General features: G+C 42.6%; 1 protein-coding gene across 5 annotated transcripts; it reads left to right on the forward strand.

Annotated features, from left to right (window-relative positions):
* The first annotated feature begins 17,274 nt into the window (after positions 1-17,274).
* LOC135246985 (galactose-binding lectin l-1-like) lies at positions 17,275-58,187 on the forward strand. 5 transcript variants are annotated; one of them, XM_064320257.1, is made up of 4 exons: positions 17,727-17,853; positions 26,930-27,009; positions 27,128-27,299; positions 28,235-29,719. In XM_064320257.1, the coding sequence occupies exons 1-4, from the start codon at positions 17,848-17,850 to the stop codon at positions 28,376-28,378; spliced, it is 402 nt and encodes a 133-aa protein (XP_064176327.1). In that variant the 5' UTR covers positions 17,727-17,847; the 3' UTR covers positions 28,379-29,719. The 5 variants fall into 5 exon arrangements, with proteins under 5 accessions (XP_064176330.1, XP_064176327.1, XP_064176326.1 ...); XM_064320256.1 differs by lacking the exon at positions 17,727-17,853 and adding an exon at positions 25,320-25,500; XM_064320260.1 differs by lacking the exons at positions 27,128-27,299; positions 28,235-29,719 and adding an exon at positions 57,674-58,187 and having other exon boundaries at positions 17,275-17,853.
* Positions 58,188-69,863: the final 11,676 nt, after the last annotated feature.

The raw sequence follows: 69,863 nt of genomic DNA on the forward strand, positions 1-69,863 counted from the left end.
ATTGAAGAAAAAGGAGCTAGGTGCATCCATGTCCTTGATACCAATAAAACGTGCCCTAACCATAGCCCCTTTCACCCTCTCGTGTAAAACATGCTGAGTTCCTGTCTTTCCTCTGTAATGTGTCACCATCAGGGTTATTGTGTGTTATAAGGCCGCACTCAATATCCCTAATCTCTTGCTCCAGAGTCTGCATGGCTGACTTGACCCTGCTGGTAGAATGAGCAGTGTACTGCTGACAGAAGAGACGGATGTGCGTCTTTCCCACCTCCCACCATTGGCTCAAGGAGACAAACTCCCCTTTCCTGTTCCTCCAGACCTCCCAAAACAAACCAAACTTCACAAAAAATTTATCCTGTAGTAATTTTACATTGAAATGCCAATATGAGCTGACCTTTTTGTTAGGTGAGAGGTGAAAATCCACTGTGACAAGGTGATGATCAGTGAAACCAACGGGGTGAATGAAACTATTTAGTAACCTAGCGCTAAACACCTGTGATGTGTAAACCCTATCTAATCTGGCTGCACTTACCCTGCTGTTTAATATCTTTATCCATGTATACTGTCTGACTTGTGGATGTTTGACCCTCCATGCATCTACTAAATCTGATTGAGTAATGAGCTGAGATAAACAAGTGGATGATGATAAATGAGGTTCCTCACTTGTCCTATCCAAAGTGAAATTTACTGTGAAATTCCAATCCCTCCCATCCATACATTCCCCTTGACCACACTGCTGTATTGATTCCCTCAATTTCTTAAAAACTTTCAGCCGCTCTGAACCTTGGTTCGGAGCATAGCGTTAATAAAACAAAAATAATTTCGCAGATCTCAGCCCTGACCATCTGCACCCTGCCCTTCACTATCTCTGTGGTGGATATAACTTTTAAACTCACCCCAGGTGAAAAAAGGATGGCTATCCCTGCGCTAAAATTTGTCCCATGGCTAAGGAAGTGCTGACCCTCCACCATAAACCCCATTCTACTTCATTTGTTATGTCACTGTTGTTTCTTGTAGGAAAATTACATCTAATCCTTTCTGTTGACACAAATCAGAAACTAAAGCCCTCTTTGTCTATCCCTACCTCCATTGATGTTTAGAGACCCAACCCTTAAACTATGCATGGAAAAAATAAAGATTGGAAACAGAGAAGCAGATAGAAAAAACAGATGGAAGAGAAACAACACCCTGTGAAACATCATCATAATTCATTCATTTATTTAGTTATTTTCCGCTTTTTCACAGTTTTTCCTTTCTTTGGCTCAAATCCCTTCCTCAAAACAGTGACATGTTTCCTTAATCTATAGCGCTTTTTTCATCTAAAACATCTAACCAACCAGTTTTTGCAAAGCTGAGACGGTCTTAATAAATTTCTCTATCAGGAAAGTAGTCTTCGACTCTGACCGATTTTCCAAAGGTATCATCAAGGAATATATTGATTTCCTCAAGCGTATATGCATCGCCACTTTGCTGTGAGTCTGTTACTGACACGCCATCTGAATCGGAGTCATACTCCATTTCATCGTTTTCCTGGTTCTCAGTGACAGGCGGCTCAGCCACCGCTCCCTCGCCGCTAGCCTGCTTACCTAAGCCGGACCCAGTCACCGCCCTTGTGCCTGCTCTGCCTGGCGGCTCAGCTACCTCCACTCCCGGCAAATCGTAACTATAGCCCGCTTCCACACCACTCGGGGCTGGGCAGTCTACAATCGTTACAGTCGCATCTAAATTAGCCTGATCCTTCTGAACCCGCTCCTCTGATTTTCAAATGCATTTGCATCATAGGGCGATGTTTTTTGGGTAGCTGCGTTTCCTTTTCTCCTGTCCACTCGTACCTTCTCCTGCATCAGCCTCCCGGCTGAGCACCACCGGCCTCCGCATTTCTGGCGCTCGATGTCTGTGAGGACAGGCGGAGCGTTTGTGACCTACATCCCCACACTCAAAACACTTCCATACTACCAGAGCTCGCATAAACCATGTAAACCCGTTTCGTGCTTTACTCTAAAAGACACGTCTAGGGACTGTGTAGGGAAATCAGAAACATAAACACCTGTCTCTTAAAGACTGGACATGTTTAAGTTTCTGTTCTTCACCTAAGCCAATACTTTTAAAACCACTGCCATTTTTCCAAAACGCTGAAGCTCTCGCTCCAGGCCTCATTGGGGATAACGGGGACACCCGATATCGTTATCCTGGTTGCGGCATAGCCAGCGGAAACAGGCACAAACAAATCATTAATAAAAATACCGTTTTCGATTAATTGTGAAACAAACCGTACCTCTTTTAAAAATACAACCACCGCTTTATTCATTCTGGAGGCGTATGACAAGTTGTCATGCCCAACTAGATCACCCACCTCGAGAAGAACCTCCTCCACCGTGACACCTGGATCGGCCAAAATTCGTACTCCATGTCGGAGGGAGACGGACGGCGTCTCTTGGGACGCCATCCGCACCAAAACCCGACACCTACCAACACAAAACTAACAGCACTAACTACAGAAATACTAGCTATATCATACAGTGAAAAACACGCAAATTGGAATAAAGAGAAAAGCCGTAAAAAGCTTTTAAACAAGCAACACTCACTCCCGCCAAACACACGCTCTCACTCACGAAAACTCCCAGCATGCACCAGAGAGAGAGAGAGAGCGAGAGAGAGAGAGAGAGAGACTTTTTTGACTTTTAAAACCCCGTTTATTGTTAATCACACAGTCTTAATCATTTTGCAGCCCCAAAAACAAAACCCTAACCAAACAGAAAAAAAGAAACCAACTCCCAGTCCCACACACAGAAAACACTTAAAACTAACACCACTATCCCCATGTCTCCTATTCAAACCTTCAATTCTAGTGTATTGCCCACTACTGCACACAGGACCTGCTGAAAACACCACTTATCCTTGAAAACAGGCAAATCATTCATCAGCAGATAAAATTCAAACTCCAGCCGTATCCTTGCTCGGAGCAGAAACCGCAACCACATTAACACCTCTGTTGGGCCTGCTCCCCTTAGCTGGTGCTTCCGGGTCACCCATATGGCCAATTTGGCCTGGCCCAACACAAAATTGACTATCTGAATTTCCCCCCTCATATTCTTTGAGTAAGTCATACTATAGATAAATAGACATTCCCCAAATTCAACCCCCAGTGAGTGCAGTAAATTCTTTAAAAACTGAAAAAGTGTTACCAGTCTGGGACAGTCTAGAAATAAATGTTCTACAGTCTCCTCCTGACCACAGAATATACAATTCTGGCTGATACCCGGATCAACTCGGTTCAGGAAACGGCCTGTGGAAACTGTCCTGTGGAGTATCCGCCACTGCAGATCCCCTGACCTCTTCTGCAAAGGAGGCTTGTACAGAGTCCTCCATGCAGGACTCAATTCGCCCGCAACAGCGAACCTTTCCGCCCACTTCGAGGCAGGCAGAGACGCGAGAGAAGCTGCGTGTGTCACTTTCACACACCACTGATACAGCAGCTTCCTCGGCGCCTCCCGGACACAGACCACCCCCAGGCCCTCCCCCAGGAAAGGTCCTTGAGTGGGCTGGACTGAAGGTTGTATCCAAAGTTCAGGACACAAAACTTCTGAGCCAGTCAATCCACCTCTAGCCAGTGCCTCCTCCACCATCTCCCGCACGTGAGGATGAATACAACTGGCCAGGCCGCCCAGCAACCTGTCACATCTCCTAACAGAGTGGACACCCAGATCCCTTGCCAACTCCACAGCAGTTTTCCAGCGCCTGTTCTGAATGTCCAGAAGATGGATGAGTCTTATTACCCCACCTCTAGCAAAGGTGTGGAGGGACAGTCCAGACTGTAACGCCGCTTCAGGAAAGAGGGATTAAAAACAGACACTCCTGGAGCACAGAGTCCCTTGTGACTGCTTCCTCCCGCCCCTCTACCTTCAGCAGCCCCCAAGCCTTGAGCATGCTGCAGTAAAAACCAGGGAGCCCCTCTGTGCGGAGCCTGGAAATGTCCATTCTGAAAAGCTGCCAATCACAGCCCAAACCCCCAACCTTCCTCAGGAAAAAGAAGGCTCCTGGCCCCCGGCTCAGCTCAGCAGTATACAGCAGTCTCTTGGCCGCCTGTAGCCTAAAAGCCGCCACTCTGCTGCAGACGTCGACCAGACCCTGCCCCCCCTCCTCCACAGGCAAATACAGTATGCCCCAAAAAAAGGACAGCAACTCTGACTGAATCTCTTTCAGTAGTCCTGGGGGAGGATCCAGGCAGGAAAGTCTATGCCACAGCATGGAGGCCACCAGGTTGTTTATCACCAACACCCTCCCCCTGAATGACATCTGTGGTAGTAACCATCTCCACTTTGTCAGCCGTGCCTTGATCCTGTCTAGCATCCCCTCCCAGTTTTTCAGCATGCTCTGCTTACTCCCTAGGAAGACACCCAGCACCTTCAAGCCTTCCCTGCCCCACTGCAGGGGCTGGGGAAGCAGTGGGGGGGTGACCCCCTCCCACCGCCCTGCCAGGAATGCTTCACATTTCCCCCAGTTCACCTTAGCATTAGAGGCTTTTTGAAAGACCTCTAAACTTTCACCAATGGCATCCACATCCTGTTGGTCTTTTATAAACATTGTGATGTCATCAGCGTAAGCAGACACCTGTACCCTGTGTGCAGGCTGAACAGCAGTGAAAACCATGCCGGTAATTTTCCGTCTTATCATGCACAGCAAGGGCTCGATTGCTAGGGTATAAAGCATCCCTGACAGTGGACAGCCCTGGCGAATCCTCGCAAATTGTTATGGGATTGCTAAGAGCATTGTTCACCTTCACCAGGCTTGTTATTTTATTATACATGACCTTTATTAGATCCATAAAAGAAGGTCCAAAGCCAAAAGCAGCCAAGGTCTGGAACAGGTACCCACGATGCACTCGGTCAAATGCTTTCTCTTGATCGATGGAGAGTGCCCCCAGATTGATGTTGAGAGCCTCACATAGAGACAACACATCTCTGATAAAAAAAATGTTATCGCAGATCATCCTGCCCGGTACAGAGTAGGACTGATCCTTGTGTACTATGTAAGATAAACTCTCACTGAGCCTATTTGCAATGGCTCTGGATAAAATCTTATAATCGGTGCATAACAATGCTACCGGACGCCAGTTCTTTAGGTCTTTTAAGTCCCCTTTCTTTGGCAAGAGTGTAATTACTGCTCTCCTGCAACTCTGAGGCAGCTCGTGGTCCCTTACAGACTCTCTACCACCTCAAAAAAATCAGGCCCAATCACCGACCACAATCTTTTAAAAAATTCCGCAGGCAAGCCATCCAGTCCAGGAGTTTTTCCCGGAGACATCTGCCCTACAGCCCGAGTAAGCTCCTCCAATGTCAATGGAGCTTCCAGGAGAGAAGCCTGCTCTTCGGGCAACACCGGGAGATCCCTGTGAAGCCTGGCAGCCTCACTCTGCCCACTGAGTTCCGGAGTAAACAGGTGGCTATAGAAATTAAAAGCCGCCTCCAGCATCTCACGTTGGTCATGCACCTCCTTCCCGTCAGCCAGCCTCAAACAGAGCATTCTCCTGCTGCCCAATGACTTCCTCTCCAAATTGAAAAAAAACTTTGTAGGACCATCCATGTCCTTGTATTGAATGATCCGGGCACGAACCATGGCTCCCTTAGCCTGCTCATCCATAATTTTGCCCAAAATGTCTCTCTTCTCTCTCAAACCAACCACTGTCTGGGCATTATTCCCCAGGCTTAAAACACTCTCCATACTCAAAATCTCTCTCTCCAGCTCACCCACCCGTTTTTTCAAATCCCCAGTGCTATTTTGTGTATATGCCTGACAAAACAATTTAATGTGCACCTTTCCTAACTCCCACCGTTGCCTCAAACTCTTATAACGTGGTTTCTCTGACTGCCATGCTTCCCAAAAAAAATTAAAATTTTCCAAAAACTTACAATCATCTAGCAATTTTACATTAAAATGCCAGTATGATTTCCCAGGAACACCACTTGTGCCCCCCAAAAATAAAGAAATACAAAAATGGTCTGAAAACATAACTGGAGTTATCCAGCTTCTGAGTATTTGATTACTAAAAGATTTTGTACAGTACCACCTGTCGATCCTAGCCATTGAGACCTGATTTTGATTAATTTTTCTCCAGGTGTACTGGCGTGCCACCGGATGCTGTGTTCTCCATATATCAACCAATTCCTGAGCTTGTACAACTCTAGTCAAAGTGGTTGCTGAGCGTGAGTGGGGCTCCCCATGATTCCTATCAATTGCAAAATTCTCTGTACAATTAAAATCTCCCCCCACTATAACCATTCTAGTTGAGTCACAATCCGCCACCACTTCCTCCAATTTATTAAAGAATACAATCTTCTCTCGGTCTCCGTTGGGTGCATAAACGTTTATCAAAACCACCTCCTGTTCATCTATCTTAGCTACAACTTTTAACAATCGCCCTGGGACAAACTCGTCTGATGACACCATTGTGATATTGTTCCCCGATATTAACACTGCTACCCCAGCACTTGTGTTACTCCCATGGCTAAAAACACTAACCCCTTTCCACTCATTCCGCCACTCACACTCATTCATACCGTCTGCATGTGTCTCTTGAATAAAAGCAATATTTATTCTTTTTTGTTCGATTAACCCAAACAGTTGCGTTCTCTTAGAAGAGTTTCTGCAGCCGTTTACATTTAAAGAAGCTACATGAATCCCCGCACTCATTGATATAAAAAAAAAAAAAAAAACAAAGTGCCGCAAGCAGTAAACGAAACGAGAGAAAGTGGGCCATGTCTACTAGTCTATACGGATCTTCCTTTTCTTCAACAATTTCTTAGCCGCAACTATATGTTTCTTTAGTCTGTATCGCTTTCTATTATCAAGTTCTTCAAGCGTCGCCCTTTTCAACGCGGTTTGAGCAGACATGACAAACCGTGCAACATCGGTAAAATGTTTTTCCAAAACGACGCTCTTTCCTTTCGTTTCATCTAAAAACAACACCAGTCGCTCTACAGAAATGAGTTTCCCCTTACCTCTTACAGCAGACCCAACCTCGTCCGTCTGGGAGGATTCAGAAAAATGATCCTCCTCATCTAGGGACATCTCTTCGTCCGGGTCAGCCTCTGTCCCTTCCCTACTCCATTCGCCCTCCTCGGGCGCAGCGGCCACTTCCACCGGCGGATCGAGGCCGCACACAGGCCCACCACCAGCCTCCCCGCTTCCCACCCTAACCAAGCTCTGTTCATTAAACGGCGGGGCACCACACGCTTCGGAAACCGGGGTTTCCAGCGGAACCTCCGCTCCTGGCCCCGTTACGTCGCCTCGTTCCGGGTCGCCAGTCCCGATAGCTTCCCTTTCACCCTGCCCCACAGTCTCCCGTTGAGCCTCAGCTCCTTGCGGATCATTCTCGGTCCGCTCCCCTGTCCCAGCAGTGGACGGGCCCGGTTCAGGCTCAGGGCCGGCCTGCTCCTCTCCTCCCTGCCTCGCTTCCTGCTCCCTAATACCTGCTGCTTCCCTCTGCGGGCACGCTCGCCTCACATGCCCATAGGAACCGCACTGAAAACACTTCATTGACTCTGTGCTAGCGAACACAACGTGATTTATACCGTCAATTGAAAGATTCCACGCGATATAGCGGAACCAGGTTTATTTAAAATCAGAAACACCTGTCTCCTAAAAGACATTACGTGTTTGACTTTTTCATTTTTACACCCTAACGGGATGGGTTTAATCGCACTCATTACTTTACCATACCTTGACAAGGCATTTAAAAGCACTTGATCGTCAACATATGGCGGAACATTTGACAAGATAACTTTCGTTACCGGCGAAGACAACGGCAACGCCTCCACAAAACTACCGTTTATTGATAAACCCTCTGTAACCACTTGGTGTACGAGGGTCTCAGTTGCAAGAAAAACGACAACCGCTTTATTCATCCTGGACGCGGTTTTTATATTCCCATGGCCCACCTTTTCTCCTATCGCAAGCAGACAGTCTTCTACTGACGCAGAATTGTTTGGAAAACACTTAAAACCCTGACTCCTACTAAGCAACCCCATTTTCACCCGAAACGAGCTAGAAACAGCTCAAATCGGGGGGAAAAAGGGGGGCTTCCTAAACAGTCTTTTCAGTTCCTACAAAACACTAAAAGGACACACTAAAACAAGAAAAAACAAAAACCACTATTCCGAGAGAGAGAGAGAGAGAGAGAGAGAGAGAGAGAGAGAGAGAGAGAGAGAGAGAGAGAGAGAGAGAGAGAGAGAGAGAGAGGAGAGAGAGAGAGAGAGAGAGAGAGAGAGAGAGAGAGAGAGGATTCTTGACTTTCTAATGTCTACAGCCTAAGATACGTGAAAGAGTCAATTTGTCAGATAAAACAGAAAATATGAACTAAAAGATTTATTTAGCATGTTGGTTAAATATGAGAAAATACTTTGTTTAGGCACCCCATATTCCATTAGATGTAATCTGTAAGTATTTCGGTTTTGCAGGCTGCCTGAATGCATACAGATTTGGCCCGATAGTTACGGATAGCTCACTTGCACTAGTGTTTTAGCGTCTACTTGCTGATCTGGCATTATTAGGTTTTCAGGAAAATGACAATATAGCCTTACACGGGGCATCACTTATGTCGGGATTATATTTCTATATCATCACATTGGGCACCACTTATGTAGGCGTAGCAGTATGACCGCACATTTAAAAATCAGTCTCATAAAATTAGTTATCTAGACTAAATTTTGAACTTCATTTAATACTCAAAATGACAAATGAGTAGGCTATTGTTCCCGGCAATGCCGGAGAGCGAAGCGTAGCTTCAGCTCTCAAGCAATACATGCAACCGAGCTAGCTATTCTTCACTACCGATTATATTGTGAGTGTGGTGTAGTTTGGGTTGGAATGTTAGTCAGGGAGAAAGAGAGAGAGGACGACCACATGTGTGGTTGTACTCTATCGATTACATCGCCAGCGCAAATAATTTCAAAGGACAAAATGGGAACACACAATATCACATTAAACTCATTACAGACTAAGCAAGCTAAACTGCTATTGCCTGGGATGTATTGTCAGTCTTACCGATATTCTGCCGCGCGTGTTTTCTTCAGTGGTCGTGGTTGGGTCCTGGAGAGAACCGGCTTGGTGTGGTGAATTTGTGGTTTCCACGTGTGAGGCGCGAAATCCGAGTCCTTGTTCCGTAGCAGCGGCAATGTTGTTACAAGCGCACACACACACACACACATACAAGTTAAGCAACAACAACTATTATGATACTTTGAAAAGGGCACCACCTAAGCTACTGTAAGACTGCAGACTTCCTGAACTGCGGAGAGTGGGGGATAGAGACTTATTTTATACTTAGAGAAGTATTTGGAGAATTGATAAGTAAGATCATAGGATCACGTGCCATCATTCAAAGTATCCTATTACTGTCACTGGATTTTGCTTCTCCTGTGTCTACAGAGGAGGGGAGGAAGTGCAATTTCTCTCTTCCTGGAGGAGTAGGGGGGGATCTTGGTGGGGCACATGTTACCGGCCTATTCATGTCCAGACCTTATTTGGGCAAACCAAGGGAGCTGTGGGATCATTTTGATTGTCTAAGGAAACTGCGCCTGTGGAATTTCCTCTCAGGAAATCTCTCTGTAAAACCCCCATGGAAAGGGGGGCTATAACTCCCCACTGTCCTCTAGAAGAGAGGTTATTCAGCTAATTGTTTGATAGTTAATCAGTTGCATAACAGAGTCCCTGTGTCTAGCTAGCCCCAGCTCTGTCTAACATGTGGGAGATTCATCACACAGTTCTGCCTCCCTGCTGATTAAACTGTGATATTGTTGACTTTCTAATGTCTTATTGCCTAAGAGAAGTGAAAAAGTCAGTGTGTGGAATGCAGATACATTTACATGTTTAAATTTTCCTGTTTTAAACAGGATGAGGAGTTGAAAATTGTGCCCTTCAAGGCAGGAATGCAACTGCAGGTCAGAGGAGTCCCCAAACACGGGTGCGATCGGTGAGTCATTTACACTTCTGTCTTTATTAGGACTGTTTATGCTCTCGCTAAATCTCTTCCGTCTTCATCCATGATCATCCATCATCCATCCCTTCTGTGTGTCTCTCTTCCTCTCCCAGTTTCATGATCAATGTGGGCCAGTCCAGAGAAAAAGTTGCGCTGCACATTGACGTACGCTTCCACTGGGGCGGTGAACAACAAGTCATCGTCCTGAACTCCAGGAAGAATGGGCACTGGCAAGAAGAAGTGAGAGACTGGAACTTCCCTTTCCGGTGGGGGCAACCGTTTGAGGTGAGGCTTCGGACAGGTAGGCACCGAGTTTAAGGCGCTGATAGGAGACGTTGTCTAGTCTTCTGTACCTGTGTTCAATCGATCAGCCTGCAATTGGTATCAGCATCATTGGGGGGCACTGCCCCCCCCCCCCCCCAATATCTTAGATTGTTATAACAAATTACTCCACTCCCGCTTGGTGATCTAAACTATTTTAATATGTACAGAGTTATTCAATGTCTTGTTCATACATTATTTACATATTCATGTAAATAACATTTTCAAAGTCAAATGAATGAATGAATACCTTCAGTTGGTGATCTAAACAATATGCAGAGTTGTTTCATGTCTCATTCATGTGATGTAAATAACATTTGCAAAGGCAAAGGAGTAGGCCTCCAAATCTTAAATACCCACCCGTCTGAAATACCCTGGTGCCCACCCTGCTGCAACTGCTAAAGCAAAAGCACTTCTGTAACACGTTAAAAAGAGACACTTCACCCAGAAATCTTTAGCCTCCATTCTCAGGAAAACTGCCCTTCACAACCCTGCATGTTAGAGATATAGACCCTTTAAGGGGGGAGGGCAGAAATAATGTACCCTCACTGCAGAGCTTCATGAGAAATATTCCAACTAAATTATTCAGTGTTAAATCATTCAACTCTTGTACTACTTAATCTTTTACTACATGATGTTCTTTATTCAAAACCAATTATGTAAAATAAGTCCTTACAGCTATGGAAATAAACATACATACAATAAATTAAAATCAAGAGCTGCATCATATAGATTTAGATATTATACTTAGATCACTCATGGGCTTATTTAATTGTTTTTCACTGCAGCTGTAGTGAGTTCTGTGTGAACTGGACTGTTTCTTCTTTGGTAACTTAACTCTCCTCCTTTTCTCCCCAGCCTCATTTTAACTTTCCTATGATCTCTCATTCTGTCTTCCAGGTGACCATTACCTTGGCTAATAACAGATTTTGCATTAATCTACACAATGGCGATGTGTTGGAGTTCCCCAACCGTCTGGGTGGCAAACAATATGATTCCATATGGTTCTGTGGAGGTGTCTTACTCAATGGCCTATCTATGGAATAAAGACCAATCAGGAGGTGCAAGCCATCCTCTTTCCGGCTCCTGATTGGCTGATCTGCTTCTGTTTCCTGCTTCCTTCCTACAGCTGTGCTATGACTGCACTTTGTCACTCCCAGACATCAGTGCCTTTAATCTTGTGCTTCTCTACAACATTTAACTGCCGTCTGTCCAAACTCACTGAGTGTGAGAATCACTCCAGCTTCAATAATAAATCTCTCATGAGCAAATCTACTCATGGTATGTGGCTGTTCTTTGGGGGGAGGGGGGTCCAGTTCTTACTACAGATCTTGTGCATCAACACACTTTAAGGGTCACTGTAGCATTAGGACCAGTGGAACGAATTGGTCTCAGCCCCGCTGACTGGTGGAGAGAGCACATGCACCTGGGCTGCGTTAACCAATCAGCCCAGGTGCTTAAAGGTGTGTTCCTCTCTACAGTTTGGGGTCGCGACTGGGAGTACACACTGAGAGAGCATGTTTCTAAGTTTTTGTTTCTTCAAAAAAGCTATTGGATCTGGTCAGCTGAAAAGCTCAGTTTTGTTTTGTCTTTGTAATTGTTTTTATTGTTGTTTTAGTTTATTGATTTCGCTCAGAACCCGTGAGGGGGAAGGGTGAAGGTGTTTATGAAATTTTGTGTTGGTATGGGAGCGCTCTCTCTCTCTCTCCAAGAGGCAAACGACGGTGCAAACTCAGAACTGCTGCATCTTGCTCACAGGGGTGAAACATCAGCATGTGACTGTCTCAAATTCACCCTTCAGTCAGAACAGGATAAACATGTTTTACAGTATTTTTTAGGCTAGTTAATGGTGTTAATTCTGGATCTTTAATACCGATTACATTTCACACATTCTTCAATAACTCAGCTAGATGTTATCTGAGGACATTCAGGTAAGGTTTTTCCATAAAAGGAGTGATGTTGAGGGACCTGGAACCTGAACTTTCACCTCACTGAACGTGCAGCTGACTGAACGTGCAGCTGACTGAACGTGAACCTCACTGAACGTGCAGCTCACTGAACGTGCAGCTCACAGCTGCAATTCAGTAACCAGTGGCCACACGGACATGCACAGAAACAGAATGATTTGGTTTATATGATGTGATGAAGAGTCAAGTAGAAAACGACGACTGCTCTGGAGCTGAAATAAAGTGACCTGCCGAGTATCAACTGCATACACTGCTACTGACCCACAAAGAACGATGGACTGGACCCAGAGGGCCAGGATGGGAATGACAGCTGATCATCAAACTGGGGGGCTGGGGGCTGGGGGGCTGGGAACTGGGGGGTTGGGCCTGGGCTGGGGGGCTTGGGGGCTGGGGGGCTGGGGGTTGGGGGGTTGGGGGGCAGGTGGGCTGGGGGCTCAGTCCAACGAACTGTTGGAAATCATGACTGGCAGCTTTGCCACTGTGGCTCTATCACAGTCATTTGGCATATGCTGGATTTTTTCTTCACTCACATGTGATGAGTTCATTACTGAATAATTACACAATAATTACTGAGAAGTCTGAAATAATATTGCGAACTGAAATATGAATAGTCAGCAAGGAATCCATCAATATTCAGTCCCCACCAATGAGATCTGTGACAGAGGAACTTCATTCATTTTGCCTCTAATGAACTTTATCCTTCATCCAGGTGAGATCAAGCACAGAGAAGCCTGTCTTACAATGCACCCTTTTAGTAAAACAGAAAAGTATGCACCTTGTCGTAGACTTCATCTTGCACCACAGTCACTACTGAGATAGCATGAGGTTGCAGAAGTGGTTACAGGAAGACTGGTTCTCCTGTCAGGCTCACAGAGTGTCATCTTGCTCTTGGTGTGAGTGCTTTTATTATCTGAGCCACTCAAGAGAAGTCTTCCTGGATTTATCAAACATACTCTCTGGAAAATATATTCATTCATTCATAAATAAATATTTATTTGGCAGATTGGAATCTTTCCTTGTCTACGAAATATGTTTCTAATTTTATGAAACAAAATCACATGCACACTGACATTAAGGCCAATGAGAAGACAGAGAGGGACAGAGGGCCAATGGGAAGACAGAGAGGCTCTTTGTCAAGATTGGTCCATTACTTTGTGGATATTGACATCACCACCACTGCTCTTTGCTCTGCTGCATTTCACTAAAAGCACCACTAGATGTCAGCCTTGAGTGATGATGCGCCTCTGGGTTCACAACCTGGGTTCTGGGCAACGTTTCCGTTGGTAAAATCCTTGCCGCCACACCATAATAAAATTCTTTTTTTTAAATTAAATAAAAAATATATATATATACTGTATATAGACTATATATTAAATTCATAAATTTAAAATGTTAAACTTTCTAAATATTTCTGCCTAAATGCGCTTTCAAATCCATACCGTCGCGTCCACATATTTATTTTCAAAAAGAGCCTAGGATGCGCGCTCCATGCTTGCTCCTTTCCAAGGAGACTTGCAGCGCATGAATGTCCACGGTCTGTCAAAGCGTCACTTTTTTTTCTTTTTCACCGAAAGACAAGGAAAAGGTAGGTAGCGACGCTTCAAATATTACAAAAATACCATAGTGTTAACCAGTGTTTTAATTGGACCAAAATACGTGCCGGTACCTACTCCTCAAAATACATACTGTTTAAAATAAATTAATGTTGGTAATCAAAAGAAGAGTCGGTAATCATATACAAGTCCCGACAGCTCCTGCCCATCTGAAGCACTGGCGTTAACTATCATTCGGTGATGACGACTGGCGGATCCTCTCTGTTCGGGCAAGTGGAATGCCTCATGCAGTTGTCTGATCGGACAAGTAAAAAATAAATGTGATAAATATTTAATGTTATCTGAAAATAAACAGTGTTTGTTTGAGCCGAAGCGGAACCTGTTCCAGTTGAGCTACGTAGGCTACGTGCCTACCTTTCTTTTTTTTTTTAAATCTAGAGCTATACTGTTATAATGGTACAATACATCTGATTAAAATGGTGACCTGGAGAAGCCCGTCGGATGTTGCGGCCGCAAATTGTTGGCAAATCGCCAAAACAGCGCGAATTAAAAAAAAAAAAAACATATAGGCTATATTTTTTAGGGCATTTAAAATGTTTGAGTGATTCAACTACTTCAATTTCCATACTACAACATGGTGATTTTTTTCCCATGAAAACGAAAGGGAAAGTGTTTATTTTTAAGGTTTTGTGAATGTAGTGAGCTAGCAAAATTGAGTTAGGCTACAGTTGCTACAGCTGACAAAGAGGGCTGCATTCTAATGACGATTATGATTATAACGAGAGGAGCAGTCTCACAAGCTGCTGCAGTGTCCAGAAATGAATACAGATAAAACTAGCTAATAAAAAATACATTAATCAAGCATCTAAGTTAGCCATTCTTCTCACTTTTTCCTTTTTTTTTTGCATGGACAATGCATGTAAACTCTGCCATTGAGTGTGAAAGAGACAGAGAGAGAGGGCTTTGAATGTGGTCCCAGCTCAAATTATATTGTTAAATAAAAAGATAAAACATTACTATTTTGTCATGGTAATTGAGTTAACTTAGCAGAAGTGTCCCTTTTAAAGTGCAATATGTAACTTTTCTTGAGTATCAATTTTGGTTATATAGTCCTCTATTCTTGAAGATAGAATTTCTAGATGGACAATGTGCTCTTTTAATTGTTCTCACCCTACCATAACTCAAAATACAGGCCTATTTTGCTTCAATATTTACAAACAACACAAGGGTTAACAAACCTTTTATGGTTTTAAAGTACAACTAAAACTACGTTTTAGCTCTTGCAAACTGTTATTCCTTGTATCAAGAGCCCGTCAGAGCTATAAGATAGATTTAGATATTAAAAAAAACATTTAAGAAGTCTCAAGAGGTTATGTTTTCATAGTCTTAAACTTTTTTGCCTCTGCTACACCCCCCCCCCCCCCCTTCGGACATCCACCACCACACCAAGAGATCAATTCCACAGGAAACACTGGTTCTGGGCTTTTGTGGTAGGTTTGGTGTTACCCTGGGGTCCCAGCTCCAGGGAGTCCATGGGGCCCTTCGTTGGCTGCTGGCCTGGGTGAGCTTGTGGCCAGGGACTGCCCTTTCATTTTTCAGTCAGGCCTCCAGCATGTTTGCAGTTTGTGGCATTTCTGAATTAGAAAACAAAGACAAACGTGAGGTAATAATTCCTCAGAAAAATAAAAAGGAAATGGCTACAAAAAGATTTTAAGATAACATATGAACAGGTTGTTGTGTTGTGTTGTAAAACTGTTAAGATTCCAAGGAAAAGATATGAGGCAGGAACTGTAAACAGTGTCCTCAATTACATTACATTACATTACATTATAGGTTCTTAGCAGACGCTCTTATCCAGAGCGACTTACAACAAGTGCATTACAAAACTCAGAGACAAGCGCTTTACAACATTCCTGCAAGAGAGCTACAATAGGTATAACTTTGCAAAAAAGTGTGAATTGTACACCCTTTTTTTTTTTTTTTTTTTTTTTTTTTAGAAAAAAAATGTTAGAGGGTAGTGGGGGGTGATGAGGTGAGATGTAGCTTGAAGAGGTGAGTCTTCAGTCTACGTTTGAAGACGGCCAGGGTCTCTGCTGTTCTGACTTGCAATTCTGTAGAATATGAGACAGTTCACACAAAACAATGGAGGGGCATGTCCCTCTTACGACATTCAGATCTTAGCAAATCATCATTTGTTACATTCACTGTTCTACCAAATAAGGTCAATAATGTTGTATTTACTGTTTTAGAGAGAGAGGAAGTCTGGTGCCCCTCCCATCTAACCCACAATGTTAGTCATTATGAGCTATGGATAATACTGACTAGTCATGTTATATATGTAATGTGACATTTTAACTTCAATGTTGCAATTGTAAGATGGGAATACACTCTACAAAAGTCACCTTTGTGTGCATAAATACTTTCTGTGTGTTTAGTAAGCTTTCATTTGGTGTAATGTAAATACATAAATACCCTTAAATAAAAGCTGATAATGTGCACTTTACCTACATGTGAATTATTTGATGACATCTAAAATTATGGAGTACAAACATAGATTCAGATCAAAGTCACTATTCCAAGGGGGAATTGACATAAAACACAAAGTTTCCCACCAACACAGATGACAAAGAAGTTACAAGAATCAAATGGGAAATGAAACAAGTATAACAGAAATCAAAAACAGAGCAGAGGTGGACAGCAGGAGCATACTTCAATCATGAAGTCATGAATTACATGTTTAAAATCAAGAAATGAAATTAATTTGTCATCTATAAGATTTTTTTTCAGATTGTTCCAACTATAAGATGCAAAATATCTGAAGCCCAGCTTTCCAAATTCAGGAGAGGGACAAGAGACTTTAAAGAGCATCACATAATAATTGATAATTATGAAAGTTCTAATTCAGAGACAGCTGAGGTCAGAAGGAAGTAGCCCTGTTATTGTTTTCTCAATGAACACATAACAATGAATCAATCGGCACAGAGGTAGATTCAGCCTAGATCAATCATATAAGAGACAATTATGGAATAAGGATTTAGCACCTGACATGATGTGCAAAGTAATATGGTAAACCATATCCAATGCATGTAAAGTTGAAATATTAATCTGGAACTGAAGATTTAATATCGAAATATTTTATCAAACATTTCTGGTAAAATTAATATTAAGTTCAATGTTAAATATTGGTTTTAATAAAAAGCTAAATATTTAATTTGGAACCCAATATTTAAACATTTAACTTATAACCCCAGATTTGTGATTTTTTAAAATAGATATAATAATTAAATCTTCAATCTTGGTTTTGGAAAATTAATGATATAAACATTTTTGCAAAAATATTGATTTTTTGAAAACTAGGTTTACTATCTACAGTCAACAAAATGTTTATAATTTTTTAAATATAATACTATATATTTGTTTCTGAGTCTTTGGCTGACTGACAGTTTAAGATACAGACACACACACGCGCATGCACACACACACACACACACACACACACACACACGCACACACACACACACACACACATGCACACACACACACACACACTTTAACAAGAGTCAGTGTGGGTGCTCGCCTGACTGAAGCAGAGACTGCTATGATATTAGGGAGCCCCTATGGTAGAAAAAGCACGCTTAGTATTTGCCCCAAGTTTCTTGAGACCTTAGTGCAAAGAAAGGCTCCTAATCAGCTCAACTGCCCCTCTGGTGTGACATTAGGGCATAAATGAAGCATAAAACTGTCCCATTGGGGCACAGATTAATCCTGGTTAAATAAAGGTTTTAAAGAATAAGGACACTTTGACGCTGAGAACAAAAAGGGCAGGAAAAGTTGATAAGCTGATATGCCATGATATCATTGATTTTATCACCAGTTAAACACACTTCATTACTTTGTGTCAATTTCATTGGTTCGCCAGACCTTGTTACTTGTCTCAGAAGCACATAAATACGTGGATCACGCCTTACATTTTACACGCTGCATTGAATTCAGAGCCACACCCCAGTGAAGAATCAGCAGCTGATCCGTCAAGATGAGTGTAAGTGTGGAGGATTTGGGGTTTTTCTAAAAGCTGAAAAATAGACACTGCAAATGTTGCAACAGATGAGTAATTAGTTTGGTTTCAGTAAATCCAAGTCTATCTTATCATTGAAATAATATTAATGTGAAATAGAGTGAAAAAATATTTACACAACAGATACAGTTAGAAGAGAGCTTATGCAGTTAATTGTTTGATAGTTAATCAGTCGCATAACAGAGTCCCTGTGTCTCAGTGTGTTGCTAGCCCCAGCTCTGTCTAACATGCAGGAGATTCCTTACACAGTTTGATTAGCAGGGAGGCAGAACTATGGGATTGTTGACTTTCTTGCCTTGTCTTATTGCCTAAAAGAATGATAGAGTCAGTGTGTGGAATGCACATAAATTTGCACGTCTTCACAGCACATAATCACAAGAAAAATGTGTTATGTTTTGACCATGAATTTTACTAAATTTTTCCTCCTGTTTTAAACAGGATGCAGAGCTAAATGGTTTACAGTATTGTCTAGGCTCTGTATGCACAGTAGTTAGTCAGGACCTCTTATTCAATTTCCTTTAAAAAAATGTAGGGTGGAAGGTGAACCATGGTTACCCTTCTCATAATGTTTGACCACAACATCATCAAAATGAACATCCTCATGGCCATTTTCCTCTGTTCATTTGTTGACTTTGCACACATGCAGGTTTGCAAGGAAAAGTCATCATGGAATAACAAGCATGGACTTGCAGATAATTAATTTTTCTGGTTGTTTAAAATACTAGATGTTGTATGTTATGTTTTCATTTAGTGGTTGTGCAAGTCATAAGTGCTAAATTTCCTGTGAAGTGCATGACAGATTTCAATCGCACATCTCCTGTCCAACCCTCCAAAAAAATGTAAAATACAGTTCAAAGTGCCGGCAGGATGCCTAAAACAAGCAGTGCCAGCAAAAACATTTCTCAACAGCGTACACACAAACCACAGGATGAGCTGGCTATTTGGGGGTTCATGTGTGTGCTATTTGGGGGTTCAAAAATTGTATATTTGCTACGTACAATAAATACTGCATGTAAAATACATATTGTACATACATACATAGAGAACTTCTTTATCCCCATGGGGACATTTCCCTCGCAGCATGTTACATTCACATTTAGGAACACACACTTATACCAAGAAACACACTATCATTCACGCAACAGAAAGGCTGGGCAGCGAAATACATACATACCAATACAAATTGGACATATACTCGCCTATTCAATCAATCTTGACTGTGAGAGAGCCATCCACACATATGTTTGGCCTCTCCATGTAGTGCATGCTTACACACACAGGGCTAAGTGACTTGAAAGAATTGAGGAAATATTGGGTAGCATTGCTTTGAAATACATCTTATGTCATTTCGGTGAGGCAAGATAGCTTATATTGTTTGTAGTACCGTAACTTGGCGTCATTTTGATATCAATACTTTTGAGTAACTTGGCATTTTTGTACGTTGAAAACGTATGAATTTGTACAGTCTGATGAGCGTGTACTGTTTAGCAGTTTTCGGTTTGCTATATATGTAAAACAGTGGCTGTGACAAAGGGTGCGGTGGCGTATAAGTGTAAAACGTATCAGAAACGCATATGAAATATGGCCAGTGTATGTACTCACGGATTTGACGTCCATCCAACAAGCCTTGACTGACAAAAGAATCAGCAAGCCCGTAGAATTATAACTTCCTAGGTCGCAACTTGTGTAGCCTTCTGTCCTGCTCCTTTGTCTGTTATTTCGTGGAGATGCACTTTTAGTGTTTGTAAGGTTTATAAGGCATTTTGATAGGCTTATCTGCAGGTAGGAATCCTCTTCGCTGTTTTGCTAAACTAGAACTGGAAAACATGATAGTGGAGAATAGGAGCAGATGCATATGTCCCAGCAGGCTTTGCATATCAGAAAATAACAACAGTGTGAGAGAAATTAGGATGAAGTTATGAAACTGCGTAGTTGAAACAATATGTTTTTAGCAGAATGGGCATGTTGGTGAAGGTTGACATGATCACGGAGTATAGTGCGAAGTAAATGGAGTGACCATGAGCGAGCTTATATTCCTTATGGAACGGTATATATAACAGTCACTATAAAGCACCACCTGTTAAAGTGGAGGGTTAAGTAACGTGTGAAATCTATTGCACTGATATGTTTTTTCATGTTCAGTACTAGTAGTTATAATTATGAGTGAATCATGTTTTTAAATGTAATGTTTTAATGGGGAGTTGCAGAACGTACATACGTAGTAATTGTTTGTATGTGGCTAGATAGAGAACAGGGCGAGGTAACATGAATGTAGAAACGTGGCATTTGCTGATAAGAAGGTTTTGGACAGTAGCCAAGTGAAGAAATGTAGTTAGTAGAAATGACACAGCTGTGAACTGGTGTAACATTTTAATAAAAGGAATACATTTGCCGTCATGAAATGCATATGGGTGGCCATGAGTGAGTTTTGGTAAAGCAAATATAAGCGTAAGAGAACGTTAGTGTAAAAGAGGGAATTATCTGCCTGAGGACAAGGCGGGATTCAATCGTTCAACCAGTCTGTCACTTTGTTAGGGCAGCACCATGACATAGCTATGCAATGCATGAAATATCATTAGCAAACCTGTCCGTGGTTTTAAAGAAGAACACAGGCGAGTTAGCACAGAAGAGCTCCTGTTGAATCCATATGGCTTTGCAATATTGTAGCCGGTTAACAATTGAACGTGCAGACGGTACGTCATAATACAGTTCAGGGAACAGCTGGTAGATATGGTGCAAAAGCAATAATTGAGAAGTAGTAGACAATTATTAGTGAGGGTAAAAGCAGGTTAAAGAAACACGTTCCTAGCTGGGCTTGAACCTCAGACCCTGTGTTCCCAAGACTGTAACCTTACCCACTAGGCCATAGGCGGACTAGCTGTTTGCACTGAAAATGTTCCAGAGTAAAAAGGTATGGGTATTTTGCGTGCGTATGCAAGTTTTTCATTGGGTCGTGTAGGTGAAGATTTGGCGGGTGTCGATAAAATGTCCAATGGGGAGACATGTTATTAGTGGGATAGGCGGCAGGAAAAATAAGAATGAGAAGAAGAAGAAGAAGAAAACGCAAAATCCCCTTAGTTTGGGGCTTTATTGTGTGGACATGTGAAGGTGTTTATGAAATCTGTCTGTTGAAATGGGGTCAGAATGTACAGAATTTAATGTTTTTAAGGGCTGAGTGTCTGTGGCTGTTGTGGTTATTTCTGTGGGGAACCCTGAAAAGTGCCAAACTCTCGGTGCTGTATAGGTATGGGGCATGCCCCCGCCAAGGCGTAACTTGGCGGGATGGTATACCTGCCATCCCAATATGGCCAGCGAGTAGGGTGTAGGGTGGAACGTGAGCCATGGTTAACTCATAATGTTTGACCAGAACATCATCAAAATGAACATGCTCATGGCCAGCTTCTGTTCATTTGTTGAGACTGCACGAATGCAGGTTTACAAGCACGGACTTGCAGGCGATTAACTTTTCTTTTTTTATAATGTACCCTCATAGAAGAGCTTCATGAGAAATATTCCAGCCAAATTAGCCTATTCAGTGTTAAATCATTCAAATTATACATTTTGTGGGGGGGTGCTGGAGCCTCTCCCACTGTACATTGGGCGAGAGGCAGGAATACACCCAGAACAGACCGCCAATCTATCTCAGTATTTTAGACCAATTATGCAAAATTGCTTTTTACTGAAACTGATATAAATATAAATAATATAAATGAAGATCAAGAGCTGCATCATATAGATTTAGATATTTATACTTAGATCACTCATGGGCTTATTTTGTTGTTTTTCACTGCAGTTGTAGTGAGCTCTGTGTGAACTGGACTGTTTTTTCTTTGGTAACTTAACTCTCCTGCTTCTCTCCCCAGCCCCCTTTTAACTGTTCCTATGATCTCTCCTTCTCTCTTCCAGGTGACCATTTTCTTTGGCGATGATAAATTTTACATTAATCAACATAATGGCCATGTGTTGCAGTTCCCCAACCGTCTGGGTGACAAACAATACGATTTTATTTGGATTGAAGGAGATGTCACAGTCAATAGCATACATGTGAAATAAAGACCAATCAGGAGCTGCTACCCATCCCTTTTTTGGCTCCTGATTGGCTGCTGTGCTTCAGCTTCGAGCTACCTTCCTACAGCTGTGCTACGACTGCACTTTGTCTCTCCCTGCTTTTAATCTTGTGCTTCTCTGCAACATTTAACAGACCCCCTCTGGCGTCTGTCCAAACTCACTGGGTATGAGAATCATTCCAGCTTCAATAATAAATCTCTGTCATGAGCAAATCTACTCATGGTGTGCGGCTGTTCTTTGGGGGTGGGGGGGGGGGGGGGGGAGTTCTTACTACAGATCGTGTGCATCAACATACTTTAAGGGTCACTGTAGCATTAGATCCAGTGGAACGGATTGGTCTCAGCCCCACTGACTGGTGGAGAGAGCACATGCACCTGGGCTGCGTTAACCAATCAGCCCAGGTGCTTAAAGGTGTGTTCCTCTCTACAGTTTGGGGTCGCGACTGGGAGTACACACTGAGAGAGCATGTTTGTAAGTTTTCATTTCTTCAAAAAAGCTAGTGGATCTGGTCAGCTGAAAAGCTGTTTTTGTTTTGTCTTTTTAATTGTTTTTATTGTTGTTTTAGTTTATTGATTTCGCTCAGAACCCGTGAGGGGGAAGGGTGAAGGTGTTTATGAATTTTTTGTGTTGGTATGGGAGCGCTCTCTCTCTCTCTCTCCAAGAGGCAAACGATGGTGCAAACCCAGAACTGCCGTATCTCGCTCACAGGGGTGAAACATCGACATGTGACTGTCTCAAATTCACCCTTCAGTCAGAACAGGATAAACATGTTTTACAGTATTTTCTAGGCTAGTTAATGGTGTTAATTCTGGATCTTTAATACCGATTACATTTCACACAGCAGGATGTTATCTGAGGACATTCAGGTCAGGTTTTTCCATAAAAGGAGGTGATGTTGAGGGACCTGGAACCTGAACTTTCACCTCACTGAACGTGCAGCTCACTGAACTTTCACCTCACTGAACGTGCAGCTCACTGAACGTGAACTTCACTGAACGTGCAGCTCACTGAACGTGAACTTCACTGAACGTGCAGCTCACTGAACGTGCACCTCGCTGAACGTGCACCTCACTGAACGTGCAGCTCACTGAACATGAACCTCATGTTGGGGGCTGGGGGGCTGGGGGTTGGGGGGCTGGGGGGCAGGTGGGCTGGGGGGCTGGGAGCTGGGGGGCTGAGGGCCTGGGGGGCTGGGGGCTGGGGGTCTGGGGGCTGGGGGGTCTGCGGGTTGGGGGGTTGGGGGGCAGGTGGGCTGGGGGATCAGTCCAGGGAACTGTTGGAAATCATGACTGGCAACTTTGCCACTGTGGCTCTATCACAGTCATGTTGCATGTGCTGGATTTTGTCTTTGCTTACATGTGATGAGTTAATTACTGAATAATTACACAATAATTACTAAGAAATATGAAATAACACTGTCAACTGAAATGTTAATGGTTAGCAAGGAATCCATCAATATTCACTTTCCAAAAATGAGATCTGTGTCAGTGGAACTTCATTCTTTTTGCCTCTAATGAACTTTGTCCTTCATCCAGGTGAGATTAATTTCAGAGAAGCCTGTTTTACAATGCATTATTTTAGTAAAAAAGCAAAGTATTCACCTTGTCGAAGACTTCATCTTGCACCGCAGTCACTGCTTAAGATAGCAAGTGGTTTCAGAAGTGGTTAAAGGAAGCCTGGTTGTCCTGTCAGATGAAGAAAACAGTCCTAATGAAGAGCTGCCTCATTTTTTATTTCAATAATTTTATGGAATCATCACTATCATTATTCTGGCTGTGTTTTTAACCAGGCTCCCATTCTGTAGTTAAAAGCAGTGGCCAAAGAGGCCAAAAAGGTGTACACGTAAATACAGAGGTATTCATACAGAGTCTACAAAACAAAAAGAGTCTGTATCTGCTGTTCTTCAGGAGGGATATAGCACCATTCTTCCCTGAGAGACTGTTCAAGAATCTCCTATAAATGCTAAGTCCTCTCGCTCCTGCTGGATCTGTCTTTCACCCTGCTGGACCTGTCCTTCACCCTGCTGAACCTGTCCTTCACCCTGCTGAACCTGTCCATCACCCTGCTGAACCTGTCCTTCACCTTGCTGGACCTGTCCTTCACCCTGCTGAACCTGTCCTTCACCTTGCTGGACCTGTTCTTCACCCTGCTGAACCTGTCCTTCACCCTGCTGGACCTGTCCATCACCCTGCTGAACCTGTCCTTCACCTTGCTGGACCTGTTCTTCACCCTGCTGAACCTGTCCTTCACCCTGCTGAACCTGTCCATCACCCTGCTGGACCTGTCCATCACCCTGCTGAACCTGTCCTTCACCCTGCTGAACCTGTCCTTCACCCTGCTGGACCTGTCTTTCACCCTGCTGGACCTCTCCTTCACCCTGCTGAACCTGTCCTTCACCCTGCTGGACCTGTCCATCACCCTGCTGGACCTGTTCTTCACCCTGGATGGCTCCACAGTGTCACCCTCTTCATCTGTCAGGATTCTCAGAGTGGCACTGGACACCAGACTGTCCCTCTCTGAGAACATCAAGGCAGTTCAGATCTCTTCAGACTGCACCATAGCTCCCCTGACCTCCTTTAGATAACCTTTTTCTCTCTCGTTATTTATTTTCTTTTCTTTCTTTCTTTTGAGTAATGCTACAGTTTTAGCTGTATAATCATAGTATTTCTGTCGCACTTTGTTCAGTAACAATATACAGCTCTGGAAAAAATTAAGAGACCACTGCAAAATGATCAGTTTCTCTGGTTTTACTATTTATATGTATGTGTTTCAGTAAAATGAACATTTTTGTTTTATTCTATAAACTACTGACAACATGTCTCCCAAATTCCAAATAAAAATATTGTCATTTAGAGCATTTATTTGCAGAAAATGACAACTGGTCTATTTTGGACCTGGGGTACGCCGCAGCTGAAAGCGAAACTGTATAATTTTATTTTATTTTGTCTTTGTTGTTTTTGCCTAGATCCCGTGAGGGTGACGGGCGAAGGTTTTTTCGTTTGTTTTTATCGATTGCTCTCTCTCTCGTGACCGAAATAAAACGCCGGAGAAATCCGGAATTTCCGCATCTCCCCGTGTCCAGCTCTTCTGTCCCTTCCAGGGTAGTCACGGCGTGTGACACTGTTCTCTGGGGAAGGGGGGTCCAGTTCTTACTACAGATCTTATGTATGAGCATACTTTAAGGATCACAAATTCACCCTCCAGTCAACCTGATGAACATACTTTACAATATATTCTATGCTAGTAAGTGGTGTTTGGGGTACTGAACCCGTGTTCAGCAGTTGTCTACGATCATGAAAATGCACTTTTGTACGTCGCTTTGGATAAAAGCGTCTGCCAAATGAATGTAATGTAATGTGTTTATAGTGGCTCTTTAATGCCGATTACATTTCACACATTTTTCATCAACTCAGCTGGATGTTATCTGAGGACAGAGAGAGGGAGAGCCCAAGCACGCCGCAACTGAAAGCGAAACTGTATAAAAGTTACTTTCACTTTGTCACACGCCAGTGAAGAATCAGCAACTAAACCGCCAAGATGAGCGTAAGTGTGGAGCATTTTGGATTGTTCTAAAAGCTGAAAAATAGACACTAAATGCTGCAACAGATGAGTAATTAGTTTGGTTTCAGTAAATCCAAGTCTATCTTATCAGTGAAATAATCTTAATGTGACATAAAGAAAGATGATACTTGCACAGTAGATGCAGTTAAGAGAGAGGTAATTCTGTTGTTTAGTAGTTATTTAATCAAGAAACCCAGTGCCTCAGTGTGTTGCTAGCCCAAGCTCTGTCTGACATGCAGGAGATTCATTACACAGTTCTGCCTCCCTGCTGATTAAACTGTGATATTGTTGACTTTCTAATGTCTACTGCCTAAGATACGTGAAAGAGTCAATTTGTCAGAAAATACTTCGTTTAGGCACCCCATATTCCATTAGATGTAATCTGTAAGTATTTCTGTTTTGCAGGCTGCCTGAATGCATACAGATTTGGCCCGATAGTTACGGCTCACTTGCACTAGTGTTTTAGCGTCGACTTGCTGATCTGGCATTATTAGGTTTTCAGGAAAATGACAATATAGCCTTACACGGGGCATCACTTACGTCGGGATTGTATTTCTATATTCTCACATTGGGCACCACTTATGTAGGCGTAGCAGTATGACCGCACAATTATAAATCAGTCTCATAAAATTATAGTTATCTAGACTAAATTTTGAACTTCATTTAATACTCAAAATGACAAATGTTAAGGATCAAATACTTAAATCAAAGATTTAAAAGATAACCGGAAGGATGTAGTTCTGAATAGGCTATTTTGACTCAGATTCTCACGTTTTTATAGTGTAACAGGTGTAACTGAATAACTTTGCTTAGCCACGGATGAGTAGGCTATTGTTCCCGGCAATGCCGTATCAAGCGATACATGCAACCGAGCTAGCTATTCTTCACTACCGTTATATTGTGAGCGTGGTGTAGTTTGGGTTGGAATGTTAGTCAGGGAGAAAGAGAGTGAGAGAGGAAGACCACATGTGTGGTTGTACTCTATCGATTACATCGCCAGCGCAAATAATTTCAAAGGACAAAATGGGAACACACAATATCACATTAAACTCATTACAGACTAAGCAAGCTAAACTGCTCTTGCAGTTAAGATCATAGGATCACGTGCCATCGTTCAAAGTATCCTATTACTGTCACTGGATTTTGGGGGGGCTAAAACTCCCCACTGTCCTCTAGAAGAGAGGTTATTCAGCTAATTGTTTGATAGTTAATCAGTTGCATAACAGAGTCCCTGTGTCTAGCTAGCCCCAGCTCTGTCTAACGTGGGAGATTCATCACACAGTTCTGCCTCCCTGCTGATTAAACAGTGAGATTGTTGACTTTCTAATGTCATATTGCCTAAGAGAAGTGAAAATGTCAGTGTGTGGAATGCAGATACATTTACATGTTTAAATTTTCCTGTTTTAAACAGGATATGGAGTTGAAAATTGTGCCCTTCAAGCCAGGAATGGAACTGAAGGTCAAAGGAGTCCCCAAATGTGGGTGCGATCGGTGAGTCATTTACACTTCTGTCTTTATTAGGACTGTTTATGCTCTCGCTAAATCTCTTGCCATCTTCATCCATGATCATCCATCATCCATCCCTTGTGTCTCTCTCTTTCTCACCCAGTTTCTCGATCAATGTGGGCCACTCCAGAGGAAACGTTGCGCTGCACTTTGACGTACGCTTCAGCTATGGCAATGACCAACGAGTCATCGTCCTGAACACCAGGAAGAATGGGCACTGGCAAGAAGAAGTGAGAGATAGATGCTTCCCTTTCCAGCCTGGGCAGCAGTTTGAGGTGAGGCTTCGGACAGGTAGACACTGAGTTTAAGGCGCTGATAGGAGACGTTGTCTAGTCCTCTGTACCTGTGTTCAATCGATAAGCCTGCAATTTGGTATCAGCATCATAGGGGGGCACTGACCCCCCCCCCATATCTCAGATTGTTATAACTAATTACTCCACCCCCGGTTGGTGATCTAAACTATTTTAATATGTGCAGAGTTCTTCAATGTCTTGTTCATACATTATTTACATATTCATGTAAATGACATTTGCAAAGTCAAATGAATGAATTCCCCCACCTTCAGTTGGCGATCTAAACAATATGCAGAGTTGTTTCATATGTCATTCATGTGATGTAAATAATATTTGCAAAGGCAAGGGAGTAGGCCTCCAAATCTTAAATACCCACCCGTCTGAAATACCCTGATGCCCACCCTGCTGCAACTGCTAAAGTAAAAGCGCTTCTGTAATACGATGTGATGAGACACTTCACCCAGAAATCGTTAGCCTCCATTCTCAGGAAAACTGCCCTTCACAACCCTGCATGTTAGAGATATGGACCCTTGAAGGGGGGAGGGCAGAAATAATGTACCCTCACTGCAGAGCTTCATGAGAAATATTCCAGCCAAATTATTCAGTGTTAAATCATTCAACTCTTATACCACTTAATCTTTTACTACATTATGTTCTTTATTCAAAACTAATTATGTAAAATAAGTCCTTACAGCTATGGAAATAAACATACATACAATAAATTAAAATCAAGAGCTGCGGCATGTAGATTTAGATATTTATACTTAGATCACTCATGGGCTTATTTAATTGTTTTTCACTGCAGCTGTAGTGAGTTCTGTGTGAACTGGACTGTTTCTTCTTTGGTAACTTAACTCTCCTGCTACTCTCCCCAGCCTCATTTTAACTTTCCTATGATCTCTCCTTCTCTCTTCCAGGTGACCATTGCCTTCGCTGATGGCAGTTTTTACATTAATCTACACAATGGCCATGTGGTGCAGTTCCCCAACCGTCTGGGTGACAAACAATATGATTCCTTATGGTTCTATGGAGATGTCTTACTCAATGGCCTATCTGTTTAATAAAGACCAATCAGGAGATTAGCCAGCCCCTTTCTGGCTCCCGATTTGCAGATCTGCTTCTGCATCCTGCTTCCTTCCTACAGCTGTGCTATGACTGCACTTTGTCCCTCCCAGACATCAGTGCCTTTAATCTTGTGCTTCTCTGCAACATTTAACAGACCCCCTCTGGCGTCTGTCCAAACTCACTGAGTATGAGAATCAGTACAGCTTCAATAATAAATCTCTTGTTGTAGTCTATATTCCCGGTCACTTGTCTCTGTGTCTGTGTTCCTTGAGCTGCTTCACTCCCCTGTACTTGTGTGATTTCACTATTCGGGTGGTTCCGGGTTTTCGTGGTTTCCCCCCTTCTTTCCAGTCTCACTTTACTTACTTTCTGCTTATTTCTAGTTTTACTCATTTCTACTAATCCCTACTAACTTATAGATTGTAAAGTACTAACCTCACTAATATACTAACATGTGAATATTACTAATGGACTAACACACACTAGTTTTGGGTTTTTGATAGTTTAGATCACTATACTAATACATTAACCAGTCTCCCCTTTTCCATGCTGCGCTGTAGCTCCGCCCCTTTTATTTCTAGCCTGCTCTAACGCTGAGTTCTGCAATTGCCTGCACCTGTCTCTTGCTCTGACTGCACCTCTCTCTCTCTGCACGTGTTTTACCTGCTTCACCCAGGCCGTCTATTATCATTGTTGTCTATGTGATTCCAGTCCGCGTTTTTTCAGTCCCCTGTCATTGAATTAGTTTTCCTAATGTTCTTCACCTGGATGTTGTTTGTTACTCCTCTCTCACTCACTTAACCCCTCCTTGATTGTTATCTTCCCCAGTGTATAAATGTCAGTCTTTTCCACCTGTTCAGTGTCAGAACGTTGATCGAATTCATTGTGCCGATTGTTAGTAAGCCTTTGTCTATCGAGATTCCTGCGACACCCCTTTGTAGGACTTCGAGTTTGCCTGCCCCTTTTGGTTTTGTTTGCTTCTGGTTTGACCTTCGCTTTGCCTTGACCTCTTTTGCCTGTCCCTTTGTACCTTCGCCACTCTGATCTCCTGGTTTTTGACACTTCGCCTGTTTTTTCACTATTCTTTTGGAAATTCGATTCGGCACCGTACTCTCTGATTACCTGGCTTCGAACCTCGGACTGAATAAAGACAACGTTTTTTGGATTTCCCTGGTCTGCGTGTGGGTCCTTGCACAGAACATCACATCTCTGTCATGAGCAAATCTACTCATGGTGTGTGGCTGTTCATTGGGGGAAGGGGGTCCAGTTCTTACTACAGATATTGTGTATGAACAGGTTTTTATGAAGTCAGAACTTGATAAACATGTTTTACAGTATTTTCTAGACTAGTGAGTGATGTTTATTCTGGATCTTTAATACCGATTACATTTCACACATTTTATCAACTCAGCTGGATGTTATCTGAGGACATTCAGGTCAGGTTTCTCCATAAAAGGAGAGATGTTGAAGCACCAGGGACCTGAACTTTCACCTCACTGAACGTGCACCTCACAACTGCAATTCCCTAACTAGTGGCCACACGGACATGCACAGAAAAAGAATGATTTGGTTTATATGATGTGATAATTATTTCTTCTTTTTAATAAAAAGTAAATGTCCATCTTCATCTTTTGGCTTAACAGTTTAAGAAAGTGGCTCCAAAAGTGGTTAAAGGAAGCCTGGTTGTCCTGTCAGACTCACAGTGGGTCGTCTTGCTCTTGGAGTGAGTGCTTTCAGTATCTGAGCCACTCAAGAAAAGTCATTCTGTGTTTATCAAACATACTCTCTGGAAAATATATTCATTCATAAATAAATGAAGGCGATATAGCTCAGGAGGTAAGACCGATTGTCTGGCAGTCGGAGGGTTGCCGGTTCAAACCCCGCCCTGGGCGTGTCGAAGTGTTCTTGAGCAAGACACCTAACCCCTAACCCCTAACTGCTCTGGCCAATGAGAGGCATCAATTGTAAAGCGCTTTGGATAAAAGCGCTATATAAATGCAGTCCATTTACCATTTAAATATTTATTTGGCAGATTGGACTCTTTCCTTGTCTGCGAATTATGTTTCTAACTTCCACATTTATATGTTTAAAAAAACGAGATCACACGCACGCAAATATTAGGGCCAATGAGAAGACAGAGAGCGACAGAGAACCAATGGGAAGACAGAGAGGCTCTTTGCCGAGACTGAACCACTGCTTTGTGGTTGTAGACATAACCACCGCTGCCCTTTGCTCTGCTGCATTTCACTAAAAGCACCACTAGATGTCAGGCTTGACTCACAATCATTCAGTGGTGAGCACCTCTGGGTTCACAACCTGGGTTCTGGGCTTTTGTTGTCACCCTTTTTGTTTGCTGAAGAAAACAGTCCTAACGAAGCTGCATCATTTTTTATTTCAATCATTTCATGGAATCATCACTATCATTATTCTGGCTTTGTTTTTACCCAGGCTCCCATTATAGTTAAAAGCAGTGGCCAAAAAGGTGGAAGCACAAATATACATACAGTCCCCTCCAAAAGTATTGGAACAGCAAGGTCAGTTCCTTTGTTTTTGCTATACACTGAAGACAATTGAGTCTGAGGTCAAAAGATGTACATGAGATGACAGATCCGAATTTCAGCTTTTATTTCCTGGTATTTTTGTGTTATAAAAGATAAACTAACATGAAGACCAGAGAGCTGTCTTTGGGAGAAAAGCAAGCTTAGAAAAGAGGGGAAATCGATCAGAGCCATTGCACAAGCATTGGGGATAGCTTGTACGACAACTTGGAATGTCCTGAAAAAGAAAGAAACCGCTGGCGTATTGAGCAACAGATATCGAACAGGTCGACCAAGGAAAACAACAGCAGTTGATGACAGAAACATTGTGAAAGCTGTGAAGAAAAACCTCAAAACATCAGTCAGTGACATCACAAACAATCTCCACAGGACAGGGGTGAAGGTATCTCAATCAACCGTTCGAAGAAGACTTAGAGAGCAGCAATATAGAGGCTATATCACAAGATGCAAACCACTCATCAGTAGTAAGAATCGGAAGACGAGATTACAATTTGCAAAGAAGTACAGAGATGAGCCACAAAAGTTCTGGAACAAAGTTTTATGGACTGTTGAAACCAAGATTAATCTCTACCAAAGTGATGGAAAGGCCAAAGTGTGGAGAAAGAAGGGATCTGCTCATGATCCAAAACATATAAGCTCATCTGTGAAGCACGGTAAAGGAAGTGTCATGGCTTGGGCTTACATGGCTGCTTCTGGAGTGGGCTCACTAATCTTTATTGATGATGCAACTCATGATGGTAGCAGCAGGATGAATTCAGAAGTCTACAAAAACATTCTGTCTGCCAACTTACGGAGAAATGCGTCCAAACTAATTGGGAGGAACTTCATCATGCAGCAAGACAATGACCCAAAACACACTGCCAACACAACAAAGGATTTCATTAGGGAGAAAAAGTGGAAGGTTTTAGACTGGCCAAGTCAATCACCAGACCTTAACCCAATTGAGCATGCATTTCACCTCCTGAAGAGGAGATTGAAGGGAAAAACCCCCCGAAACAAACAACAACTGAAAGAGGCTGCAGTAAAAGCCTGGAAAAGGATCACAAAAGAAGAATGCAACAGTTCGGTGATGTCAATGGGTCGCAGGCTTGATGCAGTTATTGCAAGCAAGGATATGCTACCAAATATTAAGTGTCATTTGCTTTCATTTACTTAAATACTCTCTGTTCCAATACTTTTGCTCACCTAAAAATTGGGTGGTCTGATACCAATGGTGCTATGTTCTAGTAGTTCAACACATCTAGGTGTAAATACCAGGAAATAAAAGCTGAAATTCTGAACTCTTGTCTCATGTTCATCTTTTTATCTCAACCCCAAATGTATTCAGTGTATTGCAAAAACAAAGGAACTGGCCTTGCTGTTCCAATACTTTTGGAGGGGACTGTAGATCTCATTTAAACATTGGGGTGGGTCAAACACACAGGAAATTTGCTTTCGGATTCTTTTTTTGGGGGGGAGGGATACTAATAGTACCACCCAATGCAACATGATAATATTGAGGGGGACCATGTGATGTTTTCCCAAAGTTGGGGGGTTTGTGTGTTTGTGTGTCTGACTCGGGATCTGCGTTCATGAATCAGGGTACATTTGATCCTGAAAGAATAAAACTCCACTGCACTTTTATTGCTGAGTGTATAGGGATGGTTAGACACATGAAAAGTTTAATGTTTAGGTTTGTCAAGTAAAATTCTTACTTATTGTCAGCAATGCCCCTGAAAAAAATTAAGTATTCCATGACAGTATGCAGGTAATTTAGGCAGCTGCTCACCTGATTTTCTCCACCCCTCTGGTCTCCCCTCCTGACTGCCCAGTGAGGTCTTTCCTGGGGGTGGACTTGGTGTTGCCCTGGGGTCCCAGCTCCAGGGAGTCCATGGGGCCCTTCATTGGCTGCTGGCCTGGGTGAGCTTGTGGCCAGGAACTGCCCTTTAATTTTTCAGTCAGGTCTCCAGCATGTTTGCAGTTTGTGGCATTTCTGAGTTAGAAAACAAAGACAAACGTGAGGTAATAATTCCTCAGAAAAATAAAAAGGAAATGGCTACAAAAAGATTTTAAGCTAACACATGAACAGGTTGTTGTGTTGTGTTGTAAAACTGTTAAGATTCCAAGGAAAAGATATGAGGCAGGAACTGTAAACAGTGTCCTTGATTCTGTAGAATATGAGACAGTTCACACAAAACACTGGAGGGGCATATCCCTCTGAGAATTTACGACATTCAGATCATATCACTTGGTGTTCACCTTCAGCTTAGCAAATCATCATTTATTACATTCACTGTTCTACCAAATAAGGTCAATAATGTTATATTTACTGCTTTAGAGAGAGAGGAAGTCTGGTGCCCCTCCCATCTAACCCACAATGTCAGTAATTATGAGCTATGGATAATACTGACTAGTCATGTTATATATGTAATGTGACATTTTAACTTCAATGGTGCAATTGTAAGATGGGAATACACTCTACAAAAGTCACCTTTGTGTGCATAAATAATTTCTGTGTGTTTAGTAAGCTTTCATTTGGTGAAATGTAAATGCATAAATACCCTTAAATAAAAGCTGATAATGTGCACTTTACCTACATGTGAATTGTTTGATTACACTAAACTAAAATTGTGGAATACTGTGGAGAAATACTGTGAAAATAAAAGAAAATATGACTTTGTCCCAAACATGAAGCTGACTGTATATAAGTAGTCTGTGCCAAACAGAAATTTATATAGTCCATGTAAGGTGAAGTTTCACATCCTCGTCAGAGGACCCTCAAGTATCCCCATCACTAAAGCAAGACATTTCTCCTCCTCCATCCACTGGATGCCAGTCACTAAGTGGTGGGACTAATTACCATATCTCTCAAAAGATTTAAATGGACAAATTTTAGTTCAACCCTCCTATTATGTTCAAATTAACTAACAACTTTTATGTTTGGGGTCAATTTGACCCCAGCAATATAAACCTGTGGAAAATAATTGTAACTGAAAGTGTTAGCCAAGTTTCTCTCTGAGCTACTTTTGGCCTTTCTACTGACCATCTTAATAGCCCAGTAAACAAAACATGACTCCCCCCATCCTCCCCTTATACATCAAGTATTGATTTTATATGACTATTGCGAAATATGCAAATGACTGTGCAATCTCATTCATTGACCTAAAATGGAAAACAAAGTATGTTTTGGATGTTTTCAGGGCTTTATGTTGGTATTAAGTGCTAATTAAAAAAGAAAAATAACATTTGGAAAGAAACACACATTTTATTATCAAGCATAGTAACATTTTATGTTCGGGGTTAATTTGACCCCAGGAAAAAATATAAAAAATGTCAAACATTTCCAACGTTTAGGTTCAGAAAACACTTCAGACATTCAATAAGTAACACATGAGAGTTATTCAATAATGAAGAAACACCAATAAAAAGTAAATTTGTCACCAGAATTGAGTTTTGATTAAAAAATGAACATAACAGCTCATCTAGGTACCTGTGGGTATCAATTCTTCATTCAGACGAGATAGATGCAATTTGTCACACTCCTGTCGACCCTGCCTTGTTTCCCTGTCATCAAAGCGTATAATGTGGGAGAAAACATGAAATGTCTCCAGAGACATTGTGACTGGAAAAATTGCCCTACCAGCGTCAGCATTCCAAAGGCTTGCTGTTGCTTCACCTTTTGACTTGTACACTTCTGCCAAAATAAGCAACCCAATATAGGATTGCTAGTGGGTCACATCCAGCTCTTTCCAATTGTCACCATACACACGCCTCCCCTCTAAGTTTGTCATCTCAAGAATATCCTTTTGCATTGATGGTGTTATGAAGAGTTCAAATGCAGATTTTATGTCTTGTACATGACTGCTAGCATATCTGGTGGGGCCTGGAACCATTTTGATGACATTAACAGCACAAAGTCTACCCTGTCTTTCAACTGGGGATACGGACCATAGTAGTTTTCCATTTTTGGAAGTGAACATGTCAGTTTTTGGTGGTTGAGAGATGACAGGAGGGTTTATTGGTGGTTGAGAGGCAACAGGAAGGTTTCTTGGTGGTTGAGAGATGACAGGAGGGTTTCTTGGTGGTTGAGAGATGACAGGACGGTTTATTGGTGGTTGAGAAACAACAGGAGGGTCAGAATATGGTATCGCAAAGGCTTCATTCTCATCATCAGAGGAGGATGCCACATGATCAGGGTCCTCCTCAACATTATCCTCAGTCTCAGACATATCCTCATCTAAATCACTTTCACCCTCCAAGATCTGTGACAGAACCTCAGTAGCAGAAAATATACGCCTGTGTGGTGGTCATTTTCAAAATCTTTAGTTGAGGCACAAATGCAAAAAGAAATGGTTTAGAGGGCTATGTGTGCAGCCCTTATTATAAGTTTGCCCCCACCCCCATGTTGCGAGAATGATCAGAGATCTCGTGGGAACTATGTTTTCCCCTCACACACACACACACACACACACACACACACACACACACACGCATGCCCTCTCTCTCTCTCTCTCTCTCTCACACACACACACACACACAAATTAATGTGAACGTGTCCTCAGCCAACACAACAAAAATAAGGTGATGGTTTTATATAACAATAGAGCTTGGGGTCAAAATGACCCCAACAACACCGGTGTACAACATGTGTACAGGACATTAAAAATAATTTTTTCAGTTAATTTCAAGTTTGCCATGTTTTCCCCATAAAGTTAGGAAAAGTCATGAAATATCTAGCTGAAAAAAGTATGGTAACCATATTTTTAGAGACAGTAAACATTGAATGGGGTCAAATTGACCCCAAACATAATAGGAGGGTTAAGATATGAGATAAGATTGAAAATATGAATAAATATTTATTTTTGGTTAAATATATAAATTCTTAACTAAAATTTGTGTTGGATTAAATCTGTTAGATCTGTTATTGCTTTCAATAAAAACCAAGATTTAAGATAAAAGCTAAATATTTAATTTGGAACAGAAAATTTCACATTTAAACAAATATTTATTTTTGGGTAAATATTTACATTTTTCACCAAGACTTGGAATTAAATAAATATGAAGTTAAATGTTCAAATCTATTTCATTTAGTCAACCTTCAGGTAACCAGGAACACCAAATTCAGATCAAAATCACTATTCCAAGGGGGATTAAACCATAAAACACAAAGTTGCCCAACAACACAATTGACAAAGAACTTACAAGCATCAGATGGGAAATGAAACAATAGTATAACAGAACTAAAAAATAAAGCAGAGGTGAACAGCAGGATCATACTTCACTCATAGTCATGATTTACACGTTTAAAATCATGAAATTAAATTAATTTGTCTATTTTAAGATTTTTTTTCAGATTGTTCCAACTATAAGATACAAAATATCTGAAGCCCAGCTTTCTGAATTCAGTAGAGGGACAAGGGACTTTAAAGAGTATCACTTCCATAGACCGGAGTTGATAATTATGTAAATTCTAATTCGGAGACAGCTGAGTTCAGAAGGAAATAGCCAAATTATTATTTTATCAATGAACACATACCAATGAATCTATCGGCGCAGATGTAGATCAGTATGGTAAACTGTATCCAATGCATGTAAAGTAGAAATGCTCATTTGGAAATGAATGGCTAAATATTTTGCCCATTATTTGTGGCAAAATAAACATAAAGTTAAATGTTAAATCATGGTTTTAATATAAAGCTACATATTTAATTTGAAACCCAAAATTTAAGATATAATAAATATTTTTGTTAAAGACTTTAAACTCTTTAAACTTTAGCTTTTAAACTCAGATTTGTGATTAAAAACAGATATATTAATGACATCTTAAATCATGGTTTTGGAAAACTAAGATGTATGATGTAACCTAAAAATATTTTTTGAAAATAAATATTTATTTTCTGAAATCAAGGTTTAAGATTTACAGTAAATTAAATGTTATATTTTTCTGAATATTTGTTATTATTAGAAACTGGATGGTAATTATTAAGATTAAACGAATCACCTCCTTCATGCAATTGGAGCAGCTTTCCACATATTTGGAATATGTCCTGATGTAATAGACAGATTTAAAATATGTAATAAGTGCTCTGCAATCTACAGGGCAGCAGGTTTAAGAAAATGTGGATCCAGACAATCCGGTCCAGTGGTTTGTCAATCAAAAAAAATGCAACAAAAATGTATAAAAAGCAAAAGGAGTAAGCAAAATGAGAAGTAAAATCACCATCATGGGAGGTCATGGAAAGTTCAGACAAGGGAGGATTTTGTCCCACAGAAATGTTATCCTTTTCCATATCAAAAAGATGTCCAGCAGCAATATAATGTCTGTTAAAAGTGGCCAATGTGTTAAGTGTACATGTAGTGAACTCAGAGCTAATTCAGCATCAGATATTTCAGCAAAATGATGCAGATCAATATGGTAAAGATCATGCATAAAGGGTCGCTCATTAAAATTCCTGATGTTTCTCTTATTTATGAACCGAGGTTGTGTTTCTCTTCCTTTAATGCTTCTGACACATGCAATAGGACAGTGATTATTAACACATCATTTGAACACACCACTCACATTTCTTTCACATTTTTTCTAGTCTATTACACAGGATTAGGTCAATTTAGCCGGATTTTTCACTGTAGGTCTAGTTGGTTAAGTAATTATCTGCATTAAATTGAGATCCAAACAAAATTCCTTAAATTTATCAGAGACATCACATAGCCAATCAACTTAAAATCTCCCAAGATAATAATTTCAGAGTCAATATAAGAAGAAACAAGAAAGCAGCTAAGTCACCAAGTGTGTCAGCCACATCTGATGGGGCCTATATATCCACCAAAGTAAATGCATTATACCCTGTATGTAGCTTTAATTTGATGAGTTCACATTGTTTATGTTACAGGTCTGACGTGGAATAAACCCGCCACTGTATCACATTTAAATTTTTTATTAATTCTGAAAACAGAAGGAGAATGGACATATATCAGTTCGCTGCACCGGATTACCACACCATTTACAGATATCATTAACAGAAGATAATCTCTGATTTTACTTTCACAGTGTCGCAAAAATAAAGAAAACACTTTACCCTTTACCCAGTTACCTTGTGCCTGTTTCAATTACCAAAATAAACATATTTCTTTACAGAGTATCAATTCCATATATCATTATCACATTTCACAATTCCAAAAAGACCAGCAATCTCACAGTCACTAAAACTAATTAACAAAGATTTTTAGGCTTATTAATCTCTATAGCTCTACATTTAACTGAATACTCCCACCTAGTGGACAAACAATTATTTGCACTCCACTAGCAATATTGAACGAACCTCATTTCCCCACGAAACTGGGTAATACAGTTCCGAGCATTTTCCCTGTGTTTAAGCTAACTGTTTCACATGTCCCTTTTAATACCAGATCCGTGCACTTTAATGCATTAAGTTGCCGAGTATTAGCTCAGCTACTGATATTCCCACGTTCCCTTTCCGAGTTAGTGCTGGGAATTATTGTTTCAGATTCGCTTTCGCTCAGGCAGGATGTAATAATAAAGTCGCGAATCTTCCTTCAATAAACACAGGATGCATCGGCTTTGGAACGTCGTCGTACCCGGTATAACTTATTCATGTCTGAACTTACTCACAGCAGGTAGCTGAGCATATCGTAAAATAACTTGGTCGGCTACTGTGGCTATCAAGCTACACACGCTTAGTACACTTTCGCGGCTATTCTGTTTCCCGTCTCCCGGTTCCTTTCGCAAAACGGCGCTTAATGTTCTAAATATTTCACAATCCATACCCGATTATTTTAGTTTACATTCCGAAATGGAATATTTAGCCATCATCACCGAATATTTTCCAAAATGGACGGCGACCCCGTTCAGATACACAGTGTATTCGCGCCACAATCTCACTGACGCTCATGTTGCAATTAAACCTCATACTAAAACATATCAACATATCACTTTCTACTTTCTATTACCGATACACACTAACCTATTGCAGGAGTGAATATTACATTACCTGAAAACAGAAGGAGAATGGACATATATGAGTTCGCTGCACCGGATTACCACACCATTTACAGATATCATTAACAGAAGATAATCTATGATTTAACTATCACAGTGCAGACCCCTGCAGTTAGTAGCGCCACCTTACTGCTGGGAGGTGGATATGCCCTTTCCATTACAAACTGAATATGACGCTGTACACTGTCTTCAGTTCAGGGTGTGACACCCTCCCCCACTAAAAAAAAAAAATTGTTCTTACAATTTTTTTCACATTACTCCATGGACCCGAGGAACAGGTTTTCTTTTCAAAATTACTTACACTGTCTACGATGCACCATCCATAACAATTCACAGTATCAAATATATTAGCGTCTCTTTGATGAAGTGTCCCCAAACAGTCCATAAAAGTGCACAGTCTCAAATGCGCTAGAGTCTCTGTGGCAAGGTATCCAGAAACAGTTACCGTTTTATTTTTAATCCCTGTCTTTGTGATTTAAGTCCTCAGAGCTGCACAATAGCCATGGTCTCCAGAATCCATGACCTGCTGAACGCTGGTGGCAGCATGTTCTCAGACTTCTCACCACTGGGTCTCGTTGGCTTACTGAAGGTTGTCCCAACCTATCATAGACTAAGGTCAATGGTGCTCTCCTGTTTCTTGTTGGATATACTCTCTGATCCTGGTTATCCGCCAAATCAGTGGAGCTGTCCTGTTCTTCCTGACCTGAAGACTCTGTCTCTGACGCCGTTGATTCCTGAGCCGATGTCACACTATCCTGCGCTTGCTCAGGCTCACCTACAACTTCACCACCTGCTCCATCCGTTGGTCTCCTTCCCAGGTCCATGTCCTCCTGACTCTCTGCTGTAGAACTATTTTTCTTCCCTGATGAGGTCATCGGAATGAGAACCCCTTCATACTCCTCATCAGAATCCTCTGGTCCCTGATTAGCGTGGTACCATTGTTGGGGACGCCTTGCATTTTTCTTCCTTTTCCTGGCATCAACAACTGGACTCAATGGGAGTGAGTCCCAGGGTAACAGCAGATTCCGGTGAACTATTCGATTTTTTCCTTTTCCATCCTCAGGTCGAATCTCAACGACAGGACTGTCTTCATTTTTCTTGCCCACCACAACATGGATCTTGTCCTCCCAATGAGATCTTAATTTTCCGGGGCCACCACGTTCACTGAGATTTCTGATGAGAACTCTGCCCCCTGGCTGCAAGTCTGTACCATACACCTTCTTGTCGTAGTGGCTTTTCCCCCTTTCAGCGTGCTTTTCCACTGCTTGTGACGCAATCTGGTAAGCCTCCGCCATTTGATTTCTCCATCTCTGTACATACTCATCATAGGTGTTCTCCGTGTTGTCTGGATTCAGGTTGAACATTAAGTCGATTGGGAGTCTTGGGGAGCGCCCAAAAAGGAGATAGAAAGGAGAGTACCCGGTTGTGTCATGCTTTGTGCAATTATAGGCATGCACTACTTTGGGTAGAGTTTTCCTCCAATCTGCTTTCTGTTCCTCTGGTAGACACCGTAACATTGACAGCAATGTCCTATTGAACCGTTCCACCTGCCCATTTCCCTGGGGGTGATACGGTGTTGTCTTGGAGTTTTGTATGCCACACAGTTCATGCAATCTTGCCATTAGCTTGTTATTGAATTCCCGACCCTGGTCATGGTGGAACCGAGTAGGGAATCCAAACTTTAGCACAAAGTCCTCAAACAATTTCTCAGCCACTGTCCTAGAGGATTTATTCTTTGTGGCGTAAGCCTGGGCGAACCTGGTGTAATGATCCATTATCACTAAAATGTATTCATAGCCCTGCTTAGATGGTTCAAGATGCAAGAAGTCAATTGACACTAACTCGAAAGGATAAGTTGTCTTGATTGTTGTTAGCGGGGCCCTGGTTCTTTTACATGGCTGCCTGCGCTTAAGGCACCCACAGACTTCAGTTACATAATGTTCAACATCACTCTGCATCCGGGGCCAGAAGAACCTCTCTCTTACCAATGACAAGGTTCTCTCCGGTCCCAGGTGCCCCATCTCCTCATGCAGCTCCTTATAGACACAAGGGTGGAACTCTTGCGGTAGGACCAGCTGACGCCTTTTGGCAGTCTGACGGTAGAGGATGCCATCAATATCGAGGTACAGCTTCTTCCACTCTCTCAACAGCACCACTACATCTGTGTTCTCGTCTCCTCTCAGCATTCGTGGGTGGTCTACCCCTTTTTATGTACCACATTGCCCGACTAATAACTCCATCTTTTTCCTGAGCAGTCTTTACTCGTTTTGGTTGGATTTGGGATAATGTTGGGCTAGCTAGGTCACCGTCAAGGGTTTCCAGAGCTACCGGGCTGATCCAGGTGGTGAGGGTCTCCGTCTGTACAAGCACTCCCCTCAGAGCAGCACTCACCACATCCACTTGCGTCTGCTCGGTGTATTCCTCATCCCATTTCTCACTTTGCAGAGGCATTCGGGAAAGGCCATCAGCGTCACTGTTTACCCGGCCAGGGCGGTATTTGATATTGAAATTGTAATCTGCCAGTTCGGCCACCCAGCGGTGACCTGTCGCATTCAGTTTAGCTGTGGTTAAAACATAAGTCAATGGATTGTTATCCGTATAGACGGTAAATGATGGAGCGTGGTATAGGTAATCTTTGAAACGCTCACATACCGCCCACTTCAGCGCCAGAAATTCCAATTTCCCTGAATGCAGGTGATAATTCTTCTCCGCTGGACTTAATGTTCTTGACCCGTAGCCGATCACCACCATGTTACCACTCTGTCGCTGGTACAAGACCGCCCCTAAACCTTCCTGAGAAGCGTCACAGTGCAGTATAAATGGTTGGGTGAAATCAGGGTACCCTAACACTGGAGGATTGGTCAAACAGTCAACTAATTCCTCCAACACCTGCTGATGTTCTTCTGTCCAGCATATGCGGGTACTACTGGGCAGCTGGTTGTGGCGTTTCCTTGTTGTACCCTTCTTTTCACGCGGGGGCCCCTTTGGAGCTACTTCTTGTGTCTTCAGACTCACCTCACTTGGTTGACACAACAGACTATACAGCGCTTTGGCACGGCGTGAGAAGTTCTGTATGTATGGTCTGTAGTATGACAGGAAGCCCAGTAATCTCCTCAGCTCTCCCACGTTGGTGGGTCTCCGCTCTTTCAAAGCCAGCACTGGCTCAATGTCTGCTGGATCCATGGTGTAGCCCTGCTCTGACACTATCCTGCCTAGAAACCGAACACTCCTTTTGAACATTTCACATTTCTTGGCGGTGAGTTTGATGCCGTACTTCTGATAGCTTTGCAATACCAGGCGAATGTGGTTCAAGTGTTCATCAAAGGAGGGAATATGGACCAGGTTGACATCTAAATAGGGTAGACAGACATCGTCTCTCAGCCCCTCCAGGCATTCCTCCATGGCTCTCTGAAATTCTGCAGGGGAAGAACTTAACCCAAACGGTATTCGAGTCCACTCAAAAAGGCCCCAGGGTGTGATGAATGCCGTTAAGGGGCGGCTCTCCTCGTCCATGAAACCCTGGTGATAAGCCTTCCCCTGGTCTAACACTGAATACCAGGAGCTCCCACATAGGCTATCAATTAAGTCCTGAATTCTTGGGATTGGGTGCCTATCTGGGACAGATTTCTTATTTAACTCTCGATAATCACAACACAGTCGTAGCCCCCCATCTTTCTTTTTTACTACAACCACAGGTGAGGAGTAAGGCGATCTGGACGTTTGGATCCACCCTTTGTCCAAAAGGTCTCTCAGGTACTGCTTCACCTCTTGATGAAGGGGTTTAGGGACAGACATGTATGTTCTTTTCACGGGAGTCGTGTCATGGAGAGTAATATGCATCTTCAATGAGGGCATACACCCAATGTCATGCTCATTGCGTGAAAATGCCTTACATTCTTCCCTTAGCAGCTGCCGCACTCTTACCTGTTGCTCCTCAAGCAGGTGGTCCAACTGTACTGGGGGATCCCACTTTTCTTCCGGGGGCTTGTCGTCCACTGTTTCTTCCCTGACCCTATTGATAGCCAGTGGAAGCCTTTCCCTGTCTTTTTCTCGATCATCACTAGCCCCAAGGGTGTTGCGGGAGGCCAGGTATAAGCCGCCCACAGGCTCTAGGTGGCCCATCTGCATTCTTCTATCTAATGTCACTGTATGTTTAGTAGTGTTTATCACGGGAATCCTGGTTCGTGTTGATTTTCCCTTGTGTACAGTGACCAGCATCTCTCCACTGCTTAATCCCTCGGGCCACTCCGGTCCTCCATTTGGGACAAAGAGCATCACCTTATCCTCTTCTAAAATTCCAGCATGGGCACGGCCACTCACAAAGGTGAGTTCTCCGGGTGGTATTTTAATACTCACATTTCCCACTTTCACTGGGGGGTGCCCATAATTGTCTCCAGGTGCTCCAAGTACTTCTGCCTCAAGTATTTCTGCTAATGTCCCAGCATCTTTTGGCTCCAGGGAGAAAGCTGCCTCTAGGGTGGTGATTAGTTCTGGAGTTACGCCCTCTTCCAGCTCGCCCTCAATCACATTGAACCCAATAATGGGCTCTTCAGCCACATTTGGATCAGGACTCACGAGGACAGGTACCTGCATAACTTTATGGGAATTTTCTGTTTGGCCCAACCTGACTTCTATCTCCACCCAACCACTAAACGGTATCTGAGTTTTGTTTGCTGCTAACCCACTAAGATTCGCTGATCCCAACAGCTCACTGAGGGGTCTGACTTGAGTGTGAGGGAGGAATTTCTGTCTCCAGTGTTCATTCATCATACAGGATTGAGCACCTGTGTCCCACAAGGCCAGTACTGGGGTGTTGTCAAACAGACAGTGCACCATGCATCTCTTTCCAACTACATCTACTAATTTAGCATGACTCTTAGGATTAAGATAGCCTATCTTGGATATCTGGACTTGTTCTTTGTTCACCCTGTAGTCTGCGTTTTGTGTTCTCCTGGGGGATGATGTGTTCTGGACTGCTACTCTCCCCTTTTCAGCAGTCCCCTTTAGTTTTCCCTGGCTCGGCCTGGGCTGACGACAGCCCCATGAAAAGTGCCCTGTTGCTCCACACTTGAAGCAGTGCTCACATGAGTCCATCTGTCCCTGTTTCATGCATGCCTCACAGGCTCTGGTCTGCCTTCTCCTCGCTAACCGTCCCGGCTGGGTTGTGCCATGTTGTCCTATACAGTCTTTTAGAAGCTCTCGAATTTCTGCCACTTCGGCTCTCAACTCTTGCACTGCATCGTTCGTCGAACCCTCACCTCGTCTTTCTACCACAGCTTTTCCTTTCATCGCCGCACTGCTCCGCTGCGGGGAGTCTGACTGTTGCCCATCTTCCCCGAGCTTGACAGGACTGGAATGGACCGTCATATCCGTTTGCAGCTCAGTTGCGGTCACCGCCCTCATGTTGGCAGTTTTCTTGAACTTCAGTTTCCTTTCCTCCTCCAACCGTGAGGACATGTTCAGTTGTTCAATCAGCTCTTCATCAGTTATTGCTTTGTTCTCCAGCACCTTCCTCATATCTAGTTTCAGTAATTCACTTTGCAGTCCTGTGTACACCGACCTCAGGAATTTCTTCTGGATCAGATCAGCACCATACTGCTCTTCCACGTCATCATCGGCGGAGGCAAGGAGACGGTCTTTGAGTTCAATAGCTCTGAAGAGGAAACTCTGGGCTGTTTCTTTGGGCTCTTGGAGGAGGTTGATGAGCTGATGATATAAGTCGGAGGGGCTTTCTACTTTAAAATGACCTTTCAACACAGTCTTCAACTTGGAGATTGTGAGGTCACTCTTAGACTCCAGCATGCTCCGCAATGGTAGGCCAGGGCTAATGGCTCGAATTACTGCTTCGATGACTTCAGAATCGTTGTAGCGTTTCCTTAGGCCCCCGTTGATCTGGTGGAGCAGGTTGGTGTAGCTCAACTTCTCCTTCTGGCCACCTTCTCCAATCTGACCCCAGATTTTAAAGTCTTTCTTTATTGTCACCTCTGGAGCGAGCGTGGCGCCCCCTGGGGCAGCTCTCTGGTTAGCCAGCCTCTCACTGAGTGACTTTATCTCTTGCTCCATCTGCTCTCTGGCGTTCTGCTGCTCCAACTCTAAGGTGAGATATCGTTTTCTCATCTCCAGCACCTCTTCATGCTCTTCTCCACTGCCTATGAGACCCTCTATGGTGCTGAGTAAGTCTCTCATAAACTGGCAAGCCACCTCATTTTCCTCGTTGTCCGCCACTTCATCAATGGTAGCCTCAATTAGCTTAACAAGGCCCCGTCTGCTTTGCTTCTCTACTTCCACTGCATCCAGTCCCTTGCATTTCGCCCACAAGCCAACCTGGACCAGCTCTTCTCTCTGAAGCTTCCCCAATGCAGCACTGGCCTGTTCCTGCAGCTCCTCCAGCTCCATTTTTCTGAAAACGGGCAATAGACGAATTATCTTGGTCCTCTTATTAACCTTCTTGCTGAAGTTAATGACTGGTTTCCCGGGTTTCGGCACCAAAATATGTTACAGGTCTGACGTGAAATAAACCCGCCACTGTATCACATTTAAAGTTTTTATTAATTCTGAAAACAGAAGGAGAATGGACATATATGAGTTCGCTGCACCGGATTACCACACCATTTACAGATATCATTAACAGAAGATAATCTTTGATTTTACTTTCACAGTGTCGCAAAAATAAAGAAATCACTTTACCCTTTACCCAGTTACCTTGTGCCTGTTTCAATTACCAAAATAAACATATTTCTTTACAGAGTATCAATTCCATATATCATTTTCACATTTCACAATTCCAAAAAGACCAGCAATCTCACAGTCACTAAAACTAATTAACAAAGATTTTTAGGCTTATTAATCTCTATAGCTCTACATTTAACTGAATACTCCCACCTAGTGGACAAACAATTATTTGCACTCCACTAGCAATATTGAACGAACCTCATTTCCCCACGAAACTGGGTAATACAGTTCCGAGCATTTTCCCTGTGTTTAAGCTAACTGTTTCACAGGTCCCTTTAAATACCAGATCCGTGCACTTTAATGCATTAAGTTGCCGAGTATTAGCTCAGCTACTGATATTCCCACGTTCCCTTTCCGAGTTAGTGCTGGGAATTATTGTTTCAGATTCGCTTTCGCTCAGGCAGGATGTACTAATAAAGTCGCGAATCTTCCTTCAATAAACACAGGATGCATCGGCTTTGGAACGTCGTCGTACCCGGTATAACTTATTCATGTCTGAACTTACTCACAGCAGGTAGCTGAGAATATCGTAAAATAACTTGGTCGGCTACTGTGGCTATCAAGCTACACACGCTTAGTACACTTTCGCGGCTATTCTGCTTCCCGTCTCCCGGTTCCTTTCGCAAAACGGCGCTTAATGTTCTAAATATTTCACAATCCATACCCGATTATTTTAGCTTACATTCCGAAATGGAATATTTAGCCATCATCACCGAATATTTTCCTAAATGGACGGCGACCCCGTTCAGATACACAGTGTATTCGCGCCACAATCTCACTGACGCTCATGTTGCAATTAAACCTCATACTAAAACATATCAACATATCACTTTCTACTTTCTATTACCGATACACACTAACCTATTGCAGGAGTGAATATTACATTACCTGAAAACAGAAGGAGAATGGACATATATGAGTTCGCTGCACCGGATTACCACACCATTTACAGATATCATTAACAGAAGATAATCTATGATTTAACTATCACAGTGCAGACCCCTGCAGTTAGTAGCGCCACCTTACTGCTGGGAGGTGGATATGCCCTCTCCATTACAAACTGAATATGACGCTGTACACTGTCTTCAGTTCAGGGTGTGACATTTACATTACATTACATTACATTTATTTAGCAGACACTTTTATCCAACGCGACGTACAAAAGTGCATTTCATGGTCATGGACAACTACAAAACGCAAGTTCAATAAGGTACGATACTCATTTCGTACAGCTATTTCTAGCCAAGGACACAGTTCAGTTCACACAGTGAACACTATTCTGACCTAACTGTTGCCAAGCCAATTTAGGGAGAAGAACAAGCTACAATATTAGGACAAATACAAATTACCAAAAGTGCTGGAATGGGGGTACATGTAACATGAGTGCCATGAAAGGGGGGATTTTAAGTGACACGATTCACAGAGTGGTGGCAGTTGGTCGATGGTGGGGGAAGCTGCGAGACAGACCAGGTAGGCCCAAAAATGTAGTGAGAGTATGTTGGGAATGCCCGGTGGAGGATTCTGTCTGGAAGGATTTCAACTCTCACATCTGAGAGAACTTTTCCCGTGTCCCGGAGAAGGCTAGAAAACCTGAATTGTGGAAGCGGCTGTTAGGGGCCATGGTCAAAAGCTAGCACACTTCTTCCATAAGAATAAAGCATACAATATACAGTATTTTACACCTCTGAAGACCCATAATATTTTTTTGTTAGTTACCAAGTGTTCTTTTGGAGTCTCCAAAGGGCCTTTTTGGAAACCCAAAATGGATACTACGTAAAAATGAGAAAGTTGTGTTAGTTGCTCTGTGTTAGTTGCTCCAGCCCTAACAAAGCACACCTCCTTAAGCTGCTAATAGTAGACTCTGGTGTGCCAAATGAGGATGGAAATGAAAATCTACAGGATGGTAGATCTCCAGGAACAGGATTGGGCAGCCCTGTTCTGGGTGGTCCAATGCATGCTGGGATAGGCTCCAGCACCTGCCACAACCCTGACCAGGAATAAGTGGGTATCAATAATGGATGGATGTATGTAGTGTATTTTCTGCACATGTTAGATATAGTGAATTTCATTAACATGAGTCTAATTTATTGCAGTTACTGGATAACTGTAACTCAATAAATGGCCAAAGCATTAATGGCTTAATTAACTAATTGAACTACTAATTGTAGTTCAATTTAATTTCCATTGATTGTGTGTACTGCAGTCTAATTGCATGCCTACATTGAAATGCAGGCTATAGTCTGTAATTATGCTACTGAACTTGTATATAAAATGTAATTGTATGTATGGCAAAAGCCTAGCTTGAAAGTAATAGTTTTCAGTGTGTTTCAAAACATATTTTTTTAAATGAATGTTGTACTATTTTTACCATAAAAGCACCATTTTCATTTCACATACAATGCCAAATGCGTGTATGGCATGCATTAAGCACATGTTACAATGCAATAATATCACAAATATTTCATCATGCCTTACATTTCCAATGATGACTGTGATGACTTGAAATTTAATCTTGTGAAGTGAATTATTCTTGGAAACTGTGACTTCCTCAAGCAAGTGATTGATTATTGGCCACACCTTTATCTCCAGAGAGAATATAAGGCCAGGTGCACAGAGAGAGGGGCATTCAGAACACCTCTTATCTTCAGCTCTACATCAGCCTGAGACCTCCACCTGTGACCACACCCAGCCACTTACCTGAGCAGGTGAGATCAAGTGCAGAGAAGCCTGTCTTACAATGCGTCCATTTTATACAAATGGCAGTGTTCACCATGGGATAGATAAATATTACCTTTCTGCCATTAGTTATGTGTAGCTGAAGCCTGTATTCTATAATCTGTTACATCAAGGTAAGTTCTAACAAATGATGTGATTTATGAAATATACATTTGTCAAATATGAATTTGGGTGTCTTTTTCTTACGTGCTTATATATATATAATATATAATTATATATATATATATATATATATATATATATATATAATATATATATATATATATATATATATATATATATATGTACATACATACATACGCACACACACTTACAGGAGGAGGAGTTAGGCTTAGACGTGCGGAGCCAGGTAAACATATTCTGGCAAGGTTATTCCCAGTAAGAAATTGCAAAAGAAGCTTATGATTTCCATTGGCAGTCCTCAGTACACACTCAGAAGGGTCCAGTCATTGATTTGATTCGTTAGAGCTTGTCCAAGCTAGTTAATTGTCTCATAAGCTCATAAATACTAAAATCACACATTTCATTTTGCTTTGCTTTGTAACCAGAGCCATACAACAGTGCAGACATTCAAACATTTGATACATTACCATACAATATAATACTTGTTTTAGAATGTTTTTTTATTGCAAATGGTAATAATCTCCAATGAAGGTTACATGCATAATAAGCATGCATAATAAACATCCCAATGTAAAAACTAAGGTAATTAATCAACTGCATTTAAAACTGAAAAAAAGAAAACTGCATTTAATGTGAAGTGTTTGCTTTTGCCAAAAAAAATGTGTACACATAAATTCAGAGGTATTTATACACCTGCTGTTCTTCGGGAGGGATACAGCACCATTCTTCCATGAGAGACTCTGTTCGAGAATCTCCAATAAATGCTAAGTCCTCCCGCTCCTGCTGGACCTGTCCTTCACCCTACTGGACCTGTCCTTCATCCTGCTGGCCCTGTCCTTCACCCTACTGGATCTGTCCTTCACCCTGCTGGACCTGTCCTTCACCCTTCTGAACCTGTCCATCACCCTGCTTAACCTGTCCTTCACCCTGCTGGACCTGTCCTTCACCCTGCTGGACCTGTCCATCACCCTGCTGAACCTGTCCTTCACCCTGCTGGACCTGTCCTTCACCCTGCTGGAACTGTCCTTCACCCTGGATGGCTCCACAGTGTCACCCTCTTCATCTGTCAGGATTCTCAGAGTGGCACTGGACACCAGACTGTCCCTCTCTGAGAACATCATGGCAGTTCAGACCTCTTCAGACTGCACCATAGCTCCCCTGACCTCTTTTAGATAACCTTTTTTTCTCTTGTTCTTTCTTTTCTTTCTTTCTTTTGAGTAATGCTATAGTTTTAGCTGTGTAATCAAGTCGCACCTTGTTCAGTTACAATACAAATATATATTTTTTACACTTATTGATTATAAATGTGCCTTCTTGGTGGTATCACATTTTTGTGTTCCTGAGAGTTAAATTGATGTTCTCCACTGTTGTACATCCCTCTGGATAAGCATGTCTGCTAAGTGATTGTTGTGTGATGGAATGTAAAATGCACTCTTGGGTTCAGATCTGAGGATTGGCAATGGCAACCACTTCATGTCACACAAGGATTTTCAAAACATTACCTCCTCTAGTGTCTTATTCAAATTCCTACAAGAAAAGTAGTCTGGAAGGTAAACCATGGATACCCTTTCATAATGTTTGACCACAACATCATAAATGGGGCTGAGGGTTCAGCCCTCTCTGTGATATTGTACGAAGTTATTTCTGCCTGTGTTCATGCAGCATTCGAGCTTGACCAGAGGGAGTCTCCCACGCTCATTTCCCCCGTCAAACCTTCATCCACAGTCCTGAAAGGTACTCCATATTCTTAGAGAAGGACGACATCTGAGGGCAGCTGTTGTAAAAAGGAACAAAAAGTGCAAAGGAATGTGCACATGCTTGGATGCTGGAGTGGAACCTTATAGGTACATAAAATGTTACCCCTTGCTAGCAATACTGAATTAATTTGTAAAAGGTACTTATCTGCACCCAAATAGTGTATAGGGATGGTCAGTCACATGAAAAGTTTAAACTTAAACTATTCCACAACTGTATGCAGGTAATTTAGGCAGCTGCTCACCTGATTTTCTCCACCCCTCTGGTCTCCCCAGAGGGGTGACCACATGAATACATACCAATGAATTAATCGGCGCAGATGTAGGTACAACCAAGATCAATCATATGAGAGACGATTATGGAATAAGGATTTAGCACCTGACATGAAGTGCAAAGCAGTATGGTAAACCATATCCAGTGCATGTAAAGTAGAAATATTAATCTGGAACGGAAGATTTAAGATATAAATATTTTATCAAACATTTTTGGTAAAATTAATAATAAGTTAAATGTCAATCTGGGTTTTAATAAAAAGCTAAATATTTAATTTGGAACCTGAGATTTAAGCATTAAAAATTTAATTTTAACCCCAGATTTGTGATTTTAAAAATAAATATATTAATTAAATCTTAAATTTTAGTTTTGAATGGACTGGACTTAATGAGTTCATGGCTATGAATAACTGTTACATAATGAGTATTGTACCTTATCGGACCTGTGTCTTGTAGTTGTTCTAATGACCTTCATTATGCACTTATTATACGTCGCTTTAGATAAAATTGTCTGCAAAATAAATGTAATGTAATAGACTCCTGTAACAAAGGGATGAGGTGCAGAGACAGACCCAATCCAGGTGACCTGGTAGGTCCTATCTGCAAGATAGGAAGTGAACCAAGAGAGGGCAGTCCCAGAAATGTCCACCACATGGGATTCTTCTGCAATTGTCACTACAGTTGTGTCTTAGCAGCGTTAACGGACCATTAGGTATAACCCTAATTACTATGTCATACTCCCTTTTCCATACACATAAATATTATATTTGTCTAGCAACTCAATGCGATAATAAAAAATACTGTCATTATTGAGAATTGAGAAACCAGACAATACGGGCTAAAAGTATTAGGCCACTTGTTGTTTTTTGTTTTTTAAACCATAGGTAGAGAAGAATTAATTTAATATATATGTATACCTACAATAACACAAAAAGATCAGTTTTACTTGAAAATAATCCTACACATGGCTTTCCTAAAAATTCCTACTTTGGCTTTAATTGCAATTAAACAAATTATTGGAAGTCTATCCAATCATTTTTCAAATTAGTAATGGGAGGGATTTGGAGGGTTAGTTAAATTGACTGAAATTCTATCTACCTTAAGCTTTTTGAAACCATACGTAGCCTAATACCATTGGCCTGCAGCGTAAGTAAAATAGTGCTCTGCACCTCCACACAAAGTGGATACAATGTAAAAATGAGAAAGTTGTGTTAGTTGCTCTGTGTTAGTTGCTCCAGCCCTAACAAAGCACACCTCCTTAAGCTGCTAATAGTAGACTCTGGTGTGCCAAATGAGGGTGGAAATGAAAATCTACAGGATGGTAGATCTCCAGGAACAGGATTGGGCAGCCCTGTCCTGGGTGGTCCAATGCATGCTGGGATAGGCTCCAGCACCTGCCACAACCCTGACCAGGAATAAGTGGGTATCAATAATGGCTGTACACTGAAAAAAAAAAAGTCGCACAGTCAACCCCAGATCATAAACACTGCCTCCAGAGGCTTGTATAGTGGGCACTGTCCCAAAAAATCCAAACGGCGACTTTTTTTTTTGGCCAAGCAGTGTATGTAGTGTGTTTTCTGCACACGTCAAAGTTAGATAATTTCATTCATCTGAATCTAATTTATTAATACAAAGCATTAATGGCTTAACTAGCCAAATTGTAAAAAAATATATAAAATGAATGCTTTACTATTTCTACCAGAAAAGCACCGTTTGCATTTCACATACAATGCCAAATGGGTGCATGGCATTGGTTAAGCGTATCTTACAATGCAATAATACCACAAATATTTCATCATGCCTTACATTTCCAGTGAGACCATAACTGTGGTGATTTCTAATTTATTTATATGTGAAGTATTCTTGGAAATTGTGACTTCCCCAAACAGATGAGCCATTACTGGCCACACCTTTATCTCCAGAGAGAATATAAGGCCAGGTGCACAGAGAGAAGGGCATCCAGAACACCTCTGATCTTCAGCTCTACATCAGCCTGAGATCTCCACCTGTGACCACACCCAGCCACCTACCTGAGCAGGTGAGATCAAGTGCAGAGAAGCCTGTCTTTCTTGAGTGGTAGAAAAATATTGCTTTCTTTGCCATGAATTTTGTGTACATGAAGTGTGAATTCAACAACTGTGTATGTGAAACAACATGGTAAGTCTCAAATTTTTAATAAATGATGCGACTTAAGAAATATAGATTTAACAAATATGAAAATATCAATTTGACACATTTAGTGTGTTATATTACATTACATTACATTATAGGCATTTAGCAGACGCTCTTATCCAGAGCGACGTACAACAAGTGCATAGGTTCATGATGTAGAGGTGCAAAGTTTGGTTACTCTGTTGTAAGTCGCTCTGGATAAGAGCGTCAGCTAAATACCTATAATGAAACACTAGAGTGAAGTAAGGATCGTAGTGCCAGAAGTGACCACATCGATCAGGACTCCAACCCTGTAGAGTAAGCTTGTTCAGCAAGCAAGACTCCTACCAAGTACAAACTAGCACTGGATATTATAGCTTTCTACACAGTATATGTTTGCATACTGAAACCCTGAAAGAGGACAGTCAGCAGAGGAAACCGAGACAGGTGCAATAAGAGCAGCACCATACAGGAATTACCAAGGGGAATAAACTGGGCTTTTATTTTGAAACCAGGGATGAGCAAATTAGAAAAGCAAAGAGGAAAGAAGATTTTTTTTAAATACTTGTTGCTCACAACTGAGCCTAACTACAGGTAAAACAGTCCCAACTCTTCAGGTAAATGGACTGCATTTATATACCCCATAGAGTTCAGTGAAGACATTTCAGCACCAGTTAGGATAGCCAGATAGGGGCAGAGCCAGCAGTGGGGAGTGTACTGTACTGTAATTGAAAAATGTCTCACTAGCCCTGTCCGGACAAAATTAGTTTCACCAGGGGAGGTCAGGTAATGTAATTTTCACCAGGGTAATTCAGTAATTTTATTCATGTCCGGAACAACCATGTCAGCGATTTTGACCGGGCACGCGAATAATAATTCCGGCTGAAATAACCTACTGTTTCTCAGTGAACTCCGAGGTCCTCTGATAACTCTATTACCGTCCAGATCGACATGTCAGTATTTGATGCTGATTACAATGATTTTGGGTGGCAGACCTGCTTGCATATCTCATCCCAAATTTTGTGGTTGTGGATTGATTGCTCAAATTGGCGTTGGAAGCACGGTTCCCCCCACACTGATACGAAGCATAAAGTCTCTTCTCGAGTCTAGTGTCGAGTCTTTCATAATATATAACGTTATATATAGTTATTTTAGCTGTACTATAACGTTATGCGTGCGTTGTGTTGTGTTTTGTGATTTTTTTCCAGTAGGCGGGAATAGAGTGTGACGAATTCAGCCAAACAGACATGCCCCTCAGTCATTTTGGGGAGTAATTCTTATTCCGTGCAGATCGGCCATTAAAATCACTGGTGCTATGATTAAAAAATACATTACCGATGTTGTCGGGCAATACTAATCTCGTTCGCACAGGGCTACTGTTTCCCTCTCACACACAAGCAACACATGCACTCACAAACACACACACATGCACACACACAGACATTTATTCCCTTTCTGTATTTGTGTATTTGTTAATGTGTATATATGTATTTATTTGTGTGTGTATATGTACATTTATGTATTGCATGTAAGTGTTTGTGTATATGTATTTGTAGTTAAGTCTCTCTCTCTCTCAGATGGGGAACACCATTCATGTGTCCAATGCGACGGCAAGGACCCTGTGCGTCTGCTACAGCGTGACGTCGTTCCCAAGGGATGCCTTGACTAAGAAAAACTCGTCCGGGGGCTTGATGCTCAAAGAAAATCCTAATGTAAATTTTGCGCAGATCCCTCCAAAAAGTCACACCAGCTTTTCCTCAGATCAGCCAATGTATGCCATCGTGTTTTACGAGGACTCTCTGCTGATTATAGACGACACCTATGTTGACAGTGATCACTCTGTTGTTTACAGTGATGTTTGGAAATGCATGCTCTCAAACGCTGGTGTCATTTGAGTGGATTAGCCTGAAAGACACAGCCAGTGTTACCATGCTGTACCACACTGTGCAAAAGCTGAAGATCTTTCAGTGACTGAAAGACTTCCACTTTATATCACAGCAGACATGATTGGCATTTGGTGGATGGTGTTAAAATATCTGTAAACCTTTCATCTTTTTTTGTTCTGCTGCTTAATAAACTGAAGCAATCACAAAACCATCTTGTTTTTCTCATGTTCATTTCTCAGTCCTGACCTGCCTTCAATAAGGAAATCTGGAGAAGACTTTGTTTCTTTGTAAAAAAAAACAGTTGTTGCAGCATTTCAAATTAAAAGTTTTTTTTTTTTTTTACAACAAAGTTCATTTAATCACGAATGATGTGGTAACGAGAAGAACAAATATGCCAAATATTTATAAACATTGTATTACTTATTTTTCATCACTCTGTGTAAAATATTTTTAAAGACATTATTAAATTGTTTCACATAAAGAACCAAAAGAAATAAATACTATGACAGGAAGCCTAAGTTCTAATGCTTTTTTATCCAATAAGCAAGTTTTCATACTTCCCACCACAGGAGGATTAGGTATTGGCTGGGAAACCATTGTGTCTTATTCATGTTTCCGCTTTTTACTTAAGAAAAAAAGTAGATGTCCACCATCATCTTATGCCTTAATAACATCTTAAGAAAGCAGGTGGTTGTGTGAAATAATTAAATTAATCCCGTTCTCTCATCAGACTCCCAGTGGGGCATCTTGGAACGAGTGCTTTCTGTATTTGAGCCACCTCTCTGAAAAATATATTGATTCATGAATAAATATTTCTATGAATTATGTTTGTTATTTAAAATGCATAATTTATGACGCACACAGACATTCAGGTCAATGAGATACCAGGGAGGGACAGAGGGCCAATGAGAACATAGAGGGGCTCGGCAGTGATTGGCCCATGGCTCTGTGGGTGCTGATGTCACCACCACTGCTCTTTGCTCTGCTGTATTTCACTGGAAGTGCCACTAGAGGTCAGCCGTAACTCACCAGCACTCAGTGATGCTTACCTCTGGGTTTACAAACATGATTCTGGGCTTTTTTTGTCACCCTTTTTGTTTGATGAAGAAAACACAGTCCTACAGAAGAGCTGATTCAACTTTAAATTGAACCACTTCATGGATTCGTTATTTTCAATACTCATGCTGTAGCTAAAAGTACTGACCAAAAAGCTGGAAGCATCAATGCACAGTTAAATTACGAGGGTGTTGGACCATCATGGACATGAGAACAGCGTATATCTGCTATGGTGTGAAGTCTACCTGTATCTGCTGTTCTTCAGGAGGAATGTGGTAACATTCTCCCACAAGAGTCAAATCAGACACTGTTCAAGAATCTCCTAATCTGCAGGATTCGTCGCAGGTCAGCCAACGTGGTTGCATTGGTCACTCTAGCACGTATAGCACGCCCGAGCTGATCCCACAAGTGTTCAATTGTGTTGAGGTCTGAGCTGTTGGCAGGCCATTCCATTCAACCACGTTGGCTAACCTGCGACGAATCCTGGTTGAGGAATGGAATGCCATCCCACAGCAACGTGTGACCAGGCTGGTGACCAGCATGAGGAGGAGGTGCCAGGCTGTTGTGGTTCGTGTATGGTTCTTCCACCCGCTACTGAGGCTCCTGACTGTTTGTTCAATGAATAAAGCGTAAAATTACCAATGTCTTGTTTGTTCCTTATTACTGATAGAGAGTTCAATCATTCAATCCCCCAAACAACTCAAAACAATAGAGTCAATACCAACAGGAGAATACACTGTTTGACATTGGCAGGGAAATTTGCCACATTTCACTTGGGACCCCACCCACATAATCAGCTGTGCTGCTTATCCCACAAATGCATGATCCTTATAGATGGGACTCATTGTAAAGGGTAATGAATAGGCTTTCCAATGATATAAGATACAATGCTAATAATACAGTAACAACAGAGATATGATCCACCAAACACAAATTTCAAAACTTTTTCTGAGGAGTTTATAAATGCTAAGACACCCCCCCCCCCCCCCTCCCCCACCTCTGCTGGACCTGTCCTTCACCCTGGATGGCTCCACAGTGTCACCCTCTTCATCGGTCAGGAATCTCAGGCTGTCCCTCTCTGAGAGCATCATGGCAGTTCAGACCTCTTCAGACTGCACCATAGCTCCCCAGGCCCCCTTTAGATAACCTTTTTTCTCTTGTTATTATTTTTTTTTCTTTCTTTTGAGTAATGCTACAGTTTTAGCTGTGTAATCGTAGTTTTTCTGTCGCACTTTATTTAGTTACAATATACAGCTCTGGAAAAAATTAAGAGACCACTGCAAAATGATTAGTTTCTCTGGTTTTACTATTTATAGGTATGTATTTCAGTAAAATTAACATTTTTGTTTTATTCTATAAACTACTGACAACATTTCTCCCAAATTCCAAATAAAAATATTGTCATTTAGAGCATTTATTTGCAGAAAATGACAACTGGTCTATTTTGGACCTGGGGGCTGTACAGACTCTGTTCTAATTAAGCCGTAGCTGCTCTTGCACACATATGAACTGTAAAACTCTCTGATTTGGCTTTTGGAGGGGGGAATTCAGGACAATTAGAGGACCACGCCACTCCCCTGCAACACAGAGAGAGAGAGAGCGATAGAGAGAGAGAGAGAGAGAGAGAGCCCGAGTTCGCCGCAGCTGAAAGCGAAACTGTATGAGTTAATTTTATTTTGTTTTTGTTGCTGTTTTTACTCAGATTCCTGGAAACCCACCCAATTGTCTCAGAAGCGTATAAATAAAGGAATCACGCCTTACATTTTACACACTGCATTGAATTCAGAGCCACACACCAGTGAAGTGAACATTTTCCAGTTTTAAACAGGATGTGGAGTTGAAAATTGTGTCCTTCAAGCCAGGAATGGAACTGAAGGTCACAGGAGTCCCCAAACCCAGTGGCGCTCGGTGAGTCACTGGTGCCTCTGTCTCTATTAGGACTGTTAACACTCTCGCTAAATCTCTCGCCGTCTTCATCCATGATCATCCATCATCCATCCCTTGTGTGTCTCTCTTCCTCTCCCAGTTTCTCGATCAATGTGTGCGACTCCAGAGACAACATTGCACTGCACTTTAACCCGCGCTTCGACTATCTTGGTGAACATCGAGTCATCGTCCTGGACTCCAGGAAGGATGGGGGCTGGCAAAACCCAGTGATAGAAAAACACTTCCCTTTCCAGCAGGGGAAGGAGTTTGAGGTGAGGCCTCAGACAGGGAGACACTGAGTTGGACGTGCCGAAAGGAGACTTTGTCCAGTCCTCTGCACCCGTATTCAACTGATCAGCCTGCAATTTGGTATCAGCATCATAGGGGGGCACTGCCTACAGCCGTGCTATGACTGCACTTTCCCCTGGACTTTCTCTGAACATTCCCCGGACTTTCCCCAAACATTCCCTGTGCAGATGTCTCCCAGACTTCAGTGCCTTCAATCTTGTGCTTCTCTGCAACATTTAACTGACCCCCTCTGGCGTCTGTCCAAACTCACTGAGTATGAGGATCATTCCAGCTTCAATAATAAATCTCTGTCATGAGCAAATCTACTTATGGTGTGTGGCTGTTCTTTGGGGGAAGGGGGTCCAGTTCTTACTATAGATCTTGTGCATGAACACACTTTAAGGGTCACTGTAGCATTAGGTCCAGTGGAACGGATTGGTCTCAGCCCTGCTGACTGGTGGAGAGAGCACATGCACCTGGTCTGCGTTAACCAATCAGCCCAGGTGCTTAAAGGTGTGTTCCTCTCTACAGTTTGGGGTCGCGACTGGGAGTACACACTGAGAGAGCATGTTTCTAAGCTTTTTTGCTTCTTCACAAAAGAATTGGATCTGGTCAGAGAGAGAGAGAGAGAGAGAGAGAGAGAGAGAGAAGGTACCAAAAGAAGAGCGAATATGTGGTCACGGTAAGACAGGAGAGGTGGAAACAGAGATGCACTTCCTCCTTACTTGCACAAAATATTTACAAATTAGAAAAAAATATTTCCAAAAATTATCCCAAATTATAAATTCAAACCTTCAATTCTAGTGTATTGCCCACTACTGCACACAGGACCTGCTGAAAACACCACTTATCCTTGAACACAGGCAAATCATTCATCAGCAGATAAAATTCAAACTCCAGCCGTATCCTTGCTCGGAGCAGAAACCGCAACCACATTAACACCTCTGTTGGGCCTGCTCCCCTTAGCTGGTGCTTCCGGGTCACCCATATGGCCAATTTGGCCTGGCCCAACACAAAATTGACCATCTGAATTTTCCCCCTCATATTCTTTGAGTAAGTCATACTATAGATAAATAGACATTCCCCAAATTCAACCCCCAGTGAGTGCAGTAAATTCTTTAAAAACTGAAACAGTGTTACCAGTCTGGGACAGTCTAGAAATAAATGTTCTACAGTCTCCTCCTGACCACAGAATATACAATTCTGGCTGATACCCGGATCAACTCGGTTCAGGAAACGGCCTGTGGAAACTGTCCTGTGGAGTATCCGCCACTGCAGATCCCCTGATCTCTTCTGCAAAGGAGGCTTGTACAGAGTCCTCCATGCAGGACTCAATTCCCCGCAACAGCGAACCTTTCCGCCCACTTCGAGGCAGGCAGAGACGCGAGAGAAGCTGCGTGTGTCACTTTCACACACCACTGATACAGCAGCTTCCTCGATGCCTCCCGGACACAGACCACCCCCCAGGCCCTCCCCCCCAGGAAAGGTCCTTGAGTGGGCTGGACTGAAGGTTGTATCCAAAGTTCAGGACACAAAACTTCTGAGCCAGTCAATCCACCTCTAGCCAGTGCCTCCTCCACCACCTCCCGCACGTGAGGATGAATACAACTGGCCAGGCCGCCCAGCAACCTGTCACATCTCCTAACAGAGTGGACACCCAGATCCCTTGCCAACTCCACAGCAGTTTTCCAGCGCCTGTTCTGAATGTCCAGAAGATGGATGAGTCTTATTACCCCACCTCTAGCAAAGGTGTGGAGGGACAGTCCAGACTGTAACGCCGCTTCAGGAAAGAGGGGATTAAAAAACAGACACTCCTGGAGCACAGAGTCCCTTGTGACTGCTTCCTCCCGCCCCTCTACCTTCAGCAGCCCCCAAGCCTTGAGCATGCTGCAGTAAAAACCAGGGAGCCCCTCTGTGCGGAGCCTGGAAATGTCCATTCTGAAAAGCTGCCAATCACAGCCCAAACCCCCCACCTTCCTCAGGAAAAAGAAGGCTCCTGGCCCCCAGCTCAGCTCAGCAGTATACAGCAGTCTCTTGGCCGCCTGTAGCCTAAAAGCCGCCACTCTGCTGCAGACGTCGACCAGACCCTGCCCCCCCTCCTCCACAGGCAAATACAGTATTGCTGGGCGCAGCCAGTGGTTCCCGCCCCAAAAAAAGGACAGCAACTCTGACTGAATCTCTTTCAGTAGTCCTGGGGGAGGATCCAGGCAGGAAAGTCTATGCCACAGCATGGAGGCCACCAGGTTGTTTATCACCAACACCCTCCCCCTGAATGACATCTGTGGTAGTAACCATCTCCACTTTGTCAGCCGTGCCTTGATCCTGTCCAGCATCCCCTCCCAGTTTTTCAGCATGCTCTGCTTACTCCCTAGGAAGACACCCAGCACCTTCAAGCCTTCCCTGCCCCACTGCAGGGGCTGGGGAAGCAGTGGGGGGGCGACCCCCTCCCACCGCCCTGCCAGGAATGCTTCACATTTCCCCCAGTTCACCTTAGCATTAGAGGCTTTTTGAAAGACCTCTAAACTTTCACCAATGGCATCCACATCCTGTTGGTCTTTTATAAACATTGTGATGTCATCAGCGTAAGCGGACACCTGTACCCTGTGTGCAGGCTGAACAGCAGTGAAAACCATGCCGGTAATTTTTCGTCTTACCATGCACAGCAAGGGCTCGATTGCTAGGGTATAAAGCATCCCTGACAGTGGACAGCCCTGGCGAATCCCTCGCAAAATTGTTATGGGATTGCTAAGAGCATTGTTCACCTTCACCAGGCTTGTTATTTTATTATACATGACCTTTATTAGATCCATAAAAGAAGGTCCAAAGCCAAAAGCAGCCAAGGTCTGGAACAGGTACCCATGATGCACTCGGTCAAATGCTTTCTCTTGATCGATGGAGAGTGCCCCCAGATTGATGTTGAGAGCCTCACATAGAGACAACACATCTCTGATAAAAAAAAAATGTTATCGCAGATCATCCTGCCCGGTACAGAGTAGGACTGATCCTTGTGTATTATGTAAGATAAACTCTCACTGAGCCTATTTGCAATGGCTCTGGATAAAATCTTATAATCGGTGCATAACAATGCTACCGGACGCCAGTTCTTTAGGTCTTTTAAGTCCCCTTTCTTTGGCAAGAGTGTAATTACTGCTCTCCTGCAACTCTGAGGCAGCTCGTGGTCCCTTACAGACTCTCTTACCACCTCAAAAAAAATCAGGCCCAATCGCCGACCACAATCTTTCAAAAAATTCCGCAGGCAAGCCATCCAGTCCAGGAGTTTTTCCCGGAGACATCTGCCCTACAGCCCGAGTAAGCTCCTCCAAAGTCAATGGAGCTTCCAGGAGAGAAGCCTGCTCTTCGGGCAACACCGGGAGATCCCTGTGAAGCCTGGCAGCCTCACTCTGCCCACTGAGTTCCGGAGTAAACAGGTGGCTATAGAAATTAAAAGCCGCCTCCAGCATCTCACGTTGGTCATGCACCTCCTTCCCGTCAGCCAGCCTCAAACAGAGCATTCTCCTGCTGCCCAATGACTTCCTCTCCAAATTGAAAAAAAACTTTGTAGGACCATCCATGTCCTTGTATTGAATGATCCGGGCACGAACCATGGCTCCCTTAGCCTGCTCCTCCATAATTTTGCCCAAAATGTCTCTCTTCTCTCTCAAACCATCCACTGTCTGGGCATTATTCCCCAGGCTTAAAACACTCTCCATACTCAAGATCTCTCTCTCCAGCTCACCCACCCGTTTTTTCAAATCCCCAGTGCTATTTTGTGTATATGCCTGACAAAACAATTTAATGTGCACCTTTCCTAACTCCCACCATTGCCTCAAACTCTTATAACGTGGTTTCTCTGACTGCCATGCTTCCCAAAAAAAATTAAAATTTTCCAAAAACTTACAATCATCTAGCAATTTTACATTAAAATGCCAGTATGATCTCCCAGGAACACCACCTGTGCCCCCCAAAAATAAAGAAATACAAAAATGGTCTGAAAACATAACTGGAGTTATCCCGCTTCTGAGTATTTGATTACTAAAAGATTCTGTACAGTACCACCTGTCGATCCTGGCCATTGAGACCTGATTTTGATTAATTTTTCGCGAGGTGTACTGGCGTGCCACCGGATGCTGTGCTCTCCATATATCAACCAATTCCTGAGCTTGTACAACTCTAGTCAAATTGGTTGCTGAGCGTGAATGGGGCTCCCCATGATTTCTATCAATTGCAAAATTCTCTGTACAATTAAAATCTCCCCCCACTATAACCATTCTAGTTGAGTCACAATCCGCCACCACTTCCTCCAATTTATTAAAGAATACAATCTTCTCTCGGTCTCCGTTGGGTGCATAAACGTTTATCAAAACCACCTCCTGTTCATCTATCTTAGCTACAACTTTTAACAATCGCCCTGGGACAAACTCGTCTGATGACACCATTGTGATATTGTTCCCCGATATCAACACTGCTACCCCAGCACTTGTGTTACTCCCATGGCTAAAAACACTAACCCCTTTCCACTCATTCCGCCACTCACACTCATTCATACCGTCTGCATGTGTCTCTTGAATAAAAGCAATATTTATTCTTTTTTGTTCGATTAACCCAAACAGTTGCGTTCTCTTAGAAGAGTTTCTGCAGCCGTTTACATTTAAAGAAGCTACATGAATCCCCGCACTCATTGATATATAAAAAAAAACAAAGTGCCGCAAGCAGTAAACGAAACCAGAGAAAGTGGGCCATGTCTACTAGTCTATACTGATCTTCCTTTTCTTCAACAATTTCTTAGCCGCAACTATATGTTTCTTTAGTCTGTATCGCTTTCTATTATCAAGTTCTTCAAGCGTCGCCCTTTTCAACGCGGTTTGAGCAGACATGACAAACCGTGCAACATCGGTAAAATGTTTTTCCAAAACGACGCTCTTTCCTTTCGTTTCATCTAAAAACAACACCAGCCGCTCTACAGAAATGAGTTTCCCCTTACCTCTTAGAGCAGACCCAACCTCGTCCGTCTGGGAGGATTCAGAAAAATGATCCTCCTCATCTAGGGACATCTCCTCGTCCGGGTCAGCCTCTGTCCCTTCCCTACTCCATTCGCCCTCCTCGGGCGCAGCGGCCACTTCCACCGGCGGATCGAGGCCGCACACAGGCCCACCACCAGCCTCCCCGCTTCCCACCCTAACCAAGCTCTGTTCATTAAACGGCGGGGCACCACACGCCTCGGAAACCGGGGTTTCCAGCGGAACCTCCGCTCCTGGCCCCGTTACGTCGCCTCGTTCCGGGTCGCCAGTCCCGCTAGCTTCCCTTTCACCCTGCCCCACAGTCCCCCGTTGAGCCTCAGCTCCTTGCGGATCATTCCCGGTCCGCTCCCCTGTCCCAGCAGTGGACGGGCCCGGTTCAGGCTCAGGGCCGGCCTGCTCCTCTCCTCCCTGCCTCGCTTCCTGCTCCCTAGTACCTGCTGCTTCCCTCTGCGGGCACGCTCGCCTCACATGCCCATAGGAACCGCACTGAAAACACTTCATTGACTCAGTGCTAGCAAACACAACGTGGTTTATCCCGTCAATTTGAAGATTCCACGCGACATCTATAGCGGAACCAGGTTTATTTAAAATCAGAAACACCTGTCTCCTAAAAGACATTACGTGTTTTACTTTTTCATTTTTACACCCTAACGGGATGGGTTTAATCGCACTCATAACTTTACCATACCTTGACAAGGCATTTAAAAGCACTTGATCGTCAACGTACGGCGGAACATTTGATAAAATAACTTTCGTTACCGGCGAAGACAAAGGCAACGCCTCCACAAAACTACCGTTTATTGATAAACACTCTGTAACAACTTGGTTTACGAGGGTCTCAGTTGCAAGAAAAACGACAACCGCTTTATTCATCCTGGACGCGGTTTTTATGTTCCCATGGCCCACCTTTTCTCCTATCGCAAGCAGACAGTCTTCCACTGACGCAGAATTGTTTGGAAAACACTTAAAACCCTGACTCCTACTAAGCAACCCCATTTTCACCCGAAACGAGCCTGAAACAGCTCAAATCGGGGGAAAAAAGGGGGGCTTCCTAAACAGTCTTTTCAGTTCTACAAAAACACTAAAAGGACACACTAAACCAAGAAAAAACAAAAAGTCAAAACTCCACCACTACCTCCAAACCACACAGCACACTCACACTCCCTACCTGCTTCCCACCCACAATCCTCAGAGAGAGAGAGAGAGAGAGAGAGAGAGAGAGAGAGAGAGAGAGAGAGAGAGAGAGAGAGAGCGGGACACGCTGGGAAGCCCTCACTATGTCATACTGCACACCGGCACCAACGACCTGCCCCGCCTGCGCCAAAACACCGCCCACGCAGTGAGGAGGATGGCAGAGAAAGCCTCCCGAGAGTTCCCTGAATCTCGCGTGGTCATCTCCACACTGCTGCCACGGAATGATGTCCCCCCCCATGTCATCAGGGACATTAATGCGGAGATCGCCAGAGGCTGCGCTGCACTGCCCAATGTGCACCTGGCTCGCCACCCCACCATCGGCCCCTGGTACCTCTACGATGGATTGCATCTAGACAAGGAAGGTATCAAAGTCTTTGCTAAAACGCTAAAAGACGTGGCACTGGGATGCAATCCATCCAGCCCCGCCTCCACCATCAACAGGCCCCATCTCAGGCATCAGCCCCCCCACGCCATCGGTCACCGTCCTCGGGCCCCACATCGGCCTGACAGCAGCGGTCATCACTCCAAAACCCCGCGCCCACCCAGCACCCCGCAGTCCCCCATAAGGCCCCCGACCCCCAGGGCTCACCCCCACCAACACCAGCCCAGCTACGCTGCAGCCCTCACAATGGCCCCTGTCCCACCTGCCCCTCCTTCTGAGCTAGGTGAGATCAAACACCTGCTCAGTGTGCGGTTGCTAAACTAATATGAATTCATATCTGTGAATATATATGTGATGTGAATATATAATCTAATATGTGAGTATACAGTATAAACCAGTTATACTGTGTACTATACAAATAGTAAGTTTAAAAAAAAAAAAAAAATTTTTTTTAAAAGACAGTAGTTTATTGTCAACTATGTATTTTGTTTCACTCGAAATGCTGTGAATGATTAAAATGAGTTCATTCTGTGTAAGCTGTTGGAACATACAGGGTCTGTGGTCTTCTGTGTTTGGGCTGAAAAGCACAGACCCTGAATTCCTCAAAAACATTTCTAATGCTGACATTTTAATTTTTGTTGAAACTTGGTGCCGAGAAGATACCGTCACCCACTGCCCCTCAGGTTATGGCGAAATTATAGTGCCCTCTATAAAATTAAAAACAGTGCGACATGGCAGAGACTCCGGAGGGATACTGGTGTGGTACAAAGAGGAACTGGCTAAATTCATCACAGTAACCAAAAAAGAACAATCCCACTTATGGTTAAAATTGAACAAAGAAATTGCAGATTGGGAAAAAGATATATTCCTGTGTGCAGCTTACGCTGCTCCACATGAATCCCCCTATTATAATGAGGAATTCTTCAATGCTCTGCATACAGAAATATGCCATTTCCAGGCCCAGGGAAATGTGCTACTGTGTGGCGACCTTAACGCCAGAACAGGAACAGAACCCGACTGTATCGATCCCCAAGGAAACAATCATATATTTGGAAACACCCCTTTGTACATTACACCAACCACTACAAAAAGAAATAATCCGGACAATATAATAAATAAGAATGGTAGGGAGTTAGTGCATCTCTGTCAAGCCTTAGGCCTGTACATCCTTAATGGCAGGATCAGAGGGGACTCTTTAGGAAGGTTCACATACTGCTCAGCTCTTGGGACTAGTGTTGTGGACTATGCTGTCACTGACATGGACCCTTCCTCCTTTAGTGCATTCACTGTCAGGCAACAAACCCCCCTTTCAGACCATAATCAAATAAGTGTATTTCTGAAAAGATTTGGACAATCCAGAAACTCAAACACACAGCCCTGTAAGCTGTATAAACTTAATAAATCGTACAGATGGGCTGAAACAAGCACAGATGAATTCACAAAAGCAATGAGATCAGCTGAATTAACTAACTCTATTAACACATTCATCAATACTCCTTACCAAAATAACAGAGAAGGCTTAAATCTGGCTGTTACTAATATCAATTATATTTTCCAGAAAACAAATAAATAAAGCAAATAAAGCTAAACTAAAAGTTCATAATAAAAGGAAGCTGAACAAAAATGAAAATTGGTTTGATATTGAATGCAAAAATATTCGAAAAAACCTAAGAAAATTATCAAACCAAAAACATAACCAACCATACAACTCTGATTTACGCCTCAGGTATTGTCAAACTCTTAAAGAATATAAAAACACCCTAAAACAGAAAAAACAAAAATACATAAATAAAACTCTGAATGATATTGAAGAATCAGTTAATCAAAACCAGTTTTGGGATTTGTGGAACAATTTAAGCACAGCAAAGCAACACGAATTAGCCATTAGTGATGGAGCCATTTGGAAACAATATTTTGAAAATCTATACTGTGAAATCAGTCAGAAAACACACCGTACTATGATTAATGAACAACTAAACAAATTGGAATCAACCATCAAGGATAATCAAAATCCATTGGATAAACCAATTTCCCACAAAGAACTGATCGAAAAGCTCCAGTCTCTAAAATCAAGAAAATCGTGTGGTCTTGATGGAATTAGAAATGAAATGCTAAAAAATAGCACCCCAGAAATGCATGACGCTCTGCTTAAATTGTTCAACCAAGTACTGAGTTCAGGATGCTTTCCTGACATTTGGAACCGGGGGCTTATATCCCCAATTTATAAAAGTGGAGACAAATTAGACCCCAATAATTACAGAGGCATTTGTGTAAGCAGTAATCTGGGGAAGGTATTTTGTAGTATCATCAATTCAAGAATTGTAACCTTCCTTAACGAGCACAATGTCCTGAGTAAAAGTCAAATTGGATTTCTCCCAAATCATCGTACCACCGATCATATTTACACCCTACACACCCTAATAAATAAACACGTCCACAAAACAAAAAATGGTAAAATCTTTGCATGCTTCATTGATTTCAAGAAAGCATTTGACTCGATTTGGCATGACGGATTATACTACAAAATTCTCCAAAGTGGTGTAGGGGTAAAGTTTATGATATAATTAAATCAATGTACTCAGAAAATAAATGTGGAGTGAAAATTGGCGACCAAAGAACAGAGTTCTTCACACCAAAACAGGGAGTAAGGCAGGGCTGTAGTCTGAGTCCAACACTGTTCAATATTTACATTAATGAGTTAGCGGTGCAGTTGGAACAGTCTACAGCCCCGGGCCTCCTCCTACATGACACGGAAGTAAAATTCTTACTCTATGCAGATGACCTGGTTCTGCTGTCTCCCACTGAAGAAGGGTTACAGCAGAACCTAGCTCTGGTAGAGGATTTCTGTCAGAACTGGGCACTGACAGTAAACTTAAAAAAGACAAAAATAATGATCTTCCAGAAAAAAGCCAGATGTCAGGAAAACAGGTTCCAGTTTTTTCTAGGCAACACCGCCCTAGATCACACTTTAAATTATACGTACCTTGGTCTGACAATTACAGCATCAGGGAGCTTTAACATGGCAGTGAATGCTTTAAAAGAAAAAGCTCGAAGAGCACTCTATGCTATAAAAAGAAAACTTCAAAAAATTGTTATACTAATTAAAATCTGGTTAAAAATATTTGATAGTGTAATTCAGCCCATTGCACTGTATGGAAGTGAGGTATGGGGTCCACTCAGCCAGCAGAACTATTCCAAATGGGACAAGCATCCAATAGAGACCCTGCATGTAGAATTTTGTAGAAACATCCTACAAGTACAAAGGAAAACACCAAATAATGCATGCAGGGCAGAATTAGGCCATTATCCATTAATGATTCACATCCAAAAAAGAGCGTTAAAATTCTGGATGCACCTCAATTCAAGTCCTCAAGACACATTGCAATTTAAGGCAATGAAAGCCCAAGAGCTCAGTTATGAAAAGAGTCCCCTCAGTCAGCTGGTAATGAAGCTGACTAACCCATTAACCCAACTAACACAAATCACAGACCAGCTTCATACCAGCACTGCTTACCAACAAATCAAAGTAAACCAAGTAATGAAACAGACCAAAATCTCTTATCTGGAATATTGGGATAATGTAACCAAAACACAAAACAAACTAGATTGCTATCGGACCCTAAAAAGAGACTACAAATTGGCTGAATATCTCTTCTCTGTCAGAGATACAAAGCAGAGGCAGATCCTGACCAAGTACAGGCTCAGTGACCACGCACTTGCAATTGAAAAAGGCAGACACCGGAATACAAGGTTACCAAAAGAACAACGTATATGTGGTCACTGTAAGACAGGAGAGGTGGAAACAGAGATGCACTTTCTCCTACATTGTGAAAAATATTCAGAAATTAGGACACATTATTTCAACAAATTTTCTCTAATTATAAAAGACTTCCTTTCCCAAACAAATGAGGAAAAAATGCAAATCCTGCTAGGAGAAAGGCCAACGGCTCCACTAGCAGCAAAGTACATCTCGGCCTGCCATAATCTGAGGGACACTGGTTGACCACCACAAATATATTTATTTTAATTATTTATTAATTTCTATCTTTTTTTAAAAAAATTTTATTTTTTTACATTATTATTATTATTATTATTATTGTTATTATTATTATTGTTATGATTTTATTATTGTTATTATTGTATAGCCTACTCGTTGTGGCCATTGCCACACTGTTGATTGCATTGTTGTCGTTTCCACAATGTTGTTCGTATTTCATGTTTCCTGTTCCTGTTTCTATGTGTACGCTTTGGCAATAAGTACAAGTGTATTTCATGCCAATAAAGCATTTTGAATTTGAATTTGAATTGAGAGAGAAAACCCCAACCAAACAGAAAAAAAAACCAACCCCAGTCCCACACACGAAAACACTAAAACTAACACCTATCCCCATGTCTCTATTCACACCTTCAATTCTAGTGTATTGCCCACTACTGCACAAGGACCTGCTAAAAACCCCCACTTATCCTTGAACACAGGCAAATCATTCATCAGCAGATAAAATTCAAACTCCAGCCGTATCCTTGCTCGGAGCAGAAACCGCAACCACATTAACACCTCTGTTGGCCTGCTCCCCTTAGCTGGTGCTTCGGGTCACCCATATGGCCAATTTGGCCTGGCCCAACACAAAATTGACTATCTGGATTTTCCCCCTCATAGTCTTTGAGTAAGTCATACTATAGATAAACAGACACTCCCCAAATTCAACCCCCAGTGAGTGCAGTAAAGCTTTAAAACTGAAAAAGTGATACCAGTCTGGGACAGTCTAGAAATAAATGTTCTACAGTCTCCTCCTGACCACAGAATATACAATTCGGGCTGATACCCGGATCACTCGTTCAGGAAACGGCCTGTGGAAACTGCTCCTGTGGAGTATCCCACTGCAGATCCCCTGACCCTTTGCAAAGGAGGCCTGTACAGAGTCCTCCATGCAGGACTCAATTCGCCCGCAACAGCGAACCTTTCCACCCACTTCGAGGCAGGCAGAGACGCGAGAGAAGCTGCGTGTGTCACTTTCACACACCACTGATACAGCAGCTTCCTCGGCGCCTCCCGGACACAGACCACCCCCCAGGCCCTCCCCCCCAGGAAAGGTCCTTGAGTGGGCTGGACTGAAGGTTGTATCCAAAGCTCAGGACACAAAACTTCTGAGCCAGTCAATCCACCTCTAGCCAGTGCCTCCTCCACCACCTCCTGCACGTGAGGATGAATACAGCTGGCCAGGCCGCCCAGCCACTTGTCACATCTCCTAACAGAGTGGATACAGAGATCCCTTGCCAACTCCACAGCAGTTTTCCAGCGCCTGTTCTGAATGTTCAGAAGATGGATGAGTCTTGTTACCCACCTCTACAAAGGTGCGGAGGGACAGTCCAGACTGTAAGCCCCAAAAAAGGGGTTAAAAAAAAGACAC

The sequence above is a fragment of the Anguilla rostrata genome, unplaced genomic scaffold, assembly GCF_018555375.3.
Source record: "Anguilla rostrata isolate EN2019 unplaced genomic scaffold, ASM1855537v3 scaf1003, whole genome shotgun sequence".
Lineage (NCBI taxonomy): Eukaryota > Metazoa > Chordata > Actinopteri > Anguilliformes > Anguillidae > Anguilla > Anguilla rostrata.

What these genes read in the sequence shown, in the direction of transcription:
- LOC135246985 (XM_064320257.1), top strand. An exon ending in CCCAAATGTGGGTGCGATCG is followed by an intron (nt 27,010 to 27,127) that starts GTGAGTCATTTA and finishes TTTCTCACCCAG; the next exon opens with TTTCTCGATCAATGTGGGCC. An exon ending in AGCCTGGGCAGCAGTTTGAG is followed by an intron (nt 27,300 to 28,234) that starts GTGAGGCTTCGG and finishes TCTCTCTTCCAG; the next exon opens with GTGACCATTGCCTTCGCTGA.